General features: G+C 44.3%; 4 protein-coding genes across 4 annotated transcripts in view; 2 read left to right on the top strand and 2 right to left on the bottom strand.

Annotated features, from left to right (window-relative positions):
- The first annotated feature begins 6,758 nt into the window (after nucleotides 1-6,758).
- On the top strand, nucleotides 6,759-11,774 carry LOC306751712 (cystatin-S). The gene is made up of 5 exons (XM_079235332.1): nucleotides 6,759-6,858; nucleotides 7,070-7,204; nucleotides 10,853-11,004; nucleotides 11,090-11,191; nucleotides 11,447-11,774. The coding sequence occupies exons 2-5, from the start codon at nucleotides 7,117-7,119 to the stop codon at nucleotides 11,540-11,542; spliced, it is 438 nt and encodes a 145-aa protein (XP_079091458.1). The 5' UTR covers nucleotides 6,759-6,858; nucleotides 7,070-7,116; the 3' UTR covers nucleotides 11,543-11,774.
- A 4,878-nt stretch (nucleotides 11,775-16,652) lies between these two features.
- rassf6 (Ras association domain family member 6) lies at nucleotides 16,653-24,781 on the bottom strand. Its single transcript, XM_079235649.1, has 11 exons — nucleotides 24,681-24,781; nucleotides 22,094-22,161; nucleotides 20,937-21,015; nucleotides 20,553-20,713; nucleotides 20,233-20,327; nucleotides 19,652-19,851; nucleotides 19,361-19,462; nucleotides 18,651-18,702; nucleotides 18,432-18,550; nucleotides 17,379-17,476; nucleotides 16,653-17,046 (listed from the first exon to the last, which is right to left on the bottom strand). The coding sequence occupies exons 2-11, from the start codon at nucleotides 22,150-22,152 to the stop codon at nucleotides 16,971-16,973; spliced, it is 1,041 nt and encodes a 346-aa protein (XP_079091775.1). The 5' UTR covers nucleotides 22,153-22,161; nucleotides 24,681-24,781; the 3' UTR covers nucleotides 16,653-16,970.
- Nucleotides 24,782-28,470: 3,689 nt separating this feature from the next.
- musk (muscle, skeletal, receptor tyrosine kinase) lies at nucleotides 28,471-56,458 on the top strand (the record flags this gene model as incomplete). The annotated part of the gene is made up of 17 exons (XM_079234890.1): nucleotides 28,471-28,540; nucleotides 33,055-33,181; nucleotides 33,608-33,759; nucleotides 33,877-34,004; nucleotides 34,199-34,340; nucleotides 34,450-34,574; nucleotides 38,794-38,953; nucleotides 39,448-39,454; nucleotides 41,240-41,503; nucleotides 41,593-41,786; nucleotides 42,375-42,398; nucleotides 42,485-42,573; nucleotides 48,595-48,769; nucleotides 48,988-49,174; nucleotides 49,260-49,451; nucleotides 51,326-51,474; nucleotides 54,545-56,458. The coding sequence occupies 17 exons, from the start codon at nucleotides 28,471-28,473 to the stop codon at nucleotides 55,243-55,245; spliced, it is 2,886 nt and encodes a 961-aa protein (XP_079091016.1). The 3' UTR covers nucleotides 55,246-56,458.
- Nucleotides 56,459-64,915: 8,457 nt separating this feature from the next.
- lpar1 (lysophosphatidic acid receptor 1) overlaps nucleotides 64,916-72,089 on the bottom strand; it is a gene marked incomplete at both ends in the record, with an annotated part of 11,933 nt that continues 4,759 nt past the window's right edge. The window contains one exon of the mRNA XM_079235387.1: nucleotides 64,916-65,241. Within this exon, the coding sequence (XP_079091513.1) occupies nucleotides 64,916-65,241 (326 nt within the window). The remainder of the gene's footprint in view (nucleotides 65,242-72,089) is intronic.

Here is a 72,089-nt window from a genome sequence, read left to right on the forward strand (position 1 = left end):
GAGCGGAAGAGCCGATCTTCTGCTGCGCAGGTTTTTAAAGCGAGCCGTAGAGGTTGAAGGCAGGAAGTGTCACCCTGGCTCCGGGCCACCCAGTCTGCGACGAGAAATCCGTGAAAACAGCAAACACTGTTTGCGATTGACAAGAGATACCGCATGGGAGCGGCCAGGCGTCCGGCTCCACAGAGCACACAGTGACGAAACAACAATCAGCGCTCTCCTCTGCTTGGACTCTTCGCCGAGTCCAATTAGCTGAATTGTATTTTTAAACAAAGAAATGAACAGTGATGGAGAAAACCCTGGGACACCCGGGCCTGAAGCAACTCTGTGTCCGTTGTACTGTAACGAGGGAGTGCGGGAGGAGCATTGGTTTCAATTGGTGAACGGAAAGCTAGCGAAACACAGTCGGCGAGTGTGAACTTTTACCCGCCATCTCTCCAGCAACCAACAGCGACCAGCCGACAAACAGTAGTTTAGATTAGTCAAAATTGGTCAATCCAGTCGCTTGTGATCGAGCCGATCCCAGTCAAACAGCCAAATGTGACAGGGACAACGCTACGAAAGACAACCGAAAGAATGCAACAAAACTGTGACCATCCGACCACTGATTGACTCAACACCCTGAGCAAAGTCTGAGCTCAACACACCGGACTAAAACCCTTCATGAATCCAGAAACTCCATTTAAAGCAGCAAGGAGTGAGACTCCACTGTCACTAACGGCTTGAAAAAATACTTTTTTTTTTTATCTGGGACGCAGGACTAATTCTGCAGTGAACACAGTTAAAAAAGATAAAGATGGGAGCTAAAATCATAGAGATCACAGTGTGAAAAGTGAACCATCGACTGCAATCGAGACAGGAGACAATGAAATTAAGGAACGAGAATCACTATGACATAACCTTAGACTCGCTAGAAATGCATAAAACCAGATCAGGACCAGGGTCCAATCAGTTGTTGGACCCTGGTCCGAACAGGCCAATGCTCCGCTGCGATTGGCCAGGCAGCGTTCCAGGGATGGGTCAATTCCCTGACAAAAATATTTTGAAGTATTTGGTGAAAGTATAAATAAGAAAAGAAAAAAATACATGTATTACTTTGACACCTTTTTTGTGATACTTACAACAGTCACACACACGCTACAGGACAAACAATCGTAGCTTGCCTTTCATTCATAATTACACTCATACATCACAAATCCTCTGACTCATATTTAATGTGTCATTTTCTATCAAGTCAAAAAAACAAAAAAACAAAACAACCACAAACCAAAATGATGACTCAAAACGGAAAAAAACAAGTTTCAACGCATTGGATGAGCGAGGATCTCCTTTCTGTGCTCTGCAGCACCACAGACCGGCCCGGTCGTGACAAACGCGAGAGCTTACATGCACACGGCGTGCAATGTAACGCTTACATGCACACGGCGTGCAATGTAACGCTTACATGCACACGGCGTGCAATGTAACGCTTACATGCACACGGCGTGCAATGTAACGCGGGCGATGCAGTGTAAGGCGGGCACACGTCCCACGTTCGGCAAAATCGGCACTTGACCTTTACGTTTTCCTGTTGCTTCGAGGGCGGTGTCCTCCTTTCGTCACGTGAACTGTGACCCGCATTCACTTCACATTGTTTGGAGCAACACGCTGGGTTATTTCTGGGGGAACGGAGCTCGCAGCCTCGTCTCCTCCACTGCCACCTACCTTCCCTCTCCTACTCCCGAGACAACCCCCGCCCTCCCTCTTCCCCCAAGGCTTTGTCTTTCTGCTCAGTCTGTTTGCATTCCTGTTGAGCTCTATTTAAAAGGCTCGATCACTCCACCGGCTGCAGGAATGCACATCTGCAGCGAGTACCCCCGTCCCGCTGTCTCCGTCCCGCTCAAGCTGTCTGTCTGAGTTTGTGTACAGTATTTGTTTCTGACCCCGGACGCGAAGCATCAACCTTTGCCCCCTCCAGAACTATTTTGTGTTAGTGAATATACAAAAAGGAAAGAGCCGGGTGATGCAGAAAGTGGTTTATCACATCAACAAGTGCCTTCGGGTGACTCACAACGTCAATGCGTTTCATCTGCACACTGCCAAGGCGTCCCCTGTGTGCTTGGAGTCTGAGCGCCAGAAGCAAAACAAGGCAATGCATCATCAGCAGGGCTTTGGGTGTGCTGGTCTTACGTTCTCTACAGCAAGACACATGTGGTGTGTGTGTGTGTGTGTGTGTGTGTGTGTGTGTGTGTGTGTGTGTGTGTGTGCACGTGAACATACAGCTCACAGAACCACACTTAAGCCAAAGAGAAGGTTTTTTGTTATTCATTCAAATTATATCACTATAATAATACGTTGTATTGCCACAAAAAAAATACTATCATACTCTGGTTGTTTGCTGCTGCTGTCTTCCTACAACTTCCACACACAAGTTATTTGAAAACCCCAAATCAATTAAAACAAATTTTAAAAAAGTACACAGGCCAGTTCATCTCTGTTGAATTTCCATTATAGGATAATAATTTATAAAAAAAAAAATAATAATAGTGACATAATTTTTTGTGACATTGTGGTAGGCATAATTTTGAAGCATATAAATAATAAAACATGTACATAACAAGTGCTCAGGGTGCCCCACAAGCTAAAAGGGGACCAACATGCAAGCTAGCAGCATGACACATCCCCACTGTGAACAACATTGGAGTAGACTTGTCCCGGGGAGAGAGGCGGATAAACTTTTCGCTCCCGCTCCCCGGCACGCGCAGCCTACGAGCCGCTAATTCCCTCCCCTCCCAGGTAGAAACAACCAAACCTACCTTGGAAAATGTCCCCAAGTCAAACAGGCATTATTATTATGTTGTCGCCTTCCATAGTTGGTACTTTCCGTCGAGTTGTTCTTCTGCTCCCCAGGACGGACTAGCGGGGCACGAGAGCAACGAAGTCGGACAAGGAGGAGGAGGAGGGGAGGAGGAGGCCAGACAGAGTGGGCCGCCGCCTGGTTGGAGGAGCCGGCTGTCAATCACCCAGTTTCGTGGGCGGGTCCTGAACTGTTTGGGGATTATGGTGAGGCTGAGCTATCAGCACTGATCCCAGATCTGAGGGCAAAGGAATGTGGCATGGAAAGAACCAGATACGGGTCTCCTGCAGGATTATGATGGTTTATATTTGCATCACTTTTCATTGGAATGTTGTAGCAAAAATGTTGTACTTTAAACAAAAGATAATATTATTGAATGTAGTTTTAGTTCATCGGGATGTGAATGTACGAAACAAGAAAACTGGGGGTTTACCTAGAAGTGCCAGCGGTTTATATTGGCCTTCTTGATAATAATAACAGGCTTTTCCAGGTTACCGGGCTGAACTGTGCCACCTACGTCATGAGACCCTTATTTATTTATTCGTTCATTTATTTATTTACTGATTATGTAACCTGTTATGTGGTGAGCACACACAACAACACATTAAATCCATTAATGGTTCCAGTGGCCTTTTGCTTTAGCGGGACGTAAAGTGGATGACAGTGACATCTCATTATCCAAAGCGGTGACCCCCCTTGTGAATGCAAATGGAGGTCTGTAAAAAAATAAACCCACATCTGTCAGTGTAACCCAGTCTTACGCACATCACAGCCTCACAGCCTCGCACACAACCGACACTGAGGAGGTTAGGCTTCGTAAAGGTCAAATGTGCCAGGGGTGTGACAATTTGAAAAAGGTGGCCCGTTGGCATCCGGCCCACCCGCCGAAAACAACACCAACATCAATTATTCCGTTGTAAGTATAGTGTGTGTGTGTGTGTGTGTGTGTGGGGTAAGGGGGATTTCCAATCCGAGTAAATCCAGACACCCACCTACTGACCCTGATCTGTCATCCGCGGCTTGAAAGAGTTACATTGCGTCTCATTAGGGAGCAGCGATCAGCCACCAGGCCTGGAGGAGGAGTTTCTGTCCTCCTGCCTTCTGCAACTATTTCTCATAGAATAGTAATTAAAATATTTTGCAAGTTTTGTTATTCATTCAAATTATATCACTATAATACGCCGGCTTGTTGGACGGCAGCTTGTTGGACGGCAGCTTGTTGGACGGAGGCTTGTTGGACGGCGGCTTGTTGGACGGAGGCTTGTTGGACGGTGGCTTGTTGGACGGCGGCTTGTTGGACGGTGGCTTGTTGGACGGAGGCTTGTTGGACGGCGGCTTGTTGGACGGAGGCTTGTTGGACGGAGGCTTGTTGGACGGCGGCTTGTTGTCCGACTACGTGGTTCTTTGTCTTGTTGTCTGCCTATATCCTGACCATCTGCCTCACTGCCAATGTCAGTCTGACCCCCCACTGTTTGACCCCCCCGCCTGTCTTTATCTCTGCTTCCTCTGTGAGAGCTGTCAGTTTTTTTCTTCTATCCCTGTCATTTAGCTATCTCTGTTTATGCAGCTTTTACTTACACTTGCACTTGTCTGCCACCAAATCCTGAACTGACTAGTTTGCATAGTGGCCCTATGGACACAGTGACCATTGAGGAGAATGAACTTGTACGTGTGACCACTTGTACAGGACATTCTTTTTCGGTCGGGGTCAAACGATTGCTCATAGTATTCATGCTCCTCTGTGATCAAACGCAACTCTCTGGGCTCTCGTAGCAGGAGGAGGCCCCACCTGTTGCGTTGTGACGCGGCGCTGCTCCCCCCTGCTGGGCGGTCTGACGCATCACACGCAGGAGGCCAAACCGTGGAAAACGCACCAGGTCAGTACTGATAGAGTGATGTTGGGTTTTCCGTCTTCATCTATTTGAAATGGATGAAAGCGGGTTAACGAGCCGGTCCTGGAATCTCTTTTATTACCCAGTCAGTGTTTCATAAAAATCTGTTGATAGGTCTGGATCCTGCCAACCAGCAGACAAACACAGAATGATTCATGCTGCTAACAATGGTCACATTCAAGACTCGAAAACCGAGAGCTGAGAGAGTGGAAAGTTTCATGAAATGAAATGAAAAACTACTGTGGCTTTTATATATAAAAGTGGGTAATGAGTGCTTCCACCTCATTTAGCCCATACAACATCACAGTGTTTGATGCATAAGGTTGTTGGTATGAATGCATTATTGTGCTGCTTATTTATTATTTGTCACATGACTCTAAAACGCAGGTTTTCCTTTACTCAACTCTGCAGGTCAACAGAGTATTTTAGCCTCTTTTAGCTCATTTTCTTGGTCTGGTTCAGTCTTGCCGCTCTCATCAAGGCTCAAAGGGACCAAATGCACACGGCCTGACCCGCACAAAACCAGTGACAGATGAAGCTGGTGGAAGAAGTGGATCATCAAAGCAAAGACCTGATATATTGCTGCCTATTTATTACATATGTTTGGTCTTTTTTAATCAATAGTGACAGAAGAGAGTTGACGGGTCACTATAGGAGAGAGGCAACTCTGGCATACAGTTTTCTCAGTGGTTGGTGCAGACCAAACCAGAGTTGAAACACATCTTCAAATGAACCCTTGTGTTGCTCTGTTTCTGCTGGATGCGTAAATAGGCAGCTTAAGAACTTCATGAGAAAATAATAGAATATTGCGTTCAGTTTGTCAGTTTTCTGTGGAGATCTTCTGCCCTCGGGTGGCCCAAACAATACAGAGTATATTATATATTATTATGTGTCCCTTTCTATACACAGACATACAATCAGAATACACTTTAATTTAATTGTTTTTCATAGCTGTTTTACCGTGTTTTGGCCATTGCCATCTTGGTTTTTGAAAGTCGCAATCTTTTTTTTTTTAAAGGGTGGAGCTTAGTACAGCCAAACGCTAAAAAAGACATCTTCAGGGACGGACCAAAATGGTTAAAACTTCCATGAACTGGAAACACACTGTGAAAGGGATAAAGTTCTAATACAAAAACTCAGACAACCCCCCACCCCGGACACCTGCCAATCACAGGGTATAAAGCAACCCCTGCTTTATGGTCTGTTTTACTCTAAATGGACCATCATTTACTAAATGAACATCATGCTGTATTGAAGAAGACTTGAAACTAGAGATTGAGACATAAACTCATGTTTACAATGTTTACTGAGGGAATAAATCAAGAGAGAAGTAGAGTCATGTTCTTATAGACTTCTATACAATCTGACTTATTTTGCCAGCCAGAGGAGTCGCCCCTGATGGCCATTAGAAAAAATGCAGGTTGAAAAATAAAAAGTCCTTCCATCAGTCAGCCACATCTGAGCACAACACAGCTCATTAATTCCATTCTCGCTGACACTCGTGCATTTATTCACCGCTGTCAGAATAGCTTAAACCCTTTATCACATGATAACAAGCGTACTGGTCCCCTGTGTTGGTGCACTTTAGAAATAACGCGTCTCTGCTGTGAGGCGCGCTGCAGTTTGCCCAGTGACTCACCGCCAGTTTGAGTCAGATCTCCCACAGAAGTGCCTCGTGCATACAGGCTCACATTCACACATAGACACACCGCGCTGGCAGGCCACAGACCCACATAACACACACACACACGTGAATGCAAACACACAAAGAGCACAGAGACACACACACAATGGCACACGTCTGATACCCAACCCCACTTAGTCACACACACACACACACACACACACACACATACACACACACACACACACACACACACACACACACACACACACACACACACACACACCAAAGCCGCTGATGGTTGTTAAATCCCTGCATGACGTCATTGCCAGGCAGCAGGGGGCGTGGCCTACATGGGTTTGTTAACATGCCAGAGCTTAAATGCTGAACAGCCTCTGCCATTCCCTGACGACACCCTCCCCTCTTTCTCTCTCCCTCACTGGCATTACTTCTCTCAGTCTGGCTCAGTCGCTACAGCAAGTCCTGTTTTCTCTTTAAATATCAGAAAGGTAAATAGTTGTAGCCTTTTTCATATTTGTCATTTTTTGCACTTTCTTGCTCTAGTGTTTTCTTTTTATCAATAACCATCTTCAACGTCAGCTTCTTTTTTTGTTGTTGCCCTGCTTTCTCTGTGGACGTCTGCGAGTTGACTTGGCAAGTTGTTCTGCTCATCTGACGCCTTGTTTTCTTTTGTTTTTTTTGTGGGGATCCGTTCTTCAGTCCTCCCCCTGTGAAGATTCCAGTTTGGTGGTGGTCCATACGTGAAGATGGCGCTCCCGTTGGCAGTGGTGATATGTCTGTCAGCCATCCAGCTGTGTTTGGGAGATCAGCCCGTGGAGGAAGTCTTACCAACAAGTACGTACTGATATGGATAAGAAGGGGGAGTAAGGGGAGAAAGAATAATATGAGAAAGAGAATAAAGCTTGATTTCACTTTCAGAAAGTGGTACCAACATTGATACACAAGCCTTTGCATGAAATAACAGACTCAAGGCAACTTTCATTTTCTGAAAAAAATGTGATGAGTAAGAGGTTAGGTATATTTAAAGCTCCACTGTAACTACTTATACTTTCCTGATGGCAGTGCCTTGCTTTTTTCTCTATATTTATACCTCTATTATTGTGATTTAGACACACATTGGTGACCTTAATTAATTAATGTTAAGATGTCAATCACCCACGGAGATGAAAATGCTTGGAAAAAGAAAACGTTGAAACTTTTCTTTGTTGTGCTTAATTAATTAATTATTATTGTTGTGGGGACAGTTTTAAAAATAAAACAAATTAATGAATTTAAAATATCTTGTCGCCTGAATTTTGCAAAAAGTAAATATAACCAAGAGTCAATGAGGTTCTTTACAGTTCGAGAAGAGTGAATAATAACACTGCAACCAAAAACAACGTTGTACTCTGTGCACACAGTTGAATAGAGTGGCAGGATAGTGTATATGCAAGTCCTGACCAGCAATGTTGAAACCAGTCAAACAAAACATTTGTACACTCTGTTTATTTGACTTTGTCCGTTTGACATTTCTAATACAAACCTTCAAATAAAAGAAATAATTTAACTCTTATATGGGATAATTGCCTCGGCTATTAAAGGCGTCAAGAACGGCAATAAAGCGATTCAGCCGTTAATAATTTCCAACAATTCAAAAGAAAATTGCACAATGTGTACCTGCGCGACACAAAACACAGTAACGTGTGCGCTCATGGACTCGGCCTGTAAACAACGACTCCACTGCTGTGTGGTTGGGTACAGTGAGTCAGAGAGGCCTGGCTGAGGCAGCAGTCAGAGAAAGTCATCGTTGGTCAGATGATATTTAACTTGGCAGAATGGAGTTTGGTTTGGGAGTGTAGTGAATAATAATCCATCAGGGCCACTCAGTACCAATTCACCAGATATGTTCAGCATCAGCGCATGGCTTCTGTTCCTGAAATGTTTCTCACTGAGCAGAGAGACAGTCTGGTTGGCTCAGATTTGTACTTATACTTATACCGATATTGTGATGCTCATCAGGATAAAACATGAACTATTTTGTATTATTATTTACACATCTATATCTATTATGATTATGTACAGCAGACTCCACAATGTTGATGACAAAATAGACTGCAAGGCATAATTAACTAGTGTGCTTGAAAGGGTGGGGCTGCAACTGGCAGCAGGAACAGGAATGCCATCATAACATGATGGCACACGTTATCCGTGTGCTCACAGTGGAGATGCTCACATGTTTACATTCAGCAGGTATAATATTCATCACGTACCCATCTTAGTTTAGCATGTTAGCAGTTAACCTTTGCTAATCAGCACCAAATTACATTGAACTAGATCAAAAATGGCAGAATCACTCAAATTTGAACAATTCGACCTGAGGCTGACATGAATATCGGTACCAAACGTAATGGCTATCTATACAATAGTTGTTGAGAAATTTACAAACCACAAAGACAGCTTCCTGGTTGGGCCAGAGCAAATATCAGGGGACCACCAAAGTTGGATACACTGTCTGTGAAACATTATGTCTCTAAAACATATTGGCCAACCCATCTATTATTGTAGAATGAGACATTTCACTTTGAACCTGCCTTTGGTGGGAAAATCAGACCCAAAGTTACAAAATTCTATGGGATTTCGTCCAAATGTTGTCACGATATTTCATAAAAAAACTGAAATGTCAGCCTCATGGAGGAAGAGTCAATGAATCAGTGAAGTCAACGGATTCATCCTCTGCAGAACATCAATATGTGTGCCAAATTTAATGCCGATCCATCCGATAGCTGTTGAGATATTTCAGTCTGGATTAAAGTGGTGGATCGACATTGTCAGCGCTATAGAACTACACTGCTATTGGTGCGGCTAACTACTGTGTACAACAAAAACCAAACCATCATCATTTTGATTGCGTGGGCCACCCAAGGTACAGAAGCTGTAACTAGTAAATCTAAATTCCCCTTCTCTTTCCTCCAGAAAACCTGCTTTATATTCTTGGCCTGATGATTAAGACTTGGTTTGGCAGAGTAGTGTGAACGGTTTGGCAGTGTTCTAGTAAAATTGGCTGAATCCAGCGTTGAGTTGTCTTAACGTTTCCAAGCCCTTGACTGATGTTCTGGACTGAAACGGCTACATTTTCAGGATGAAGGATCAAAAAACCCCAAAGGGACCACACAGAAAAATAACACTGACTGATTGTGCCAGAGTGCATTTGTATGGGTGGGCATTTTCTTTCCCTTATGTGTCAAAACTCTGACACACAAGGGACCACTCTAGTGTCAGTTTTGGACTTGTCACTGACAGCTTGTCATGCAGCTTACATGCATAGCATCTCTTCAAACTCCCGTCTTCACAGGAAGTGAAACACCTTCTTAGTTTACCATGCTCACAGTTCGGTTTAGGAAAAGATCATGCTAGATGTTAACTTGACTAGCGACTCACCTGACTACCAAGTGACTAGTGACCCAGTGACTAGTGACCCAGTGTCTACCGAGTGACTAGCGACTCACGTGACCACCGAGTGACTAGTGACCCAGTGACTAAAGAGTGACTAGTGACCCAGTCCCCACCGAGTGACTAGCAACTCACATGAGTACCGAGTGACTAGTGACTAAAGAGTGACTAGTGACCCGGTGACTACCGAGTGACTAGCGACTCACGTGACTACCAAGTGACCCAGTGACTACAGAGTGACTAGCAACTCACGTGAGTACCGAGTAACTAGTAGTGACCCAGTGACTAAAGAGTGACTAGTGACCAAGTCCCCACCAAGTGACTAGTGACCCAGTAACTACCAAGTGACTAGTGACCCAGTGACTACCAAGTGATTAGTGACCCAGTGACTACCAAGTGATTAGTAACCCAGTGACTACAGAGTGACTAGCAACTCACGCGAGTACCGAGTGACTAGTAGTGACCCAGTGACTAGTGACCCAGTTCCCACCAAGTGAGTAGTGACCCAGTGACTAGTGACCCAGTCCCCACCAAGTGAGTAGTGACCCAGTGACTAGTGACCAAGTGACTACCAAGTGACTAGCAACTTACGTGACTACCAAGTGACTAGCAACTCACATGTCTACCGAATGACTAGCGACTGATGTGACTGACATGACAAAATAAGGCAACAAATACTTGGTTTTAGACACAAAAAGCGGTCACCTAGGTAAAAGTCCTGTGTTTGTTGGACCTATCCACATTCACTCCCACCATCCAGATATGGACTTTCTCACGCTTTACACTATCTCAGTTGCCATGATTGTCTAATAATAATGTACATTTAGATTGGAAACCCTGGTATGTTGCATACAGACACTAAAGGGTTCCTCCGTGCGTTGGTATCAGACGCTAAGGGGCACTGACCGAGTGCATTTCAGTGCATTGTGATATGCCACTCTAGTAGTCTATTATATTACCAAGAACATAGCAGTCCCTTGATTAGTTGTCCCATCAATAGCCATGCAATTGTGTGAAATTTACCTTGTGTGTCTGTGTTGAATTTCTTCATAGAAAAAGTGCCTCTCCTGGGCGGCTGGTTTGAAAAGAGTGTAGAGTCAGCTGAGGTTCTGGAGGCGACTCAATATGCTGTGAATATGCACAACACTCACTCCAAGAGCAAGAAGCTGTTCAAGCTTGTCTCCATCACCGCTGCTGAGGCACAGGTTCGATGACACAAAGCAAGTTGCGGGCAACACACCATGTCACTGCCATCTAATGGTTGTGCTCCCTGTCCACTCATCTTGTTAGGTCACCAACAAGATCAACTTTAAAATTGATGCAGTCCTGGGAAAAACCAAGTGTCTGAAGCGTGAAAACCATGACCTGAACAGCTGCAGTCCTGATAAAAAGGTGCATTTTGTTTCATGTGTGCGATTGTATGTGTTCACAAAGTTCCGTGCAACTCAGCAATGATTATTTTTTACACATTTTTAAAGATTAAGTGACGGTGACTGTACTCGTTGCACTTAACAGTTACATTCATGCTGTTCTGTCTGGTATTATTTCCAAATACGAAGACAGATTATTACATAATGTCTTTTACAGTCAGGTTTTGGAGAGTTCCCAATTCCTATGTGACGGTTATTGTTGTTTCCCTCTCTGCAGCATCTGAAGTGCCATTTCGAGGTGACGTTCAACCCCCGCAACAACAAACACGAGCTCCAGTCAGCCAAGTGCAGGAAAATTGTGGATAAGGTTTAACTTTTGAAACAACTTCCCTTTTTTGTAGTTTGGCTCCATCACTTTGACTACCTTATTGCATTTTGATATATTGCTGATGGCCTGATATTTTTTGCGGCTGACTTTCAGTGCTGTATGTGTGCTTTTGGCTACATGGACAACTTGACAACTTGATAACCATGACAGGCGGTCTTAATAAAATAAGTTCTGAAAAGAACTGACTTTTTCACCATGATGGGGAGATTCTTTGTGTATTGCGGCTTGATATGTACTTTCTTGTTTTGTATACTGTCAAAGAAAACACTTGATATGATATAAAATGATTACTTGCCTGTGGGATTAAAACAATCAATCATGATTGGTGTTGTGGGCAAGAGGTAAAGAACATGTTAATTTCGAAATTTGATTTATTTAATTCCTGAGATTTTTACATACATGAATGAATAATATGATCACACACACATTATCGCTCGCTCATTACGTTTTGTAGATAGCTTGCTTGTGGAAGCAGCAGTTTTCATTTTCTTTCAAATATCTGAACAAAATGATAAGATATCAGTCATAAACAAAGAACACAGCCTACATTCATCAAAGCATATAATAATATAATTCCCATAATTCAATCTTTTAATTATTTTACAGTGATTCAAAAGTCACAATAAAAAAAAACCCATTACATATCTGTTCGTACTGTCACGAGAGGCAAAGACTCAGGCGGAGAGGAAACAGACAGGAGGCCAGGTGGGAGGAAAAATCTAAAACTACTTTACTTACTCAAAGTTACAAAACAAAGGGAACAGACTGGTATGGGAAACAAACACTAGAAAACTACAGCTACAGCTACAGCTCAAATGTGAAGTACATACATGGGAGACAAAGAAGACAATCCTGCCACTGACAAGGGGAAGACAGGTAACGGGGCACAGGTGAAATAATAAGGGCGGGGCTTTACAATCACACAGAGGAAAGGCATGCTTAAATATGTGTCGTGCCAAAAATAAATAAAAAAGGCTTCTTTTTTCAATGCCAACTAATGAACATTTTACAGTAAATGTGCTGTATTTTCGCTTCACATCTTGGTGCTAATATGTCAAATAACACGGGTTAAAACAATTTTGCAGGATACTGACGAATAAAATAGACTAAACAAAATATCTTTAACAATAGTACTATTAATGACGTAAAGAGATGTTTACCTTCCGTGTCATGGTTGTTGATGGTTGTTGATTGAGAAAGGAAATCCAGTAACACCGACGATTTATCAAGAACAACTTACAATACAATGAAGTTGTATAGTACACATTAAACATTATCAGGAATGTGTGTCAGTGTCATGATGTAACTCATTTAATCTAATTGGTTAATCAATACCAGTGCTCCCTGTTTGAGCAGTATTGGTCTCACCTCCCAGGTTGATCCTGACATACTGGTCCTGTCGCTTCTTGTGAAAAGTGTCCATAGTGTTCTGAATTGAGGCTCTTTTACATTGTAATGTGTGATGGAAAATGGGCATGAATCTTAAATAGAATTTGCATTGATTGTATTTGTAATGAATGATTTCCTAAGATTTCCTATGGTCACGAACTCTCGTGACCGAAAGAACGAGGAGGTCTCGGATACAAGCGGCCGAAATGAGCTTCCTCCGTAGGGTGGCCGGGCTCGGCCTTAGCGATAGGTTAAGGAGGCTTAGAGCCTTAGAGATAGGGTATGGAGCCTTATAGATAGGTTAAGGAGGTTTAGAGCCTTAGAGATAGGGTAAGGAGCCTTAGAGCCTTAGAGATAGGGTAAGGAGCCTTAGAGCCTTAGAGATAGGGTATGGAGCCTTATAGATAGGTTAAGGAGGTTTAGAGCCTTAGAGATAGGTTAAGGAGCCTTAGCGATAGGTTAAGAAGGCTTAGAGCCTTAGAGATAGGGTAAGGAGCCTTAGAGCCTTAGAGATAGGGTAGGAGCCTTAGAGATAGGTTAAGGAGTCTTAGAGATAGGGTAAGGAGCTCGGACATCAGAAGGGAGCTCGGTGTTGAGCCACTGATCCTTCGTGTCGAAAGGAGTCAGCTGAGGTGGTTCGGGCATCTAGTCAGGATGCCTCCTGGACGCCTCCCATTTGAGGTTTTCCAGGCACGTCTAACTGGTAGGAGACCCCGGGGAAGACCCAGGACACGCTGGAGGGATTATATCTCCCGGCTGGCCTTGGAACGCCTCGGGATCCCCCAGAATGAGCTGGAAAGTGTTGCGGGTGAGAGAGAAGCCTGGGTCGGTCTGCTGGGCCTGCTGCCACCGCGACCCGACCCCGGATAAGCGGCTGATAATGGATGGATGGATTTCTTAAGCCCTTTACAGAAGTAATCACTTAAGCTGTGTGGCACTTAAACAAGTCCATTGGAGGATTTTTGCCATTTTCAGTATGCTGCTCCAGCATTTCATGGCATTCCTAATATTTGAAAGAGCGCCACAGTGAACAGATGCAAACATTCACGTATGCTGATTGACACGAACAGAAACATGATGATTAAATCAAGCGTACCTTTATTTGCCTCGATAATTCTTGAGGTTATGTCTAAAAGCTAAGGCCCTTGGTCTTCACACCTAAAACCAGAAGATTCCGTTTCCAGACATGAAGACCAGTTGTGCAATAAAATGCGTGAAAGACCTGTGGTAAGAAAACATACATTATCTTCCTCACTTGGTTGCACATGCAGAGGCAAAGCAGTAAAAAAAATTAATTTTGACTTTCATACATTTATTTAAAGCCCTGTCGTGTGTGTGTGTTTTGTTGAGCTTTACATTCCCTAATTTGCTGTTTTATGTCACCTTGGTTTTTAGAGCCCAATATCACAACTCTTGTGTAATGTGCTTATCATTTGGTTTGTTTGCCAATGTCTTGCATCTTTTTCCTATTGTTAAGTGTTTTATTGGAGAAAGCACAAAAAACACCCTGCAATAAGCAGCTTTTTAGGAGATGTTGCATTGTAAATCCCTGGTATTTGGCATATGAAGCCATAAATGGCCATTTAGTATTTCCTCTTAAAATAGGTGAGAACGAGTTGAGGTCATTGTTTTTATTGAGCTCACGACTCTGGAAGCTTGGACCCATCTGCAACTCGTCAAGATTCAAGTCTAATATGTACAGAAAGATGATGCATTTCTTTGTGAATTGTTTTGAGCTGAAAGGCCCATCAGCTGGGGGAGGGGCAGAGAAAAGACTCAGGATCGTCTTCCTCACGTCGGAGATCGCTCAGATGGAGAAGCCTAACTACAAGGGTCTTGCGGTCTTGCTTTTTAAACAGCAAAGGGGGCCCATACGTTAACTCCTTAACAAACATTTTAATGAGAGGTTGAGCTACAACGGGAAACTCCCTGAACTGTTTCAGGTGGCAGCCAGACGAGTCTTTGCAGGCGTAAGATACAAAAATCCATACATGAAATAAAAAAGAACTCATGAGGCATTAGATCTACAGGAACAATACACTTTTCTTTGCTGAAGGAGGACCCTGCTAAAGAATCTCCAACAAGTCATTTATCTGACGTGTTGACACAGTGACAAACGACCTTATCTGTCCACTGTGGACACACAAAGCCACGTTTAAACACTATAAGCGCGAGTTGGAAATGCTCTTCAGATGACCTGTAATAATTAAGTCCCACTCGGCCAGAGCAGGTGACTTTTCATATAGTTCGTCAAAGCCCTGTTGGCAAAGAGAAATGTAATGCTGTTATCTGGTGTTTCAGTTTAAGTGAAAATGAATGGACCAGCATCGAGACAAGCTGTCTTTTGAGACGGGGCTCACCCAACCAACATCTGTGGATCTCCTCCACAGCAACCACACGGTAGAGCCCTGCCACACGCTCTCCATTTCTCAAAGGGGGCTGGCAATGGTTTAGAAAGTCTTCGCCACTAAAAAGCCAAGGCGCCACCGCTCACTCTACCAAACCATTATTTAACTATTAGAATGACATGTGTTTTCCACTAACACGTGGAAAACACATGTCATTCTAATAGTTAAACTGCTTACAAGCAGTTTTCTGTTTCACACACACGCAGACGCACACACACACACGCACACACACTTGTATGGCTGCTCCATTTGGTCAAATGGAAATAGTCTAAATGTCATGAGTTTCCTCCAACACTCGGCACTGATGCATTTGGTGTCTATTTGGTATCCACGTTTGGCTGCAGAGTGAGTGATGGGATCTCTGGCCTCTCAGTGAGGCTGGAATAGTTTGGACTTAATGGGTAACTCAAGGACAAACCAGATAGGCTAAAATGAGCTTGGCGTGTTGGCCTTCGTCATCCTGGTTTACGGACGTCGCCATCTTGCTTTTTCTTTTACCAATTAAGCACAATCAAACGCTGAGTATGACATTTTTTGGTGACCAAAACTGTTTCATGGGCTGAAAACACACTGTGAAAGGGTTAAAGTTCTAAGACGAATACAACGCCGTGGTAGCGACCTGCACTATACTCGGTGAACATCATGCTGTATTGAAGAAGACTTGAAACTAGAGATTGAGACATAAACTCATGTTTACAATGTTTACTGAGGGAATAAATCAAGAGAAGTAGATTCATAGACTTTCATAGACTTCTATACAATCTGACTTCTTTTTGCAACCAGATGAGTCGCTCCCTAAAGTTAAAGGCACTTCGGCATAAACTTCACTCTTTAGAAATGGAGGTTGCCACCTGGGAGCCAGTAAGCAGGTGGGAATGGAAAGTTGTGAAGACACTGGGACAGCTGGTGGACAGAGAGGGGGCGGCGGATTTGAAGTGAGAAAAATCGTCCGAGGCCGGAGGGAGGGACCTCAAAATCATGTACATCTCCAAGGATTGCAGTATTGGTCTTTGATTCCATAATTCAACTTTATATTCAAAATTGAAGTAAAACATTTGAAATATTTATTTCATTACCTTTCTATTTATGTTGGTGCAAAAGGGAAACTAATTCCAAGTCTTGGCACCACATAAACTTAAAGAAATGAGTACACATGTTGACAATCTTTATTTAAAACTGTGTAAATCAATATATATATTTGTGTATGTCTATATAGATTCATTTTCTGATTATAACTAACTTCTGAAATATCCATACACTTAAGACAGAAAGCAGAACACATAAGAGGTCATGCTGGTCCCACAACTTGTATTTATTAACACACAACACTGATTTACAGTTATTTACAACAGCATCTTACATGACAATATTGTACTTTTTTTTACAGATAAAACAAAGAAATGTAGGGGAAAAAAAGAAATCACATGATGAATAAAAATGACATAAGTGACCCAGTTTGTAAGACTTGAAACAGAGCCATGTATACTGTCAGTATGTCAGGTATAGGTGCGGTAACACCGCAATCGTTTGTGTTTCACACCCAAACATCTTCCAGCTTGTTCCTGAAGTGAAAGGCATTGGATGCAGTCAGAGAATCGTTGGAGCTGTGATGAATGTCAGACACTGGTCTCAATGTGAGGGGACATCTTACAGGTCAGCATGTGGGATAGGAGTGTATGCTGCTGGCGGTACCTGACACACACACACACACACACACACACAAAACATACATGTATACAAACACCATGAGCAAGCTGCAAATCAATAAAAGATAGTTTTCTGTAAAATAATGGCGCCATCGCCTGCTATAGAAGTGCTACTACAAGGATGTTGTCTTCAAACGCTTTCAGATGAATATGCAGTCTATGCACATGTATGACATGCAAAAGGGGGTTGTGTAGTGAAGTGAGTGGCTGGTTGTTGCTCAAGTATAAAGATGTTGTTGTTTCATGCTGTGAGTTTGATGACTTCACTAGTGTCATCAATTAAGGCAGGAGTTGAGTTCATACGGGTTTTATACTGACTTGCTCAAGACTCTCTGGATCACTCGGTTCTCCTCCTCGCGCAGTTTCAGAAGAACCTGTTCCAGGATGGGAAGCTCCAAGTTCAGATACTGGGCAACCTGAGAGGAGAGGAGAGGAGAGGAGAGGAGAGGAGAGGAGAGGAGGAGAGGAGAGGAGGAGAGCAACAGAATAAAGGTAATTGTATCTGTAAAGTTGTCTGTATTCATTTTCTTGGCAAGCTGCACACAGACTAAATTAGAAATATTAAAAAATAATAATTTCAAGCCAGAGGGATGTCTGTATTTTATTATTGAAAAATATAAGCTCGCTCTACGGACGCTTTGTTTGACACCGGCGCACAAGCCGGCCTTTGGCGTAAAACCATCCGCGTCATTATTAGACGACGCTCAGAGAGTGGGATGACATAGTGTGGGAGAAAGACAAAACACACACAGGAAGGAAGGGAGGAGGAGACAAATAAATACAGGCGTGACGTTTGAGATCCGTGTTCGTGTCCCAAAACTGTTGATGAGTTGTTAAGAAGTTACGTATGTTCAGTACTCGTTGTTTATTTTAAATTGCGGAATCTTCTGTTTTATTGTTAATCTTCATCTTTCACGTTCCTTGTTCCTGACGCCAGCAAAAGCACTGTTGCTTATAACTGTTACTACTGTAAGTGGATTTACACAGCAGCTTTAATACTTTCAATGACTCTAAACAGTTGCTAAATACTAAACCCAAGATATCATTTATTTTCCTCTGACACTCTTAAAGATGTGTTAACATCACTTGAGTCACTTCAGTAAAAACAGGCCTTTTATTTTTAATGACTCTCTGCCGAGAAGAACATGTATGAGTCTCTTCAAAAGCGTCTATTCATGCCAACACACTTCTGCGGGGAGTGACACCAACTCCCACTAGACAACATGTTTTTTTTATCGTGACACTCGTATGAAGCTGCACTGGAATACTTGTCTTAGTTCATATTTCTTTCCCCGCAGTGGGTTTCGATATGCTCTAATGGTTTTGGTCTGGCCTCTACGTACGTCAGCCCCTCGGTGCTCGGACACTCACGTCGATGCTGACTTCCTCTTCGTCCATGTCGATCAGAAAGATCTTCATGATGTCGTCGGAGGGCCCCTGAAGTATGCGCTCCCACAGGGGCTGGTCTCTGTCGCTGAGCTTCCTCCTTTCTGGGCGACACACGGACACGCAGCATCAGCAATGGGGATCGCTGTCCGAGAACAGTGTTCCATTCACCGCGTAAAAATTATTTAAACAAAGAAGCCGTACCTCCGCTCTGGTGAACACAGTACAGACCGAACTCCTGGGGATCGTTCTCTATCTGTAGGACGAAAAGGAAAGACACGTATTTAACGTATTTAACTGTCGTAAATCCCTGTTCTGTTTGAAAAATACATTGTAATATTATGTTATTTGTATCTAATGGATCACATTAATTCACTACCTACATTTCTGGGTTTGTTTTGACGATTTATATAATAATATAATAACATGTGTATGCCTCTGAGCTGGCGGATGCCTGGAGAAAAATGTCTTGAAATTTGGCACGAGCGTCCGGTTTGACTCCGGTTTGATTAAATTTTTGAGGTCACAGTTCAAGGTCACTGTGACCTCACGTCCGTCCCGTTCTTGTGAATGCGATGTCTCAGGAGCGCCTTGAGAGGAATTCTTCAAATTTGGCACAAACGTCCAGTTGGTCTCAAGGATGAACTGAATAGAACTTACTTGGAGGTCAAAGGTCAAGGTCACTGTGACCTGTGATTTAAACTACAACATGGCAATGGTTCTAGTTTGTCTTGACAAGATCCACTCATCAATATCAAACCAACAAGGTTCAAGTATACTAATGAGAGAGTCCATTTGGGTCAGTTCAAACTAGATATAAAGTAATGCACTGCTTCATTCATACTTTTGCTCAAAATGAACAACTGCAGATATGTACTTCACATGCAGTTTGAAGAGTGTGCACAAACGCTCACCTTGAACTTTTTGAGCAGCTGTTCGATGACCTGGTTTGTGGTCATCCTGCTGGAGATGCGGACTTTAGTTGGAGTGTCGAAGGACGGAGTGAAGATCGACGTCTGCGGGAGACAACGGGAAAAAGTGAGCTCCAGCGCCCGAGCAACAACACAAGAATAAGCTAGCTAGCTAGCTAGCGCAGCGGGTCCCTCCGTTTACTGAAGGTCCGCCCTAGCGCCGCAAAGAGACTTTGCTATTTTATTTATGTATTTATTTAACGTTCACTTCAATGGTATTCCAAAGAAACCTACCTTATAGTTATAGAAGTGTCCATTGATGGAAAAGCGATGTTGTCTTTCCTTCTCTCGCTGCGCGGCCGACTTCCCCCTCCCCCGCCTCCTCTTGACCAATGAGGCGTCACTCATGCAGCGAAACAGGTTGGACTCCGCCTCCAGCTCGGAGTTCTTCTTCCTCGCAGGGCGCAGCGTCGTCGACTCGTAAACAGGCTTGCCTTTTGGAGCGCAAATGTCTCATATTCAACATTTGTTGTAAATACAAAAATATATAATCATAAAACTCTAACTTTACGTCCATTGAAGAATCTTTTTTTTTAAGTAGTTGTGGAATACATTTATTTAATAACTTCAGTCACTGGTAACTTTGCAGATTCAGATTATTAATACAAAAGATACAATCAACTCATAAAGTATGATACATTATTACGGATTACAGGAAAGTTACCAGTAAAATCAAGCCCAAATTTGAACGCAGGACCCGTGTGTTGTTGTTGCTACTAGAGTAAAAGAACGGAGTAATGCTTTCACCGCTGCTCCTTTGAGATAACATTGTTGAGAATTGCATTGTGGGATGTGGGAGGACAAATAAAAGCCACCTGGTAACGATTTGGTGACGACTGTGTCCTGCGGCGTCTCAGCCATCTCGTCGATCTGGTGAAGGTCGTTGTATTCCCCCCACCGTGACATGCCTCTGCAGAGACACACAGAGAGGGACTTGTTGGCAAAATATGACCTTGTCATGTAGAGACGGCTGAAAAGCAAAACCTGCTCTCTTTTAAAACTCAATAAACCACCGCTCCTACTCAGCGTGGAACATTGAGGCCCATTATATTTGCGTCCTACGTAGATGACAGTAACGTCACATTGAGAATGACGGGCATTTCTCTTTTGGCTCATGCCAATGATCCAATGATACCTCTTGTCCCCGATGGGGCTGACTGGACTGATGGGTGCCGGTGAGGCCGGGGGGGCGAAGGGGAGCGCCTGTCTGTCGTCCTGTATCCTCAGCCTGATGGGTCTGCGCACGCCCCAGGAGATGTTCAGGAAGCCCTCCACCACCACCTCTCCATCGCCACCCTGTTACAGAGACAGACACCTGCATGGCGTGTAGTTACAGTCATACATTGAATCAACACACATTTTAAAAAGAAAGCTATGTAATCGCTAATAAATCAAGAGAAATAAGATGCGTGTCGACTTTCTCTCGTGGTCGACCTCCATGGTTTAAAAAAAACAAAAGGAAATGTGAATTCTGTGCCACAGCAACAGATAATGTCTGAGACATAGTTATATAACACACCTGAGAGTAACTGAGGTGCAGTTGAGTGTGGTCCTTCAGGAAGCAGTTGTAGGTGTTCAGCAGGGAGAGGAACTCTGCTCTGAAAGGAACGCAACGCACAGAAACATAAATAACACTGACATCCACTGTACACAGAGGTGATACATTTCATAGTTTAAATACACACTGTTTAACGTGTACTAGATCATCACTGTCAAATCTAAACGTGACCACGCTGTGTACTGTCACATCCACCGACCTCTGCACCATTGCAATGTGGTCTTACTATTGTGTGTATATATATATATATATATATATATATTACACATTGTAAGTTCATTACACGCATAAGAGGCTTGACTTGACTTACTAGATACATATATACTTACATATATGTATACTTGGATATATATATATATATATTTTGTATTGCCTCAAGCCTCTTATGGTTGTAATGAATGTTCTATCATTTCATGCATACCTATCTAAAAAACCCACTCCATATCTAGTAAATATCAGTATTTTGCTAAGCAAAATGGATATAGACTGACACCAATCAGAGTAATATGGGAACTCTTGCTAATATTTATCGGCATATAATAATAATGACAATGTATTTTTTCATACAACCGTATAATAGCACTGCTCTGCAACGCATGGCAGCTTGTGATCTATTGTGACTTAACACGTCACCTCTAGCCGCTCAAACACCACATGAAGGCCCAAGTCCAGCCTCACGTGTTACTGCGTGTGTGTTTGTGTGTTGTGTGTTTGTGTGTTGTGTGTGTGCAGCAGAAGTGCGACTTGAGTTCTGAACTCCCAAGTCCCAACTCTGCTCAGTAGTCAAATGTTTTTAGCAGTCAAATGTCTGTGTATGTGCACTGAGAGCAACAAGAACACACAGAACTATATCCCTTGTGTGTGTGTGTGTGTGTGTGTGTGTGTGTGTGTGTATGTGTATATGTGTGTATGTACACATCCATGTACAATAAAGAGGATTCTAAGTCTGACTAATCACCGCCATGACACGTCACAGAGCAGCAACTACGAGAGTGCCGTTTTTGTACATTCATTTTTCTTTTTTTTCTACATGTAACATGTACTTACATATAGAACTATATTTTTCCAGACATATAACATATATGTACATACAGCAAAACTCAAACAACGCCTCCCACCTGGTCAGTGTCCTCCCGTCCCCTGCCTGGACCACTGGGAGAAGAGCTGCTCCGTTCATCTCTGGTCACTGCAGAGAGGGGGAAGTGTAAGTCTGGAGCTCGGGGCAGGAGGCGAACACGAGAGGCGGCCCACTTGTTGCCCGGTGCTTCCACCTGACACATGACATCGGGGGCGAGGAGTCGCACTCAGGAATTTAAACAATATAATAAGAGTCTTACCTCTCTCATGACAAATCAGAGCTCGCTTCTTAGTTCTGCTTCTTTGTCCCCGTCTTTCTTCTCTCTGGGCTTTAAATATCTATTTCCTCTCTCTCTCTCTCTCGCTCTTTCTCTCTCTCTCTCTGAAGTTTCTGTGTTATATTTACCCCTCTCTCTCTCTCTTTCTCTCTCTCTCTCGCTTCAATCTTTCACTTTCTTTTTTTTCTCCTTTCTTTCTTTGTGTGCTGTCTCCAAGAGATTTAATAACAGTACTCCACCCAGTAACCAGCGATGACAACGTGGAGCCAACCATTTGTGTATTCTCCGGGCCTGTGAGCAGTGATTTCTTTTTTTTGTGGAAGCATCCACGTGGCGTCTGTGTTTTTTTTTTTTTTGCAAACCTCTCCTCTGTTTCTCGTTCTTCTGAATTACTGTGAAAAGCAGTCTGTCCTATCTGTCCCTTTCTTTGACTCTCTCTCTCTCTCTCTCTCTCTCTCTCTCTCTCTGTGTCTCGGCCTGTTCGCTGTTAGAAGAAATATCTCAGGTATTCAGCAGTTGTCATACCAGCAGCCCCGCCCCCGCCCCCGTTCATTCTGACAGACAGCTCACTCTTGTGCAGACGAACACTTTTACATCAGCGAATGAAGAAAAAAAAAGCCCCGCGCACAAACTTCACATGCAATTTCCATCAAATGTAAGAAAGATCTAAAAATAATAGGAACGTACTCTTTGCACATTTAAAAACAACATGTGCCCATGGTATCACATGTGATGTTACACATGCTGTATGTAAGTTATCACGTGTGAAATGTATATGATGTCTGGTGTGTTTTACATTGGCTTCATAATTCACAACTGCTTTTATTCTAATTGATAATAAGTGAGAAAACCTTAATTCTAACATGAATGCATTACAGTAGAAACAATACATTAGATGTTAACAGTGATGTACAAATAAAAACTGTCAATATTATATCAAATACAAAAGTGCATGCAAGAAAAAGACAAAATAAGCTATACTTTAGCAAAAAATAAATAAATGGAGAGGGGTGTTAAGTGTGTGAGATTGACGCTAGACCCCCAAATGAATACGTTATATGTTAATAGAACACCTGTCAATATTATATCAAATACATAAGTGGATACAAGAAAAAGGACAAAATAAGCCCAAAAAAAGGAGACTCTCCAAATGTGTCCAAGGGCATAAAGTGCTTTGCTCCTTTTCTTTCTTAAATCTGCTTTGCAACAACGGGAATGTTTTGATAGTCTGTTCATCTGCCTTCATGTTCTCCGTATGGGAACAGGTGGGGCGGGACCACAGACCTCATCACTTGCTGGGTTGTGTGCAGTGACTCACAGGTGCACGTCTGCGTCTGAACAGACAGACAAAGGGCCGCTGGAGAACACAGTGTGATGCACGTGCACAAACAAAACGTCTTAAAGTTTCTTTTCCGTTGCAGAATGAGAAAAGTTGTTTTGTTTTTGTTACAAGGCCTTGAAATGTTGTAAGAACTTCACCGTGTGTCTTTCGAGCCTCAACACGCAGGTTTTTAACCATGCCGCCGCCTGGAGCAAACACATCCAGAGTTTTGCAAATCGCATGCATGTCAAAAGGAAAAGCCAACAATGGAGGAGAGCCACTGATGAGTGGTCGATGCTGCAAAGTCAACAATCTGTGAGGAGTTCATGAATCACAGTGAGATGAGAGGACTGCTGCTGCTGCCGGAAGAACGAAGCCTGGAAACCGAAGGAGCTCACAAAACAAGACTATCAGGGATTTTGTATTTTCTTGTAAAACCGTATGCCGGCGGGATAAAAGCCAAGGTACACCATGATGACACACTCAGTTACTCCCTATATTGACTTCCTGTATGCTCCCCCCTCGTCTCGGCCTCTCCTTCTGCTCTCCTTCCTCCCTCTGTACCGTATTCTAGTTTCTCTTTCTCACTGCACAGTTTTGACCTAAAATCATCCCGTTGAAACTCGGCCCCTCTCTTGGTTTCCGTGTTCCCTTTACTTTGAGACACACGATTAATTTTTAGGAAACACATCAGTGTTTTTACCAAATTAAAGCACAGCAGATCGATCAACTGAGGTTCAATACTTTATCAGAATTATGAAAAAGTTATTATTGAAAATCATCAACAGTTTTGGTCCTAACTTTTGAGTTATATAATTTATTATCCTGGCATTGATGCTCGTCTCTGACGGTTAAAGAAGCGTAAGCTGTTTGCACACAATATGGCAATCAACAATAAACCAGCGGTGCGTTCAGGTAAGTTCTGTATAAATGATTGTCGTTCTGAGCTAGAAGTAGCACCGTTTGGTTCCCATACTTTAACAATCTGAAGCATGAAATACAAATGATGGAACGTGCATTCGCTCCTACCTGGCCTGGTCTTTCAATCGCCAAACAAATGAGGCTGGTTCACTCCATGTTTCAGGTGTGTGTGTGTAGGTGTGTGTGGGTGTGTGTTCATGGGTCCAGAGTACAGCGCATGTGGTAGGTGAGCTTGTGTAGCACACTGCAGCAGCTGGTTAATTATTGCAGGACACGTTGAGACAGTGCTGAGAGGGAGGGGCTGACTGACACCAGATATGACTTGCCTGCTTTGACTGTGTGTGTGTGTGTGTGTGTGTGTGTGTGTGTGAGTGAGAGAGAGAGAGAGAGAGAGAGAGAGAGCTACCCTGCTCTTCATCAAATCTGAATCACAATCAGCTCTATTTGCTTAGCGCACACACACACACACACACACACACACACACACACACACACACACACACACACACAGGAGATTTGACTCCAGTTTTAAGGCACTCTCAACACTGGAGTGTTTGTTCCAGTAAGAACCCTTTTCTTCCAGAGAACCATTTTTGGAAGAAATAATTCTTTAAGGATTGTCTCAAGCATGGGTGTCAAAAGGGAACTTCCACTATCCATCCCGCACATCCCCCAAAACTGTGATTGTGAACCAACTTTGGGTTGCACTGCACCACATAATCCCCAGCCTTAGGGTTCTAGATGAAACCCTTGCAAAACAAAAGAGTTCTTAGTAGAACCCCCTACATGACGTCTATACATGAAACCCATAGAATACGAAAGGGTAGAACCCCTTGGCTGGATTCTTGTCAGCAACCTCAGAGGGTGGAAAAGGCTCTGGATAGAACCACCGGAGAGGGTTCTGGGTAGAAAAGATACACCTTGGCAGGGCATAGGGGGCACAGGGTTCTGGTTATAACCCTTTATGTGGAGTTCTAGGTGGAACCCTCTGAAAAGGTAGAAGCACCATAAAGCCCCCTAAATGGTTCTAGTTAGCACTTTTATGTCTAAGAGTGTAATGTGAGAACATTTTCCAATGACCCCCAAGGAACTATTTGTAAGCAGCAGCAGCAGCAGTGACATGACTGATTCATAACAGATTATCAAAGCTAACCTTGGTGGGATTTATGGACACAGCATGTTTGACATAGACATGCACTTTTTAATGACACAACACAATAGAATACTTTATAGCAAATGAATTTTCAGACCCCTTGGCAGAGTGAGACAGACCCAACTTTGAGAAGCACTCAAAGTACAGTACATGCATGCATGCCAATATAGAGTAAATACAGCAAGCGGGATTTATAGATCGATGAAGTTCCCAAAGCCGATTGGGCAGGAACTATTTGCAATTTTGTGTATGCATGTGTGTCAGGTCACTCAGGAAATCTGAGATGACGACAGTAGGAACAATGGTAATATGAAACCTAGACCTCTATAAAACATAGACCTCAGTTATCAAACATTTGCTTATTAAAGATGGCTTTCTGAAACTGGGAGAGCGCCAGTAGCTGCATTCCAGAGTAGAGAGCATGCAACTGGTCCTATAGGATGACAGCTACATTCTCCACAACCACTGCTGGCATGAAGCACCACAGGGACCAGTGCTCGGCCCTTTACTATTCTCCTTCTGCCACCTTGAGATCAACTATTTATAAAGCATATCATGTTTATGCAGATCTCTCTAAGATCTACTGTGATTCACGTAACATCATGCCACTGAGCAAACTACCGGTCTCCGTCTCACGGAAGATTACAAACTGGTTATCTCAGAACTTCTTCGGGTTCAAATAAAATAAATCAGAAGTCATCATCAGAAGTTCAGACTCTTTTAAATGCGTCTCACTCAGGGACCTGGTCTTAAAAGTCATCGTAAAATGTTGGTGTCATGTCCATTTCTGCTTTAATAACCCCTTATGAGCCGCAGCCTGTGATCCTCTGGCAGGTCTCTATTTATAAGTAGAGGTTAAAAACCAGAGGAGGCGGGGCCTCATGGCCACTTGACTCTGACAGAGGAAGATCAGCCAACTCTTTATCTTCACTTGCCCCTAAAAAAACTATTTTAAGAATGCATTTTTCTTAAACGGTTTGATCCTACATCATGGTTCCAGGCAGATCCACCCTGAAGCAGCAGCTTTGAAAGATATAAAAAACACATAGTCCTGCTGTTATTAAGAATACCAGAGTAAAAAACTAAATGAGACTTTTATGTGACCATGCCCAAGAGTTCACGCAGCTGTTTAGTTCAACTGTTAACGAGACAAACCGCATATCTCAGTGCTCCTTAAGTAAACAACAGACAGGATGAGTGGATGCATGCAATGCTGGAGCTTTTTTATTTATTTATTGTAGCTGTAAGCTCAGGAGATTCAGGATTTCACTGTTCAGTGTCTCAAATGGAAGAAGAAAAAAACTCAGTTTACTGTTTGGATTCTAATTCAGGAACAGTTTGTTTCTGTGTCAGCAGAGGGAGTCAGAGCATCAAGTGTACCAGAGTCACACCGCTGAGTCAGTGGTCAGGGCAAAGTAGGAGTTTACCATATACCCTGGAGGACAGCACCACCTAGTGGAGAGCAGCATTATCAACAATGGAGCTGCTGACATGCTGCAGCTGGTCTGCTTTATGTGGAAGCATGCGTGTGTGTGTGCGTGTGTGTGTTGTTGTATCCAATGCATGAAGACGGCTGGAGGTGATTATCAAATACATGATAGGGATTAAGAGGAAGGGGCAAATAAAAAACGAACATGGGGCAAGAAACAAAATCCTCCCTCTTTGTCATGTGACATGACAATGATTCTTTCTTTCTTTCTTTCTTATCCCTTAAACAACAATGCGTAACCCGGCCTGCTCTAGGAGTACAATAGTCGACTCCATCCAAAGCAGCACAGACGAGGAGCAAATGAACTGAAATGCCATTCCTTTCCTAAAATAAAACAGGACATACAGGCTGGCTGGCAACAGGTGGACACAAAAGCTGCCTCCTGGGTTCTCTCTGTGTGTGTGTGTGTGTGTGTCTGTCTCTTGTTTGTGTGTGTGTTGTGTGTGTGTGTGTGTGTGTGTGTGTGTGTGTAACATGTAACAGTGAATACATGTTCAGTAGCGAGTTGGACTAGGCCTAGGATGTTCTTTTCACAAATGATTAGTGTTGTTTATCTAATACAAGTGTTGCATATCTATATTAAATTGAATATTAGGGACAGAAGAAGATACAGACATACTGTATGTGTACAGTATCCTGCTGACACTTTGTAAAAAAAAAATTGTAATGTTAAAACTTGTTGTATGTGGCAACCTCCCCTTTGGGTCCTGTACAGGGAAAAGACTGTAGCAACTTGGACTATAGAGTTTGAATAATAAAAAGAAGAATTGAAAAGTGGATTACTATTATTATTATTACAGTGATGTTATCTATTTCTGTGTTTTTAGTTTTTTTTACCTTCACTGACACAAACGTGACTCGTCTTGACCAACATGCCACTAAGAGCGGGACCTTGAACGCAGCACGCTGGATAAACACTGTTGTTGTCGATATACTGTGGGCGAGGATATAGAGCACCGGAGTCCTGAGGGCTTTGAGCAAAGCTACCCAACCTGAGTGACTGTGCATGAGGACAGCCAGCAGCTGCCACTGTCCATCACTCACACACACACACACACACACACACACACACACACACTGAGCGGGTCCTCGGTGAGCACAGAGCTCATGGCTGTCCCCTCTGAGACGCACGCAGTAAGGAACACAACAAGTGACCCGACAAGAAGCGTCTCCTTTACCCGCCATGGGGGTCTGAGCCGCTTCCCTCCCGCTCGTCCCGCGCTGGCTGCCCGCTAAAGGGTCTCTCTGGAGCCGGGATGAGGGTCGTGGAGACCGGTGCAGTCTTTCTCCTGGCTGTGGTCGCCTCGGTTCACGGGATGCAGGGAGGTGAGTGAGGGTTTCCATTCGCTCTCAAGGGTGTCTTCTTCGGCAGAAGTTGTCATTTTGTATGGCTGTGCCCTCTCTTTGATCCACCGAGGCGGATGTATACATAATGACCATCTCACAAAGGAAAGAAAAAACATGTGGACACGTCTTAAGGCTACAATGGACGTGGACACGGTATCCTAGAGATCATTCTGGCCCCTTTAGTTCAACTTCTGTCAAGACTTTTTAATTTGTTTCTCAAGAGGATCGACGCACATACTGAGATCACCTGTTCCCTCACCACATCCTGCTCGCAGGGAAAAGGGAGAAGGTGTTTATAGTCCCACACCGCGTAAATGTGACTAAACCTAGATCCTGCCGACACAACTCTGAGCGGGCCGATGCAAATGTGTTCAGGAACCGATTCACCTCCGCCTGCACCGCAATGCATGCGGGGCAAAGATAATCAGAACCAGCTGGGCGCCAGACATACAAACTGTACTTTCGTAACAGAACTCGGAGGCTTTTATAAACTCCAGTACTGGCTCTCATCTATTTTTGCCATCTGAAAGTAAAACAGCTCCAGACATTATTAAACAAATAATAAAATGGACATCTCATGGGCCGCTTAAATTGAGCAGTGGTCCCCGGGTCACCACCAGAATGCTGGCGCAGCTTTGCGGAAACATGCGCCGGCTCGCATGTTTCGTATGTCGAGTTCATGCTGCAGATTATTGGCCTCGGAGAAAAACAGGTGGTTTAGAAGCTGCCACATTGCGGGCCAGAGGGGCAGATATCAGCCGGGTTGGGTTGCCATGCATGGGCCGGGCCTTTTGGCAGGCGACGCCGTGCTTCAGTGGCTGGAAGGCCCTTATCGTGTTGGTCCATGTCCGCCTGCAGCATCCCGTCGGCTATAAATTGTGCAAAAGGAATGAGAAAAAGAAAATAATTTCTCGGCCACCAAAAATACTCTACTTCTGAAGTTTTCCAAATCAAAAAACCATTAAATATATAACTTTCAAACCTTAAAAAACTAAGTAATCTTACAAAAAAGGTCTATTAAAGTGCTGCTGGTAATACATGCAGGTCAGGATGTGTTAATTAGTCCCGAGTTGTTCGATACTGTATCCATCTTTTCCCAGAGCACTTTCCCAGAGCACAAGCAAATGAGGAACTATTTCTTTAAACGCACACGTTTTTAAAGATTTATTCGACAAAAAATCAACAAAAAATAAAAGAGAACAATGTTTATTCAAGTTGAATGGCTTGATTGAGCACAGTTTTACAAGGTGCAAATGCATATTCAGCAACAAGTGCTGTAAAGCTGCATTCTTATTGCTGTTATTGCTGTTATTGCTGTTATTGCTGCCTCCTGGCTGTGGTGTTGGGGCGTGGGTCAGTTGTGCGAAGCTGAGACTGATGACACAAAAGGATTGCTGGCTTTCATTAGCTCTGTTCTATTTCAATGAAAAATGCGCTGGAGCAAACAAACACAATGTGATGTTGATCACTAGTTTCGATGTGTCCTCGAGCAGAACAACATCTGTCTCGTAGGCCACCTCAACGAGACAGCTTAAAAAAAAAGAAGAAAATCTGTTAAATGAACTGGTGACATGCACACAGGCCACACATTTTGACGTCTTTTCCACAGAAGGCTTTCCGTCAGGGAAGATGTAAAGTACTGAAGTAAGACCACTTCTGGTGTGTGTGAGCCGAAAACCACTACAAACAAGAAGATGAGACCCCTGCAGACATCTGACGTTGCCACAAGAACAATACTATTTGTCTGTTTGTGTCTTGTTTTAACCGCAACGACAGAATCAAGGAAAAGAAACATGTGTCTGGTCTGCGTGATAGAATCTGGGGTGGAGACGTTGTTTGCGATTTGATTAAAGTATGGAAAAAACCTAGAGGATAAACTGCGAATCAAAGCAAACACCAAGGGATGTTACAAGTTACAGGCCTCTGTTCCGGGAAAGAAAAAGGGTCGACAGGGAGCTAATGAATACAGGAGGAAATGAAACGCAGAAGAAGATGCAATTAATTAAAGGTTGAGGGAGAAAGATTTCTTCAGTGGCCATTGCAGAGAGAGCCACCAACAATGGAAACATGAATGTTGTAAAAGACATTTGCAGAAGAAAAGTTGACAGAGCGATTAGATAAGTATAGAAAATTATAGCTCAGACAAAATTGCTTGTTGGCGATAATATCTGAGGGATTTTACATTCATTTTAGGACCTACACCTACATGAAAATGGCAATGTACAAAATACAATTGTGTTACATTTTTATGTTCCATGATGGACACACACAAACCGTGAACATACAGGAAAGGGAGTGATAATGAGGGGCACTTGGATCAAGGAGGCTTTCAGAATCCGTACAGTAAAGGCCGGATGTGAGCACTGTGTACCAGCACTGTATCACTTCTGGTGTCCAAACAGCATTTCATAACAAGAAACTCTCCCAAGGTCGTATCCGGTGAGGCTCTCGCTTGCTCTAAATAATGTGTGTCATGTGGCTAAACATGGGCCGCAGCGAAAACCTTCGCCCTTCACATAATGGTGCAACGCACAGCTGAGTATTTGGTCATAAACCAACAAATCGCATAGATGAATGTTCTGAAAGGTTGATGCCGCTGGATAAAATGTCGCTAAAATTCACCCTGGGGGGAAAGGGGGGGGGGGGGGGGGGGCGCATACATGAAAAGAGACTTAAAGGCACAGTGTGCAGGATTTGGTGTCATTTAGCACTGTGTTTGCAGATCGCAGGCATGATGAAGTGCCTTAAAGTTTGTATTCTCTCCACTGGCCATCAGGGGGCGACTCCTTCGCTTGCAAAAAGAAGTCAGATTGTATAGAAGTCTATGAGAAAATTACTCTACTTCTCTCTTGATTTATTCCCTCAGTAAACATTGTAAACATGAGTTTATGTCTCAATCTCTAGTTTAAGTCTTCTTCAACACAGCATGACAACACAACACAACATTTAGTAAAAATAAAATAGACCATCAAAAAAATAAGCTTTAGGGCGAGGCTACTGTGATTGACAGGTCGCTTCCACTACCAGAGCCGTACCCGGCATCTCTCCACTCCAAATATGGTAACTTGCATTCCTCGGTAGCAAAAACAACAACCTTGCGACGGCCGTAATCCAAGATGGCGATGCCGGAATTGCCAGACTCGAGGCTTCATAACGGCAGTCACCAAACCAATGGGTGACTTCATGATGACCTCGTCCATTTCTTATATACAGTCTATGCATCTAGCATAAAACGCTACAGCCACTGTTTAGTTTGTCCTTTCTGGGCTGCTGTAGAAAGGGAGACCCGCTCCCAATGGAGATAGGAAAGACGATTCAGGTGATTAAACATTAATGAAAACATAATTATGATCATCATATTCCACGTCTGCTAATAGATGCACACTGGTCCTTTTAATAAAGCAGGCGCAATTGAGATATTTCCCCTTACTTTAACCTGGGCCAAAATGGCAGTCCAGTGATTTAAAACCCAGGGCTTCAGTATGATTTACAGTAGCTCTCTTCCTGTCACATGTTCATGAGCCAAACAGCAGCCGTGACCCGAGGTTGGGGGTGTGGATGTGGGCTGGCGTTTCCGGCTCTGTTATTGCAAAATTGTTGTTTCATAAGAGACAAAAACACACACATAATGTCCCTTAAACCCAAATCCATTCCTTTATTCTCCTCTCTTTATCTTCTCCATTCCCTTTCTCCTCCTCTGATCTAACCTCGCTCCTGTTTTCTATTCTCCCTCTTCCTCTCCTCAGTTCACACACAGTTCAAGGCGAGCCTGATGTCTCTGATCTGAATCCTAAACAGTTGCCGCCTCGCCCCCATGTGCTTCCACTATCTCCCTCCATCCATTTCCCCTTTGAACATGTCTTTTCTTTGCTTTTACTCCCCCTCTCATCTTCTCCTCCTCAACATGTTCACCCAGAGTAACTAATCCCTTTCTAATTCCTTCCCTTTTTACTCTTCTCTCAATTGTCTGAAAATCATCCATCTTCTCCCGTTTTCCTTCAACTCTCTTTTGGAGGAATTAATATCGATTGCATCTGTACCATGGACCAGAACAGGTGTTTCTATTGGCTTGTATACTGAGTGTATACACACACAACTGGTCATTTACCCGCTCTCCTTTGAACAAAGACCATCTGTGGAAACGCGGTAGCGGAGAGCAGAGTGTGCACCGGGCTCGGAGTCGATCCTTGGACCTTGAATCGTGCGTCCAAAAGCTGTAACAAACCCATGACCTGGTCCCGTCAGTCGTAGCCGGACGCCGAGTGACGGAGACAGATGACTCCAACTAGAACAGGGAATGCTAAGAATGTCAAATAGTTGAGTTAAAAATATGCAGCTGTGTTTCAGCTCCGGCACATTCAGCTAAATGCGATGGCCGTGTAATACAGTGGACAGGAAATCAAAACATTCCACTGTCGAATCCCCTTTTCCAAATACTGTATCGGGTTTTGTAACAAAAGTCGTTGTGTTTTCTTCTCATGTTTCCCACGCAGCGCCTCGCATCATCACCTTATTGGAGACGTTGGATGTGCTGCTGGATCACAACGCCACCTTCATCTGTGAGGTGGAGTCCCGCCCCCGCGCCGACATCAGCTGGACCAAGAACAACCACCTCATCACGTGAGTTTGACCTTCTACTACGGCTTTCAGCTGGTCTAATCTCGCAGGTCTACCACGCTAATGGCAACAAATGCCAAATGGTAATCTGGGAAAATGCTTTGTGTTTATTCTGGCTTTATTCTGGCTTTCTCATGTCAACATTGTTGGCAAACTCTGGCAAAGAAATGATAAAATATCTGGAACACGAGGAGCTAATTGCAAGGCTAACATACTCCATAAGATTTACGATGCTCATATTTGTGCAGGTATTTGCAGAAGTATATCGTCTAAATAATGGCACTGCAAATATTGGTCGTAACACACGTCACTGATTGTTCGGTGTCAGGTTCATATTCGGCGTTTGATGAACAAACATATTTCTATAGCCCATGCAGACAATTTAAAAGTATGATAAAAGTCCATTGGTCTCTCTCTTTGTCCCACCAGGTACTATGACCCCCGGTACATTACCAGGGAGCAGGGACAGATGCTCAGCATCCCTCACGTGAGAGAGACGGACAATGGAGAGTACTGCTGCCTCGCCACTAACGGCATCGGAGCGGCAGCCAAGAGCTGCGGGGCTCTGCAGCTCAAGATGAGTATGTCTGCTGGCTTCCAGCCGGAGTTCACGATCCAGGTTTCCTGACATGGATCTAAAGATTCTAAACAACTGGTATCTTGTCCATCTTGTCTGGTCCGTCCCCTTTTCACGGCAGAGCCACAGATCAAACGCCATCCTACCGACCTGACCCTTCTGATAGAATCCAAAGCAGTGCTGCCCTGCGTTACCCTCGGCAACCCCAAACCAGATGTCACCTGGCTCAAAGATGACGAGCTCATCAAGGTGCGCAACGGGATGTTTTCACAGCCCCACGAGACGCTCCATTGAGCTATGTGGTGCCGGTGTTTGCTGTTTAGCAAGCATAACCCTAACCCACCTCTTCATATTTGGGCTTTGTTCCATAGAATCAGCCACAAACAATGGTATAAAATGTATCTTTAAAACAAAGTAACTAAAATGTGTCTCCTCTCTGCCAGATCACTGACCGTGTTACTATTCTTGACTACGGGGCCTTGAAGATCCACCACATTCAGAAGGAGGATGCAGGACAGTACCGCTGTGTGGCCAGGAATAGCTTCGGGCTGGCCTTCTCAAAGCCGGTCACCATAGAGGTCCAGGGTATGTATTTGAACGCTGGTTCACTTTCTGTTCTCGGGAACAGTGTGTACTTTTAAAAAAAGAAAAGAAAAGTGGAATATAATTGATTTGTTGCAATACGTGTGTTCAGCTCCAGCACGAATCCTGCGGGTTCCCAAGGAGAAGCGGGTAGCGTACGGCAGCCAGGTGTCCCTGGAGTGCAACGCCACGGGGAATCCCATCCCCACCATCACCTGGCTGGAAAACGGGAACACGGTGAGTGTCCGGGTTCCGTGTGCGTTTTGTTGAAAGCAAGCGTTTGGTGGGTTTGACCAATAATCTGAGTGGGCCTTTAACTCGTCTAATACACAAAGAAACCCCACGCATTACATCTCTCCACTGAATCCAATTAAAAACATTATTTATGTCCTCCCATCAATGTCTCGCTCACAAAATGCTTGTGATCTCCCCGTTGTCTGCGGACGAACTTTGTCTCAGATGTCAGCCCACACAGCCGGCATCGGAGGAACGTCATCGCGCGGCTCGACATTGTGACACATTGTCAGCCGCAGAGCCTCGCGTAACGGGAAAACGCCCGCGGTGACGGAGCGGACGGTCAGGAGCGCCGACACGCACGAAGATACGCGCGTTGAGTTTTTATTCGTGAAATCTCCCTGGAAACCGTTGCACGGATCTGAAAAAGTCGACACAGTAGCTTTGTCCATTTTTGTCAAATTAGCAGCGAACAGCTGCCTGAAGCCGGCTGGCAAATCCAGACAGACACCAGCAGACTAAAGACTTGCTGTATGAACACAGGGACTAATTTGGGAAATCCATTACTTGTCTTCTGCCGGTCCTCCAGTGGATCTCTCTATATGGTCTATTTCAGGGGGGTCCTTGCACTTCACGTTCAAGGACTATGGTGTCCATGAGGACTGCCTCGAGTTCCGCATTTTGGCCTTCGTAGTCTTGTTTTTTTCCCCGTCATCATCTCGTTTTTGTTGTTTTTTTGCAACCAGACGTGACACAAGAGGGTGGAGCTAAGTCCAACGGAACGCTGAAAAAGGTGAAATCTCCCATTTTAACTGCAAACACACACAGTGAAAGGGTTAAAGCTCTAAGAAGAAAAACACACAAACAACTCCCGAACCGGAAAACGGTGTGGTAGCGACCTGTCAATCACAAGATAGCCCCGCCCCAAAGCGTACCCTGCTTCATGGTCTATTTGGGGTGGGGGGGGTGCGCAGCTACAGAAGCGACACGTGGTCTAAACTAACATGACGGTCTTCTCTTCTGGAGACTCCCGGGTACTGTACGCCCTCCAGGACAATGGTGTCGGTATCAATATGTCCATGTGGCTATACAGATAAAACTATTGAGATCATAAACACAGAAGCACATTACTTTATAATAACCGGCTCATGTGAGCACTGATCCACACGGACATACTGTACTCGCTGTTTCTCGCCGTCTCCCTGGATGCCTGTCTCTCTCTCTGTTTCTCTCTCCATCTCCCTCATTCACACACTCAAAGATTTAGCCGCGGGATCAGCGAGATAAGCGGCGGAGGAATTCTTATTAGGGCCGCAGAGGATTGAAGAGATTCCCTTCCATTTAGCCAGAGATGCACAGCGTCATCGGCTTTGATCGGGGTCGCCTTTTTTCTCAAGGTCTGAAGGCGGTGACTGCTTTGTATCAACCGCTGACTGTGCCAGACCCCCCATGTAAGGTGGTCTCACTGGGATGCACAGCGGGTACAGAGGGCACAGTGTGTGCTGGGGTCCCACAAAGTAAGATAACTGTAGGAGATTTTTTTTTTAAAAGGAGACCTGCTGAGGAATGTTCTGAATAAGCAACAAGTCTGAAACCCTTTTGAGACCCAGCGTGCTATTTGTTGTGATCCGTGTTAAATCTAATAATCGAGTGACTTTGTTCTAACATGCGAGTCATTGCGATGGTTTGGTTTTAATCCCCCCCACACCCGGTTGCAGTTCCAACCACATGCAATGCCTTTTGGGGGACGCAAGGAGAAGACATTAATCATGACCCATGCCGAGTGCAAACATTATGTAACTCAAGTGAAACGCCAGGAGAGCGAGTTCTCCACTTCCTGTTAGAGAGAAAAGTTAATGTGCCAGACCAAGAGAGAAAATGAGCCAACATCTCAGTCAATAGTGTCTTTTCACATCTCATCCACAGTATTGAAATCGACAGCATATAAGTACGTTTTGTGGCTATTTTGTTACTGTGGTGTCATTGTTTTTTAGTTAAACACACAACAAGCTGTATTCCTTAAAAGCTTATTTTCTGGCCCTTCTGTTGACGCTGCTGTTAGCTGTCTGGGTTTCTTTCTTGGGAGCCAGCAAACGGGTCCAAAGCGTGTCCGCTCTCCCTGGGACGGTTGGGGAAAGTGTACTGTCAAATGTTCCAACGTTCCAACAAGACAGAGGCTTTTCCTAATTGAGTCGGAGGCACTGTGAAGTGGCTGAGGGAATCTTTACTCCGGTGGAAGCCAGTCAGAAACTATTTATAATATGGGCCTTAAAAAAACCTGATAAATTATTGGCAGAGACCTGTTTCTGTTCAGGGAGCGAATTATGTTACTTGGTGTCGATACAAACAGAATGAGACAAAGTCACTGTGGAACTCGAGTTCCACATTTTGACAAGTATAACCGAAGACATTTTTTAGGCGACCAAAAAGGTTACAACAAACTTCCATTTCAACTGAAAACACACAGAGTGAAAAGGGTTTAGGTTGTTAGACGAAAACACAGACGACACCCAGACCGGACGACGGCGCAGTAGCGACCTGTCAATCACAAGGTAGTCCCGCCCTAAAGCTTTATGGTCGATTTGACTCTAGATGGACCATAATTTACTAAATGAACATCATGCTGTATTGAAGAAGATAAGATAAGATAATCCTTTATTAGTCCCGCAGTGGGGAAATTAAAAATCAAGTAACATAAATAAACAGTAATAGAAAACAATAAAAACAGTAAAGAGGAATATTAAATATACAGACTGAATAAAAAAAGTATATAAAAGTACTTAAACGTATTGCACGTGTTGGATATTGCACCAGGTGAATGGATAAAGTGTTCAATGTGTTCAAAGTGTTCGTGGTCTACTGAGAGCTCAGCGTGTTGTGAAGAAGACTTGAAACGAGAGATTGAGATACTGATCGAAAAGTAAAAAAAAAAAAAATTTTATATTAAAATTACATATTGTACCACCTTAAGAATAACTGGCTTGTTTTAGTTTTTTCAACCAGACAGCAGACATGCATCATGCGTGCCAATGCGGGCAGACACACACTCCATAATGTCTGGGTATTTAATGGTCCTGGGTGCTAGCTACAATGTGATTACAGGCCCATTATGCTTGTAAATAATATATGTGTGTGTGTGTGTGTGTGCTGATTTAAAATGAGTGTGTGAGCTGCTTTTCTGGCAGCTTGTTCAGGTCATTAATTTTTGCGAGGCTCGATCGAGCTCTTCCCAAAAACAGGCGGGTGTCAGACACAAATTCAAATATAGATATGTCGCACTTCAGCACCCATCCATACACACACACACACACACACACACACACACACACACACACACACACACACACACACACACACACACACACACACACACACACTCCCATATATCATTTAAATATATGTGAGAGTTGTGTGTCAATACAGAAACTAAAAACAACAAAGGCATTTCCTCTGGTTCCATCCGCCCAGTGTGAATACCAGGGAATTTTTAAATTGGTAATCGACCACAAGCGGTTATATTAATGCCAGACACATAACTCCTTGTATGCGCTTCATTTTATCAACTCAACGCCCATGAGAATGTAACACAATCAGTGCATGATCACTTTGCACGTTATTTATCGTTCATGATTTCATGACGGACGTTTCAGAGGACAGATTTGTCCTATTCTCATAAACTGTTCACAACTTCATTTTTGCATTACCGCCCTCGTCTGGTGAAGAGTGGGACTACACGGACGGACCGTATTTAAAAAATCTTTAAATAATGAACCTACTTTACAACTGCAAGTTACTTAAATGACAGCAATGTTATTCTCGGACGAAATATTTTATTTTTTACATGTGATACAACGTTATAGCAACATCTAACACACAGCATACTTTGCAGTAAAGATTGGTTTTGCTCTCAGCTTGCATGTAGCTCACCGAAGTAAAAACGCAGGTTTTGTCCGTGGACCTGGTCACGGTGAGTCTTCCTCAGGCTGAGAGGAAGAGGACGATGCTGTCGCTGCCTGAGGGCACTGAGCAATATGAATATAGTGGAATTTACAAGCAAGCTACTGCAAAATATGTTAAACTACTAGTTGAAGGCCATGCAGGTCACTCCTCCACAAAGCTCCGTGTGAAGGCAATATATCCATGGTGTACATTTTGAAGTGTAATTTAAACTGTCTGCTGTCATTCATCTAATTTACTATTTCTTTATGGTTTTATTTCCCAGATTTCGGGTGCGTCCGTGGACGAGACTTTGACGGGCGAGGTGATCCTGTCCGTTCTCAAAGTGGCGGTGAACAAGCCGGCCCTGTACACGTGTCTGGCCTCCAACAGACACAGCGCCGGAGCCAACACCGTCAAGGCCACGGCCAGAGTCACCGTCGCAGGTCGGGACCCGCTTTTAGTTTTCCTCCATTTCAACGCCGTTTAAAAAACCTATAGTGGAACAAGCAGCAGCTTCTTACATCTGTGTGTGTGTGTGTGTGTGTGTGTTGGTGGGTTGTTGCTGCTTTGTCTTAAGTTATGTTAGCTGCCATAGTGTTTTGTGTGGCTTCAGCTGTTGTTCCCCCACCACCACCATTTGGTACTTACTTCAGCCACACTCACCAACACAACCACATGACCACAGTCACCTAAACACACACACACACACACACACACACACACACACACACACACACACACACACCTTCCTCCCCGACCACACACACTGTCTGGACGTCCCTCACAGCTAAGCGATGAGCGGGTGAGAGAAGCACAATGACGGGTTTTCTCCTCCTGCCGAGGTTGATTTTTGTCTTTTTTCCTCCTCTCTTCTTCCCTCTCCTCCTGCTCGCGTTTCTTCAACCGGCCTTTTCTGGATATTGCCACTTCCCCATAGAGTGGAGGTAAGCAAAATGGTCCTACTGTCTATAGACTATATTTCCCTTTTGTGCATGATGACGTGTAGTAGATTTGGGGATTAGATATGGTCAACATGGCAATCTATTTTTCACGAGTTTCTAAAAACATTTTTGAATCGTCAAAACGGCACAACAGCACTTTGCCTTTTTCCTGCCTTCTAACCGGGCACCGCAGCCGCCTGTGTTTGAAGAAGTGCTGCGCTGGCTTCAGGGCCTCATGAAGACAATCTGCATTTTAGCTGCAACGCTCAGCAGGAGCCGGTCTGTCAGTCACCCATACGGCGTGAGCTGAATTTAAACTTTGCTGAACCACACCAGAAACCACATCTGGACTATGTGTGTGTGAGAGAGAGAGAGAGAGAGAGAGGGAGAGAGAGAGATGTTGACCTCGGGATGCCTGATTTTCTGAGGTAAGAATGGAAAAAGTCAGCTTAAAGTTCCCCCGACATCTGGAGTTTGTGAACGGCTGGAGCGAAGGCTGTCAGGCAGCAGGGAGGTCGAGGATGTTTGCTGGGAGACAGAGAGACACGTGGATCGTGTTCATTTTGGAGGACGAACAGACACAAGAGCTGGTCAGGCCGACAGCGTGGATAGACGGGTAGAGAGAGACGGAGAGACAGACAGGCACGTCTATGTATGGCTGATCTTCAAGAGGCAGACAGACAGGAAGTCCATGGGAGTCTTCTACAAGCCTTTTCTGTGAGCAACTGGATGATTTTAACGAAAGTTTGTCAGATGTAGACCGCTTTCCACAACTATTTAATGATACAAATATTGTTATAATATCTTCATTCATTTTGTGCACAAACAGAAAAAATATTTGAAATAAGCAGTTTGAGTTTGTTCTATAAATCCAATTTGCGCTCCCTTGACCCCATAACACAATTTCCACACCTTACGGACAGTTTTCCCATCCATCACTACTGACCCCCACCCCCTCACACCCACCACACCATCTCACCAAGAGAGAGTAAGAGAGAAAGCAAATATATACACATAAACACATGGACATAAAATTCAATCATTTTAATCAATGTCCGGATATGAAATGAATACACTCATTCATAAATCAATGAAGAAAAACACACGCCTCCTCACAAGTTCACTACCTGTCAGCCAACACAGGAAAAGACTGATTGCTCTGAGGACCCTAAGCCCCGCCCCCCCTGTTTCTCACTGTTTTTCTTTCTTTCTTGTAAAATACACATCCACAGAGATCAGGAATGGGTGCAGGCAACATTATGACAGATGTTAACTCCTGTAAGTGTCCTTTGCACTCACTTCTCTATTTTCAGTAGCGTAGCAACATGCCTTGAAAACTCCAGCGAAACTCTTTGTAACCCCCCAAAATAAGAACTAATTTAATAACCGGTCGAGATAATAATGCTGTTCACCATTCCTATTTGCTTTTTTTCTGAGATTTTATTATTATTATTTCATCCAGATGTCGTTTAGATATACTGCTCATGCACGTACAAATTAGCGTGCGACCCGTCCGGGGTGGACTCATGGCTCAGCCATTGTTATCAGGGCTCCTGTCTACTGCAAGGGATGCTGGGGGTTTAGATGATGGATGGACGAACTCATCTCCCTCCTAGAATGACCGTCATGCCTGCTTATCCTCCAAGTTAATATCTGAAAATAAGTGTCATAAACAGACAATATTATAATGACATAATGCTACAGCAATTCATCTTCAAACACCTGTCAGTACATATTTAAGCCGATTCTCCACGAGACGAGTATTACACCAATGTCCTCTCCCCTCAGACTCTACAAGGGCGTCACCGGCTACTGCAGCGCGTATCGCGGCGACGTGTGCCGCGGCGTCCTGCGGGACGACCTGCTGGTGTTCTTCAACTCCTCGGTCCCGGACCCCGAGGACATGCAGGAGTACCTGGTCCAGAGCTGGTGGACGGAGCTGGAGGGCCTCAGCGCCGTGTGCAGCCCCGCGGCGCACTCGCTGCTCTGCCACTCCTCCTTCCCCGACTGCAACCCGTCAGGGTTGGGCCCGGCGCCCAAACCCGTCTGCAGGTAGCACGAGCGTCTCTGTGTCTTTTATGCATGAAGGTGAGGTTACATGAGGTTGCTGAGGGAATCTTCCTCTTCTTTTTACCAAACAGAGAACACTGCCTGGCCGTGAAGGAGCTGTACTGCCACAAGGAGTGGTTGGTGCTCGAGGGCAGCAGCTCGGTCCAGCCCGGATACCTCGGCTCGGTCCCCGGGGCCCACGGCCCCAGCTCACTGCTGCCCAACTGTCAGGCCCTGCCGAGTCTCCGCGTAGACCCTGACGCTTGCACACATGTCCCTTTTGTCGGTAAGACTGGCCTTACTGAGGCTGCTTTGTGTGGTTGCTTTTCCAAAAGAAGAAGAAGAAGAAGCACATAATCCAGAATGTGAAGAATTTCCTGGATATTTTAATGAATTTGCTCGAAGCTGCTAAGAATGTGTTGATTGGGTTCCACAGAAACAGCTTGAGCGCAGCAATCTTGCATGAGAGCTGAAAAAATAAAAGGAGCCAGAAGTCAAAGAAAAGTTTGCCGGCTGCAGTTACTTTTGGCTAAATTACAGCCCGGCCTGCTCGGCTACGGGCCGCTGATACTGATGAGGTCATTAAAAAGGTCCGGCTCTGCTGAGCCAAAGCACACAGCTACAGGCGCGTGTGTGTGTGTGTGTGTGTGTGTGTGTGTGTGTGTGTGTGTGTGTGTGTGTGTGTGTGTGCGGTGAACGCTTTAAGGCCGAGGCGTAGCCGCGTGTATGTTTGCTCTGTAATATAATCGCAGCTGCACTGAACTGACCCTCCGTGATGCACCGATTCTTTTTTCAGATTGCTTGACAGCTGTGCTTCCTTTTTCTAAATGAATTTTCTTTCCTTTATCTGCTCTTTTCTTTTTTTGCCTTTCAGACATCAAGAAAGATCAAATCACGAGTAAGTTGAGAAGCGTTTTAAAATGGAACACAAACGTCAATCACATTCATCCGCTCATTAACCGCTGTCTGTTTTGGTCTCGACAGCGACGTGTTTCAGTGACCGGGGACATTTCTACCAAGGCAGCGCCAATGTGACCAGGTCCGGGGTGCCCTGTCAGTCATGGAGCCAACAGGTATGTGTGTGTGTGACAAACCTTAATATGACTAAAACAGGCTGTGCAGACACAAAAAACACCACATGTAGATAGAAGTTGGGAGTCTTGATATTCACGCAGTTCTCATCCGGCATTTGTAGCTATACAAAAAATAAAGAGCGGTGATTCATAGACATCCCACGAAAATGACTCTACTTCTTGATGTATTCCATCAGTAAACATTGTAAACATGAGTTTATGTCTCAATCTCTAGTTTCAAGTCTTCTTCAATACGGAATGATGTTCATTTAGTACATTATGGTCCATTTAGAGTCAAATAGACCGTAAAGCAGGGTATGCTTTAGGGCGGGGCTTACTGTGATTGACAGGTCGATGCCGCTATCAGAGCCGTACACAGAGTTTCGACGTCACTCCTCTGAAATGCAAATATGGTCACGCCCACTTCTTACATCCAGTCTATGGTAGTTCACGTAATCATGAATGAGGAAGCAGCGTAAAGACCTCAAAACCTGAGGGGAAGGACGATGGTTGTGTCCGACAAACGGGGATCCTTCAGCCGGGCCGACCGCTGTTCGATCCCCGCGTGAAACCAGAAGGCTCTGTTGATTTATTTGTCACGTAACTTGCGTACTTCAGTAAGGGCACATCCGGAGTTATCTGAACCAAAACGGTGATCTTTTCCTCAACGTAACTAAGTTGTTTCCTGTGAAGATGGACCTTTTATTTTGGAAAATAATCTCTGCATGTAACAAGCGGAAAGATTTTGTATGACTTTTCGTAAGATACGTTGCAATAATAAGAGTATTATCTGCTTTTGGAAATGTCCTCCCGGCCCATGGTCGCGTGTTTAAAACCATGACTTCACGGTGACTTTACAATCACAGAATAAAGATGGAGGATGTGGGGAACCGTTGAGCAGAGTTCATCACAGTCGTAGCCACGGACAGCGTCGCTAAAAGACTCATGTGTTTATACAACCCCAGAGTCAAGACTCTACACTCAGTGTAATATTCTGTGTGTGGATGCTCAGTTTTAAATCAAACATTCCTGATCTCTAACCAGTAACAGAAAAGAACACAACACACACACACACACACACACACACACATGCTCACAGAAACACACACACACTCCCTGTGGCCCAAAAGCCTCTTTATGTTTTTATGGCTTTGCTCTGTGAGAGAGTCTGTGAGGGTGAGCTGTTACTACTCTCCTGTGCAGTGTGTGTGTGTGTGTGTGTGTGTATGTGTGTGTGTGCCAGGTCAGCAGAGAGAGGGGAGGGGCTCCTCATGTCACATCCTGCCTCTGGAAGCAATTAGCTTTCACACGCATATGCTGCACAGTGCTCCATCTCTAACACACACACGCACTCTCTCTAACATGTTACACTGGCTCACACACACACACACACTCACACACTCTCTCTCTAACATATTACGCTGACACACACACCCTTTTTTTCTTCTCTACACACAATTTGGGCTTTCACTTCCTCCTTGATTTAAAATGAGTCAGCTTGGAGCACTCCATTGAGCTACCATTAGCTGAATTTGTGGTTGAGTTACAGCTGACAACATTTGTGAGTGGCAGATGTCAATTCAGTGGACAAAAAGCACGGTAGCACCCTGTCTGACAATCGAGGACACATTCCATTATCCAAACCGCTTGTCCTATTTCGGGGGGCTGGAGCCGGTCCCAGCTGACATTGGGCGAAGGCAGGGTTCTCCTGGACAGGTGTCAGTCTGCCACAGGGCGCATATAGAGACAGACAACCATTCACCCTCACGGGCAATTTAGAGTCTCCAGTTAACCTGAGCTGCATGTCTTTGGACAGTGGGAGAAAGCAAAGGGAACCCACACTGCCACGGGGAGAAGGTGCAAACTCCACACAGAAGGACCGCTTGGGATTGGGGATTGCAGCCAATCGAGGACCCATTATTGCAAAAAATGACCACGAATTTGGAGTAGTAAATGTCCCAGCGTTTGTTGTTGTGAACGACACGTACCTGCAGAGTGAGAGCAGAAAGCCTGATGAGCATCGCGCCGGTAACGAAGTGCAGCGTGTTTCTGTCAATTAGAGCTAATGGGACGTCTTCACCACCGGCTCACCCAGCGGGTGCAGGACCTCCAGGGATGCTTCCCCCGGGGGCCTTTGTTGTGGTTTTTAATTACAATGCACCACATTGAAAATGTCAGACACATTAACTACATTTCATGTGACGTTTTCAACGTATGAAAACGGAAGAAAAACTCATTCCTGTACAGAAATCCCTGGACAGGTTTTGGCTGCTTGTGGAGGATGGGTGTGTATTGTCGTTCAATGTATTGTGCATTTCCAACATCACGTGTGATTTGGCTCCTTCATCCCTGGTACACATGAAACACACAGCATGCAACATATAATATAATATATTCTGTGTACATATTTCCATGTAATATTGGGGCTCGGGATGCCAAAGAAAGTCACTTGAAGTCAGGATTGAACTTTTGTTGAGAGGATGACGTCAGGTCGTCAGGACATTTGTAACATGTGGTGCTTCCAGGAACAGACTGGTATTCTGGGATGTGACACGCTGGCCACACATACATTAAAAGGTTGACTGTGAAGCATAATGGTTTGATGATCGTGCTTAAGTTCCTGGCCAGCCTTTCATTTTGCTGTTGTAAGTGTGATGACAGCATGATTGGGATAATGTCTGGCGGAACAATTCTCCCACAGGGACACTGGAAGCTGATTGCACCAAAAAGGCAGATGTGTGTGAACCTATGATGTTTGGAAATGTACACAGAAACTGAAATGAATTACACCGACTTAAAACTTTGATTTAAAAAATTCTCTTTCTCTTCCATTAATCATCTCTGATCTCTGATCTTTGACGGTTGAAGCTATTGTGTAGCTTTCTCCGGCCTACCCGGTCCATCAAAGGAAGAGCCAGCTGTTCCTAATACGAATGCACAGTCAGTGTCGGTTTTCCTTCTAAACGCTAGATCATTCAGCGGTGGCTCGGTCCAAAGTCATCATTTACCTTCTACGCATCACAGAGCAGATGTTTTTAAGCAAATATCTTTTACCGTGGAAATACAATATTCTTCACATATGGGAGGAAAAGAAAGGAGTCAAACACTCGTATGTTCCAGAGGTCACGTGTTGCCCTCCGTAGTAAAATCACATTTATGGTCTGCACATACTCAACATGTGGATGCTGTGGTGTGTACGGCCTGAGTAGTGTCCTATTTTGTGCTGAGTCATGGAGAAACACTGCAGCAAAGCTTTGAGTCACTATGAGGGTGGAATTCATCACAACACAATGACAGCATACATACAGTACAAGGTCATTTTTCTTTTCATCATTTTTCTACAAGCACATTAATTATGTTGTCTTTTTTATTTCATTTTATTAGATAATTATTTGTTATTTGATACTATTTTATGACAATAGCTCTGTTTGAGTTATATGGGCCTTTAGTGTTTTAAAGCCAGGTTTGGTAATCCTGAGAGACTAGCATGAGTAATCTAGATTTTTTTTAAATGATCCAACAGAAAAACCCAGCCCAACTTTTTTGCAATAAAAGTAGCCGCTCTAGCTCCAGAAGTCTAAATCTAGCGAGGAAGTCTGCAACACTGAGCCCGTCCCTTGAGGCCTCCCTCCAAAGCCACAAGCCCAACATTAATATTATGTAAACAACAGAAAAGGATATTGCTAATGCTCACAGCTGTTAAAATAGCAGCTTGTGGAAAAGGTGACATGCAATGATTGCACAGGTAGAGTACACGCAGGTAGGCAGGCAGGTAGCCTTTCATTCCGGCCAAATGAAATGATCGGACAGGCTTATTACAGGACGATGTTTGTTTCTGTCAGAGCGATTCAAGACGATTCCCAACCATTGCTTTAAATGAGATCGTTCTCACCAGAAAAACAAAATAATTGTGTATTTATTTATTCATTTGGTTCTCCCAAAAAGCAAAAGCTCAAGTAGCGTGACATTGCTAAAAGGCCACGAAACCTCTTCTGCTAGAAGGTTGGTGGAGGATTTGACACTGAAGGCTGCTGAACGATCCCATCTCATACAAACAGTTGATGTTGGTTTCTTCTCACCATGTCCACAGTTCTTCCTTGACATAAACAAACAGTTGTTTGGGAGCATTGATGAACGATGTTTTCTTGCCAGCTGGTGTGCCAGATTAGGTAATGCTCACACAGTAGGGATTGTTGTGGATGCCAATGACAAATGAGCTAACTTGTCATCTGAACTTGTTGTTTTCAACATTCCTTAACATCCAGTTTAATCTATACATTCTGCAACAGCAGCACTTGTAAAAACCAGCCGCTTCAGCTCATAACTTCATATCTCTTGGGATAGGTCGGACCATTGCTCTTTTGATGACTAAGACTCATGACACATGAAGAAACCAGATGTTCAGTATTTGAGTTGGCACTCTAAGGTTGCAGAATCAACCATGCAACCCCTAATGTCTCTCACTTGACATGTTACACTCTCTGCAGTTATTAAACTAGAACTTTACTGTAGATCCTAAACAGGGCCTTGAAAAAATGTAATTCATGATTTAAAAGACTTAACTGAACCCTTATAGGTTCTAACTCAGGCCAGCTTCGCCCTCTGCAGGACTCGATGGTAATACTGTCCTTAAATTATAAGGACACACAAAATTGTCCACTGCATGAGCGTAGCCGAACAATCAGGTCGTCCCTTCTGGAACACGTGCAAACCCCCAGTGTATTAAAATCAAATGTTTCCAATTTGAATAGAGAGGACACTGAGACCTGGATCACTATGTCAGAACACGGATGTATGACCCTGTAGCAGGCAGTTGGCAACCTACGGCGGGGTGCGATGATGACGACGTTGGCCGTCATGCAAGTGCCACAATTCTCGGCAGCTGCCCATCTGGTGGTGCCGCACATGCAACGCCTGCAAAGATGGTTTGCCAGCCTCCGCTTGGACGCCAAGAAGAATAAACTGCAAGTGGATACCGTTTCCCCCTGGGCAGAAAACGATCTACACTTCCGGAGGTCCCCACAACACCTGTTGAAGGGAATGACACTGGAACGAGTGACATGAGACGTCACAGTGGTCACAGATGCATTGCTGACGGGGAGCGGCTGGAGGTATGTGGCCTCCGTAGGACCTCGGTTTGCGCGGTGGACTGTTACCAAACAAGATTTTCGATCCAGTGCGGGAAAATGAACATGGATGGTGGCCAACTGACGCAACTCCCACTTTCCAACATGGTTTCCCCCTGGCGCAGGAAGAGGATTCACCCCTGGGAGTGGATGCATTTGCACATGTGCCATGGCCAAGAAACCTGCTCTACAGGCCCTCTCCTGTTGCAGTTAGCAAGGCGGGAGCACTTGTTTGTCATTCTAGTAGCTCCAGGTTGGCGCTGTGGTATGCAGAAACGACTCAGGCCCAGACCTTGTGAAGGCAAATTTGTATTTCTGGGCTATACAAAATAAACTGAATTGAATTGAATCGGCCATCCCCCAGTTGTTGGTGGCTCTGCCTCAGGAGATAGTTGTAAAAGGTGTGTTGCCAGCTAGGGACAAGCTGAGTAGGGCTGGACTCTGTGATGACCATAGCAGGGCCACCCTCAGATCAAATCCCTCTTTTGTTCCCAGAAATATCAGGAGTTCCACATTGACGGTTCTACAACTGTATGTTTTTAGTCTTTAACCCAAGGTAAGAGACAGGAAGGCAAGATCATAGCTCATTTGCCTATAGCTTATGCGTTGGCATGTTATGTTGAAAGCACTGCCCCCATCAGACACACTGAACAGCTGTTTGTGTGCTTCGGGTGCTTGCTGGAACAACACAGGACTGTTGAAAAGAGTGGGGTGTGTGTCGGTTACATTACACCTGTAATCTTCTTCCATCTGATCTCATCTGAAAGGACATGAATGGCTCCTTGTTCCCTTTATAGCTTTATTGCTCAATACTGCATATCGCTGACATCTTTGTGGGGAAGAGGTCAACAGAGCTCTTCTGCTCGTTGATTTCCTCCACTCTACCATTCTGTAGGTTCCCCACCAGCACCGCCTGTCTGTCGACGTGATTCCAGAGCTGAAGAACTCAGACAACTACTGTAGGAACCCAGGGGGAATCAGCGACAAGCCCTGGTGTTACACCTTAAACCCCAACATCCGCTGGGAGTACTGCGCTGTGCCCCAGTGCGGGGAGACCAGCATAGCACCAGGTACTTTTGCTGTCCTCTGTTCTGTTCCAATACTTGGATTCCTCCTCAGAAAGCTTACCCATCAAAGAGAATGTATAGATTATATTTCACCAGTTAGCAGCTAACATGCAACTGTAGATTAGCTCACCAGACCACCAACCAATGAGTACAATCAAAACAAGGTTTCAAAAGCACATTCACAGCCTGCTACCTTGATTGTAACGTTTTTGTTTTTTTAGTGATGAAGCCAGAGTTGCCAGGCCCTCGTCAGACCACCCGTCTGCCTCCCATAGCCACAGCCTCGTCTCCGGCTTACTCCATGTCCGTCATCGTCATCATCCTGACTGCGTTCGCAGCTGCAGTCTTCCTCATCATCTGCATCCTCGCCTGCCACAGACGGAAGAAGCAGTGGAGAAACCGGAAGAGGTGAGAAAAAGACGAGATGTGCGGCTCTTTATTTATCCGTGTGTCCACCCTTTCTACCCCTCTAACTCCCTCTTTCCCTCCGCAGAGCAATGGAGACCCCAACGCTGACCGCTCTTCCATCGGAGCTCCTGCTGGATCGACTCCACCCCAACCCCATGTACCAGCGGGTTCCCCTGCTGCTGAACTCCAAGCTGCTGGCCCTCGAGTATCCCCGGAATAATATCCAGTATGTTAGGGATATTGGAGAAGGAGCCTTTGGACGGGTTTTCCAAGCAAGGTGAGAAGGGGAGGAAAGAGGAAGTAGATGCACACAACAGCTTTATCTATCCAATTGGGCAATAGGAGTGAAGAAGGAATGGAGTTAGAAATTGATGGACAGAGAGAGAGAGAGAGATGCTGAAGAGCATTCCACCTAAAATGAGAGCGGGATATTTTACATTTCTTAGACAAGTATTTAACATTGCCGTGTCATCATCATAATCACCTTAGGTGCTAACGGGAATGAGGGTATTACTCAGGCAGAGAAGGAGAACAGGAGTTGGAGAGAGAGAGAGAGGGGGAGAGTGTGGTTTAACAAGGCCATTGGTCATCCTGAGAGCTGCTGCGTCATTCACAAACTCACAAGGGAAGCTGCTACAGGCGTCACTTTCACTCCACACCGAGGTTGTTCACAGCAAGACACGAATGTCTCAAACTGATCCCTATGATCCGACCAAATCCCAGACCTGAGTCATACAGTAGTTGCAATTTTCTAAAATGTCATAAATCCATTAGGCTTGCGGTTGAACTGTTTTTCATGCATTCTTCTACAAATGCGCAGCAACATAAGCTGAACACAGAACACTTAGGTTTAGGTTTAGGAAAATATCGTTGTTTGGGTCAAATTAAGTATGTTTGTCAAGTAAAATAAGTATGGAGGTTAAGTAAAAAAGTGACTTGGATTCATGCACGACACAAACTGCGGTCTCCTGGGTGAAAGTTCTCCGTGAACCATCCATCCACCACAGCTTTGTCTCTTTCTCTCCTACGTCACCTTTACACATAGCTCTGCTATGTGTAAAGGTGACGTAGGACGTGGGTTGTATACGAATTACAGTGCAATACCTTTACATATGGGGTTAGCGTTCTACCTTTTCTCTTTTCCAAGGCATTCGCAGTTATGCACTTTGTTGTTCACATGAAAAGTATCATAAATAGTTGTGCAAGAATGAAAATACTGGGGATTGTAATTGTTAAAGCTCCATGTTGAATGGAGATTATGATATTCTGTCTGTGATGTTGCATAATATCGATCGGTGGACAGCGGTAGTTCAGTTAGCACAGTAGTTGCTTTTGTACAGTAGCGCCTGCATGTAGCCATGCAGATCTGTGGGACGTCCTTCAGGCTCGCTGGTAATCTCTTAATGAAAACTGGAATGGTGCAGTATATAGACACCACTGAGAACTTAATACACACATATTTGGATAACTATAAACGTGAGGGCATTGGTGCAATGTATTCACTCCTGAACAGCTGTGACTTAACTTTTTACAGCTAGATGCCAAACATTAACCTACAAATCTAATTTAGCATCAATTCTAAAACTTCTTAAGTATTGGCCCTTTAACACCTCCGAGGAAGGAAATGAGGGCCGACCAAAATGTTTTCACATTTTAGCTCAAATGTGTCTTTATATAGACAAACACACTTATACCTGCATGCATGACCAGAAATGTGCAACGAATGTGCAGATAGAGACTATATGCTGTGTGACCATACACTCAAATGTACAGAAAAACGATCATATAAACACACAGGCCGCATATGTTCATGCATACAGGAACACACACACACACACACATGGGTAAATATCTTCCCAGACAGATGGGCTTCGATCTGTAGTTTCCCAATTTATGTGTGATAGTGACTGAGTGTTTCCATGTGTGTGTGTGTGTGTGTGTGTGTGTGTAGAAGTAACTGACATTTACAATGCACTGCTCTCATACGGCTGCAGACTTAAAAGACACATTGCTTACAGAAATCTGGTGAAGGCATTTGTAACCAAATCAACCACACTAGAATTCTGCACTCGCATGCAGACGGCTGCTGAAGAAGACATCTCTTGCTCGCAAACAGTTCCAATCAATACGTCATCTTGTATTCTTTTCCAGAGCACCGGGCCTGCTGACGACGGAGTCTTTCACGATGGTGGCTGTGAAGATGCTGAAGGAGGAAGCCTCAGCTGACATGCAGAACGACTTCCAGCGGGAGGCCGCGCTGATGGCTCAGTTTGACCACCCCAACATCGTGCGACTCCTAGGTTGGTGTGTGTGTGTGTGTGTGTACTGCATGTTTGTGTGCGTGGGAGTCCAACACCAGAAAGAGAAAGAGGCTGCACTCACAGCTGGATTTCCCATCGTAGAATTGCTGGTTTGCCCGTGAGATATAGGGAAAGTGCAAAAACAGATGCGGAAACACAGAAAGAGGCGGTGGGAAATGATGAGCCTGATGCACCTTAAATCAGCCACAAACACAGCAACGGAGCTGGTTTATCACAAACGTAATGAGAGTTATTTAGTTTGTGAGCAAAAACACCTTAGCTTTGTTGAGAAGAAGCCATCTAGTTTTGTTTTTTTGTCCGTTGCCGTTTGGGCATTTTGCATTCAGAAATGACACAAGAGGGTGGAGCTGAGTACCACCGACCGATGACTTTTTAGGCAACAAAAAAGACAAAAACACGGACACGGATTATGTCAATCACAAGGGAGGATACCCTCTATTTGTTTATTGTTTATTTGTTTATTAACTGGTTCCCCGTTAGTTAACGCCTTGGCAGCCGCTAATCTTCCTCCGCTAGCGTATGTCGATGTCCTTGAGCAAGACACTTAACCCTAAATGTCTCCCGTAGCTGCGCCTACGGTGTATGAATGGTTGATTATCTGATGTGGCACCTTGCATGGTAGCTCCTCTCATGAATGGGTGAATGATGTCATGTAGTGTTACGCGCTTTGAGTGGTTGGAAGACTAGAAAAGCGCTGTACAGGTCCAAAGTAAGTAATATACTCTCAATACTATCATCATTTGACTCTAGATGGAGCATCATTTACTAAATGAACATCACGCTGTATTGAAGAAGACTTGAAACTAGAGATTGAGACATAAACTCATGTTTACAATGTTTACTGAGGGAATAAATCAAGAGAGAAGTCATTTTCTCATATACTTCTATGCCCTCACATCTATTTCACTGCAGTGCTTTAATACAGATAGGACTGTTTGCCAGTAATCAAGTGCTGCCTGACCACCGATGTGCATTTGTTGGCCTGAGTGGAACAAAGGTTCTCTGTTTATTTCCACTAATGAAGTCCGTATCTCATCCAATACGAACCGCTCGCATCCAGGTAACCCGCCCCCTGCCCCCTGGAGACATTTAGAGACGTAACGTACTCCTCTTGGCACCGTCAGTGAGTAAACAGGGCCGGTGGCCAATGAGAGAAGTTTGTTTACTTTGGTCCATTTTACGGCTCCTGAGGTCGTGAAATACTTGTTCAAGTCAACACTAAAGGCAACAAAAGAAACCAGGATTGTATCAAACGACAGCATGATGCCTTTTCTGTTTCCGAGTGACATTTCATTTGGGACGACGCATCCGGAAAGTGACACAGCTGACATGAAACCAGAGTTGATCCAATTATTTAGTTAACCTCTGATTAGCCCCATGAACTAATAATACGCTGCAAAATGCTGTGTAAAAATACATATAGGCATCGTGCACAACATGCATGTGTCCGAGTTAGAGGCGCCGCGTGTCATCATTGTGTCGCATGTCGCTCTGTGTGTGTTCTGTATATTTAGCGGTGGAGGGAAACATGTTGAGCATGCAGCTACTGACCTGCAGCTGCTGCTGTTGAACGACAGTCTTGTTTGTGGACACACACACACACACACACACACACACAGCCCCCCCAACTGACCCACTCTGTGACCCGCGGGACATGAACTCACTGAGCATGAGCTCCTCTCGCTAAAGCTTCCATGTGAGCGCATTGTTGCTGCAGACTTGGACATAGCAGGACAAAGAACACTTCCAAATACCAAGTATGTGTGTGCTGATGCTTGTTTGACCTCTACAGGACCTCTATATGACCTCTACAGAACTACAAATATAGTATATATAGTATTCCACAGCGCCTGAACGAAATCCTATTCTGCATCAATATGCATATTCATACATGTTGATGCTTCCACAAAAAGTTGCATGTTTTTAACAGCTGCACGATTTCATTTCTGCATCATTTTATACGTCTTTCCAAAACTTTTGCCTGACATATTTAATACTTTTGTGTAACTTTTGCTTTGCCCTGTGTGGGTTTGAACCAAAGTGTGAGAGGCTTTGAGATGACTGTGCTACTGAGCTTTCAAATTCATGTTCCAAACTGAAACAGAAGTCCCGTCAAGTGCACTAAATCTGTGTTATGATTGTGGCCAAAACGACTCATTTCAAGGCTCCCACCACATAAAGTGCAATAATCACGAGCTGCGTCGGAAAGAACACAGACGGGATCTGCGAGGCCTCAAACTAAAAAATTGGCCACGGAAACAGAAAACGAAACTGCAGCCTGGCTCAAGAGGGCTATTTCTTTCCTTTGATGGCAATGATTCGTTATAAGAGTTCATAAAGCCTTGAACATCTGAAGGCAGTGCCGTGAATGCCGAGTCACCACGAATGGCACATGTGCCTGCAGGGCTGCCGGGGCTCTGCACAGTCTGGAGTGGTGCAAAAAAAAGAGAGCATTTACAGGAATGCATGAATAAACAAGCAGACTAAACAACCCTCTGCCAAAGAGGCAAAGCAAATACGTAGTAAAGAACACATTGGGTGAGTGTAACCCTCTGCCCATGCTAGAATATCCTCCAATGTGCTTCCACCACCATCACTGTCCTTCAGGTCAATGTAAACACACCTGGAGGATCTGTCACTTCAAGTCATAGTCCTGGCTACGGGAAGTTCATATTTAATACTTTGAGATGAATTCGCTCATTTATCCACCGAGGAACGAGGCATCAAAACACTTTCTCTCCCACATCAGGAACGCAAACAAGTCCGGTTGTGGATACAGAAACCTAAAATGAAGTTCTTCGTGTCTGAAACCATATGTGAGATTCACAAGAAGAGCAGTTACAATCCCCACAAGGCTAATTTAGAAGACAGTGTGTTTACATGAGGCCTACTAATGTGGCCTCGATGCAGCCGTCTGTGTTTATGTCTCGGCGGGATATTTATTTACCTTTTTACAGTAAATGAAGTCATTGTGTGTCACTGTAGAAGGTGAAAAGAAACACGCACTTGAGATGGTGAGAGTAAAATCTGTCTGCTTTCCCTCCCCCAGGCGTGTGCGCGGTGGGGAAGCCCATGTGCCTGATGTTCGAGTACATGGCCCACGGCGACCTCAACGAGTTCCTGCGTCGCCGATCGCCGTCCCAGTCGGTGCGCACGCTCAGCCGCGCCAGCCTCTCCGGCCGCAGCTTCTCCTCCGAGCTGGAGGCGGGGCTTCTGACCTGCACCGAGCAGCTGTCCATCTCCCAGCAGATCGCGGCGGGGATGGCCTACCTGTCGGAGCGCAAGTTCGTGCACCGCGACCTCGCCACCCGCAACTGCCTGGTCGGGGAGGAGATGGTGGTGAAGATCGCCGACTTCGGCCTCTCCAGGAACATCTACTCGGCCGATTACTACAAGGCCAACGAGAACGACGCCATCCCCATCCGCTGGATGCCCCCGGAGTCCATCTTCTACAACCGCTACACCACCGAGTCGGACGTGTGGGCCTACGGCGTGGTGCTGTGGGAGATCTTCTCCAACGGGATGCAGCCGTACTACGGCATGGGTCACGAGGAGGTCATTTACTACGTGAGGGACGGTCACATCCTCGCCTGCCCCGAGAACTGTCCTCTGGAGCTGTACAACATGATGAGGCTTTGCTGGAGCTCACACTCACCCGACAGGCCCAGCTTCTGCAGCTTACACAGGATACTGGAGCGGATGCATCAAAGCACGCTGAGCGTCGGCGCTGAGGCCGAGGCGGACTGCTAGCCGGGGGGAAATCAATGGTTGTCCATTAGCTTGTGAAGAGATCTGGTGTCTGGAAGCACATTTTAAATGAACACTGGGACTTGAGCACGAGCGCTCTTCCAATTCCCATCTAGCAAAAGTCATTTGAGTCGTTTATCTCTGCCCAGCTTTTTCTTTACCCAAACTGGCACCTTTATCAAATGTGTTTGCATCATAAAGACCTCTCATATCTGAGGCATTTGCATATTAGCTTCTTTTCTTCAATTCAGCATACTTTTTTTTGGAAGGAATAATCATTTACTCCTGAGCATACCAGCACATACCCAGTAACCATGCAAGTATACACGTAACCATTTCAGATACAAATGCACTCCAACGTCACCCTTCGTCACGCATGTAGAATCGTTTTCTTCGTCTTCATCATTTTGAGCCGTTAAGCTGTTACAAATGTTCTGACTACCAGACATTGGGGTCTGAAGGAGAATGGGACGTGGCCGTTAAAACACATTTGTTGTTATTGTCGCTTCTAGCAAATTTCCAAAGTGGCACACAATCACTTTAAACTATTGCTGTTGATTATTTTTTATAGACGCTATTCCATTTTTGGGGCATTACTTGTTTTCTTTTTTCATGTTGTCGATCTTTGTCTTTTCTTTTTTCTTTTTTTGTGTGTGTGTGTGTGTGCGCTAATTTTACTTTACTTGACATAGCGAGTACATTACAGGAGGAAAAATAAAAAGGTTCATGAATTATTTCCTCCAACCAGCGTCATCATCGCCCATAAGTCTCTCACAGAAGACACACACACATTTTGCCTAATTATAGTTTGGCAGAAACTCATTGACTAATTCCTTCCTGTGCATTAAAATAGACCCTTTTTATTCGAGGGAAGAATGAGCCAAATGTCCTCGGTATTAAAAAAAAATGAAAGAGTAAATCTTGAATTAGCTCCTGCAGAGACAGACGTTCTCTCCTCTGGATCAAAACTTTGCTCATAACGGTGTTGAATCCAATCAGATTCACATTATTACACAATTTCAGTATTACGAACATCTCTTGTGTCTTCTCTGTTTATAATGTTTATCTTGTCAACCGGTAAAATGCCTTTCAGATGAATGACATGTTTTATTTCACTGTGGTGTGATGTTACTTTCTTTTTGTGTGTGTGTTACTTTACATAACTATCCAGGTTTGTTTGGTATGACGTTTCTTTTTATTGCTTGCAAATAAACATAATAACCACACACATTGGCATTTGAGTTTGAGTAAAACACCAGATGGCTTTTTTAAATGTTCCATAGAAAACGCTTCCTGCATCCCCAGCGTGCTCACAGTGGACGTGTTTGAATCATCTCACCAGATCCAGAACCCCTCCGTGAACATTCGGTAGATGGTGTGACCCACATTGGCCCCAGTGCTGCTTGACATGGTGGAAATCGTTTGAGATGTCTTGATTTCTCCAAAAGGCTGGCCGTCGCTGCCCTCGTCGTGCAGACACCAGTCCTCTCACGCTCAGCTCAAGCGATTCGCAGCGCCTCATTGAAAATAAACGGGAGTAGCTGCGTGGCAAGTGTGCGGAACAGCAGTAAAAAAGAAGAAGACATACCCACAGCAAATGGTACGTGCCCTGAATCCTCCTCAGAGTTATTTGAAGGCCAACGATTTAACAAACAGTGGGACTGAGGCGTGAAAGGAGACGGACCCGAGGAGTCGCTGCAGATAATGGAGAACTGACATTGATTGATTTCAAAATAGAAATTCATGACTAGCACAAGTGAAAAGACACAGATGTATTTTTCTCTGACCCTCAACTTGCCTCTGCTTCCAAATCCTCTTTCCTTCTGTTTATTTAACCATGAGCCTCCCCTGACAGATGGCCCATAACAGCCCCCTCCCACACACACACACACATAAAGTAAGCACTTTGCCATGTGTAGGCTGCAGTGTTTCTACTCACCACAAGAGGGATCATAGGGGTGAGTTTTAAACGGAGGACGGCGTCCACAACGTAAACTGTTTAAAGTAGGCAGCATGGAGATGGCCATCACTCTTCTCCTCCATCTAAACTACGGAGCAGGCCGTCTCACTCCCACTTCCGCCCTCTCCTCGCTTTCCTCCTCCTACTGATTTCTCTGTCTGCACCCTATTCCTTCCTTCCTTCACTCCTTCTTCTTCGTCTCTTCTTACTTTTCCTTGCCGTCTTCATCTGCGTTATCTCTTTATTTACCAGATGCACGTTGGTTTTATCTCAGTAATCGCTGAATCAAACTCAGAGGTAATCTAAAGCCAAGTATCACGAGGGCCACGATATGACTCATGCAGCTCGTGTCACATCCGAGGATCAGAGGAAGCAGACAGGAGGTCAGGTGGAAGGCAAAATCAAAAAGGCACTTTACTGGACAAAGTACAGTAAACGTACAAGTAAAAACAAAGATAAAGACTGGTGCGGGAAAGAAACACGAGAAAACTACAGCTCGAAGGCAACGTACAGACATGGGCAGTGGCGGGCCGCGCGTTTTCGACTTAGGCCTTCAGTGAGTGCCGTATAGTCCACATCACGGGCGGACTGGGGGAAAAAAGCATCCCGGGAGTTACTGTCACAGACCGACCCACTCAATACACAACGCGTTCATACAGTCCACCATGTGTGGACAGCAGACGCCCACTCCGCCACACGGCACCACCACGAGCATGGAGGGAGGTCACGCGGGGCGCGTGGACCGACCCACGAAGCTTCAACCACCAGCGGACTCCCCCCCGCCGAGCAACGCACAATTACGCAGCGCTTCGAGGTTGGAGGCGTCTCTACACATGAAAACACATGAAGCTCTAGCGTAAGTTCAGACTGGAGAATCACCGTCAGAAGACTCGTAGCACCCAGCTGAGCGGTCCCGCCTCTCAAGCATAAAAGCGTCAGTAAGTAACGGGGCCCTAGCTTACTCGCGCTCAGAGCGCGAGTAAGCTAGGGCCCCGTCGCAACTGCCTGCTACGCCACTGCTTGTGCTACCGTCATGGCTCATTTCCCCCTCTCTCCACATCGTCCTCCTCTTCCCCCCTCTGTTTCCCTTTCCTTATCTGTGGCTGCAGTCAGTTCCTTCTCCTCCCCGTCGCCTCTGAGAGCTTTTAGCCAAAATTGTTTCGTCGAATAGCTGCGGACGCCGGGAAGGAACGCTCCTTCACCGCGGGTGAGCCCGGTTCCCCTCCTGCACAGGACAGGTTTATCTGAACGGACTCACTAGCCTCCGCATCAACTTGCAGAGGGACCCCGAGATTCATACTTCCATTCAAAAAAACACACACACACGGCTTCCTGTTTTGACACGATACTCCCTTCTGGTTCTGTACATGTTTGCAGCGAAGAAATTTGATCAGGCTTCAGAGGAAGGTCGGCTGCCTGTCGTGTGTTGAAGTCTTCCTAATGGTTCAACGCAGTTCCTGGATGTTCTGGCTCGTCTTCTAACGTCTCGTTGACTTTTCCAACGCTCCGGAGATCATTCGGTCCATTGGAATCATTGACCTTATCACGCGCAGTCAGGGCACGCATTTGTCTGGCACCAAACCACGCCGGGAACCGCGGAAAGTGTCTGTATTGACGATGTGACATCCCGACCCCTCACTCAGCGACGGCGCACGGGAACTTCCCGTGTGGCCCTCGGCGGCTCCGATTGGCCCGTTAGGCGGAGCAACAGGAAGCGGGGAGACATATATCAGTCAGCTGGAGGCTAGCGTTCCGAAGCTGTGGAACAATAAACACACACACACACACACACACACACACACACACACACACACACACACAGAACATTCTTCCCTATCAAAACATTTTGCTGCTGTCACTGGGACTGCTGCTTAATTCATGTCACACATAACATCAGCGGCCCTGGACGCTCTGAAGAGTCGCGTTGAACAAACACACACACACACACACACACACACACACACACACACGCGCACACAGTCCACATCCAACAGTTCACTTTGCAAATGTCCAGTTTTCAGAATTCGTCCGTTTTGTTTTGTTTTGCTTCTTCTTCGTAATTTTCTTTTTCTTTTCTGCGGTCGAAAGGTTGTAGAAGCGTCATCATGCCTGTGGTATTTTTGGTCATTCATCTTCATGACATGAAGATAGAATGAATGAACCCTAACCCTCAACTCACGAGATTTTATGAATTCAACTTTTTCCTCAAAGGCCTGTGAGACTTTTTATTTTAGTTTTCTAAACTTCTTTTTGTGTGCGTTTGTTCGTCATCTTCTCTACATTTTCCTCTTGTTTGCGTCTTGCCAATAAAAGCATTTTGAATCACATTTGACTTGCTTGAAAGACGCTTCATGAAGAAAACTTGATTGATTGACTGCTTGATATAAACATGTGAGCGGGAGAAAGATGTTTCCATAAGGTAGTAATGGTAAAAACAACATTAGCTTTATGGCTGGTCCAGCCTCCACCAGACTTGGTTGCCAGTCAACAAGAAGAAGGAAAAGGATGCAGTCCTCACATGAAACCCAGTGGAGCTCGCCAAGATTTCACTTTAGAGTCAACAAACAAACACGGACAGAAACGGAACCGAAACCCTCCAGGGGTGAGGGTGGTCGTCCCCGGTCCGTCACGGGTTCAACAAAAAGAGATGCGCTCCTCGACAAATAAACAGACGACAAACCAGACAAAATAGGTTTTAGAGGAAGTTCATGAGCACACAAACGGCTGTACAACCTCCTACAATATATTAAAGTAATAATCATTTTTTATTTATTTTTTAAATATCCATTTGGGGGCAGCGGGACAAGTTGTAAACATACCACTGACTGATAAGTTGGCACGGCGAACAGTTGCCTTTATTGACACATTCTGCAGACATGGAGCAACGTTGATATTCACTTGAAGTTGAATGTCTCATATTTATTGTGCTTTTAGCTCTTGCCTTCATCGAAACAGTAAAGCTTTTTGTATTGATGCATTCTTTATGTAAATATTTACACCAGTGCAGCTTTAAACTGTTTGTGCTCGAGTTAGAAAATCTGTTTTTAGTTTCCCACATGATCATAACTGCCCCCATCATTTTCCCTCCATGGTAACCCAAGCCCTCATTTACCTTTCAAAAACTGGGTATCGGGGTATCAGGCGGTTTCAGGCGAACCACGCGGACCTCTGCTCCCGGTCAGGGAGTCTAAAACGTGTGAACGGCCTCGAGGTCGCCGGATTATTGGGTCTAGCCCAAAAGAAGCTGCGTGCCGTGAAGCGTACGTTATCGGTCTGTCCTGTCTGTGACCCCGCGTGTTCCCCACGTTTACGGACCTTTTCAGATGTGATAGAAACAAAAACACAGCTGGATATCAGAGAGTAGCAACAGGGGCAAGGCTGAACGTGTGAGATGATAGCACGACCTTTACAAAACATTGCAATAGCGTCAGTGACATTAGCGAGGCTTTGTCGTAGGAATTTTTGAAATGCTTATTCCAGAAAAGCCTTGGAAAATAAAAAATAAAATAAAAAGCAACACAATAATTCAGACTTTTCTCATGTTTTTATTGTTGCTGGGATATCAACACTATGACTCTGGGTGGACATTCATTGATATTGGCCCGTACAGTATATATCGTATGGAAATCACATTTACGTTCCACAAACTACTGGTACACGGTTTGTGGCTTGGCAACAAAAAAACATTTGAAAGCAAATGTTTCACTTTGGAAGAACTTTTCAGACAGTTAGGAAGATCTTGCCGTTTGCTCCTGATAACGCACATATCATCATTTCTATGAATACACTTTGGGTATTAACAGTTTTTGGTATGGAAATGACAACATTTATTGAGTGCAACACAATGAAGGCAGAAGTAGTCAGGATACGCTGGCAGGGATGTGCTGATCTGGGGAGCTAGTGTGATGGAACTGTTTTTCAGGAAAGCTGGGAAAGGGACTGTGTCCTCCCCGACGTGTGGACTCACATAGACAACAATGGGAGAACGTGTTCTGCCATTGTTGTCTATGTGAGTCCACACGAAAGAACGACGCTAAACGGAAAAGAAAAACAAAGTATAATTGGATTGCTTTTCATTTTCAATCAGTGTCTTTTTCTTTTATCTAATCACACTAAAAAAAAACATTCTGTATTCATGAGCTTGTACTCTGAGGCTGTGAAAATTAAAGTCAAGACCGTGCATCAAACTTTCTGTCAAAGTAACACTGACTTTGTTGAACTTTAAGGCAATTGTAAAAGGATGTTTTTCAGCAACACACACAATTAAAGAGTAAGTTAAAACCACTGGGAGATCTTGATTGGTTCAACTGCCCACCAACTGCAGTGATGTACCAGCGCACTCCAGGTCGCCGTGACATCACTGATGGGTGTGGCTACGGTGCAACAAGGCACACTTTAAACCAGAGAGGGCGATAAAACACGGCTTCTCCGACCGGTTTTAAGTTACACTTTCAGGAGGAACACTGGAAGGCACTGCAAGCATAGACATCTAGTTCTGAATCACAAACAAGTTAATAACCGTAATAGTCTACAGGAAATGCATGAATTGGGCTCACAACACAAAAGAGCTTATGTCATAACAACCATAAACAAAATCCTACAGTACGTTTGGACAGATTATAAACACGTAAATTTACAAACACAAAAACACTTTCCCTTTGGTGATTAACTTTGAATAATATATTTTATATACATACATACTGTACACATATACTTACAACGGTGTACAAAAGAAGGACACACTGGTAAACAGAGGCGTACGAAGACAGAGCGTTTAGTTGGTTTGCTATATAACCTGAAGAGTTACTTCGTTAGAAACATGGTGGCAGTGAATGTCAAATATGGAGGTTTGAAATGAAGAGGTTTGGTCGTGTGAGGCCTGTTGGGAAGTTAACAGAAGGAAAGGATGATAAGCTCAAAGGGAAAACTAAAGGAATTAAGTTGAATTGATTGTTGAGTTGTAAAGGCACAACTTGTAGATTAAAAGGCCGTGAAGCAGCGACAAATAGAATCATAATTCTGGATAAGTTACCTCATAAACATTTTGACCAACTCTGACAGGCACAAACAAACCAGCTGACTTCATTTCAGCGCTGCAGCTTAAATCCCTGACAAACATCTTGCTTCCTGGAAAACATCTGTGCTTTTGGCGGCGATTCTCCCTTTTCTGTTCACTTGTTTGGAGCTTTGTCTATGTATTTTGGCCAAAATGTGTTTTGATTCGAGTCTCGACAAAAAACAAAACAAAGACGTTCAGCTGGCGATTTCTAACAACATGCGTCATCGCATCACCAGACTGACTGACTTCAGTTGAGTCTCACATTAATAGCAGACAGTGGAAGAAATGAGATCTCATCATTCATCAAGATTATTATCTGAAGAGTCAGCGTCCCTTTAGAAAGAATGAGACTCACCAAAATGCGTGTGGTGTGGTAAAAACAATGTCTATAAATGATCAGAACCCCACATTATGCTTGTCACACATGAGACAAGTTCTGTAATATGTGCCACCTTACGGTTACAGCGTCTATCGTTTGGAGGATCTACAGTATTCGATCTGAATTGTTTCTCGCTCTAGATTTTGTGCGTTCATGTTTTCGCGCCGGTCGCCAAATTTCCCCTACGCGCTTGACAAGGGGGAGAAGTTTCAGTCCGTTACAGTCGACCACCTCGCCACCAGGCGGCGCCAAATCCTACACTCTGCACCTTTAATTCACTGGGAAGCTTTAAAACACACGCCGTGTCCGTCTGTTCAAGACGCCATGAGGAGGGACGGCGAGGAGGCAGAGATGCAGAATTGTTGGGGGATTATTTGTATCTGCAGAATTTGCAAATAAGGACTGGTTCACAAAAAAAAACATTATCATAACTCCAACCATCATATAGTGACATAAACTAAACGTCATATATTATTTTGGATGGAAATCTGTATTACTTCATATCACCAATAACACTGTTGCAGCTAAAAGAAATAAAATGTGTACATGACATTCAGTTCCTGGTTAACAGGAACGATATTTACATACTTTCCTTTGAGTGTTTTTAGAGCCGGGTACTGTGGTAATGTAGGAGACAACCTTTCACACAAGAAAATGTGAAAATGGTAATTGTATTGAATACTGCAATAAAAAAAATGCACATCGGAGTTTTGGGATTTTCAGCTAATATGTTTAGCTGATATTTTCAGTTAAGCTGAAATGGTGCTCATGTGCTACATTTAGTAGGCGGGTCCAAAGGGTTTTTCTTCAAATTATGGAGAGAAATATTGGAACACAACGGAGAGATTGACCACTGACCAGTTGCAAACTGGATTTTCAGACGCAATTGGGCGGTCAGTCCGTGGGTCAGTCGACCTCTTTGGTCCAGACTGAAATATAACTTCATATATATATATATATATATATATATATATATATATATATATATATATATATATATATATATATATATATATATATGAACTGTCAGATGGACTACTGTGACATTTGAGTTTGTCAAGAACTAATGCATGCAGGCACCAATGTTATCTTCACGTCCGTGCTGTAAAACAGACGTTAGGGCCCATCTTGTCACCTCTCACAATCAGTAAACATTAAATTGTACTTTCAAATTCACATTGAATTGTCCTCTCACATAATCTTTTCAGCTTCGCGGAGACGCTTCGTAAAAACCACGAGAGGCAGACAGCTCAGCTTCATGTCATGACCCGAAGTCTGCTAACATTCGGCAGAGATGACCATTGGCGTGTCTCCGCATAACACCGTGGCACAGAGCCTGTTCTAAAACCGCAAACATCCTCCCGTTTTTGGTGAGATCCCTGGAACAACTTGTCTCTAATTCCTTAGAGGGAACAAACAACAGATCCTGGACGCCTCATGTATTTAAGTTGGAGGAAGAAACTGGATTCTCTAAAGCCTTATCAGTGGGAGAAGAGGGTCAGTGGAATAATGAGTTTAGGTCGCAAGGTCACTCATGCTGCGGAAATGAATAACGGCTCTGGTTACTTAATTAATCCATAATGGTGAATTCTGGTAGGTTGCTAAACATGTCAAACATGTCAGTATTGATATATTCATTTATCGTATGAGCTTCAGCAGGATGTACCATCAATGTTTCACTTTGACGCCTGCATTTTGGAAAAGTTAAAACCTGTGGAAATGGATCCAAATGCTATAAAGAAAAGAAAATCTGCCTCTGGCTATCTTTTTGATATTTATCTGATAACATAAAGCAAAAAGCAAGAATAATGTTCGAAAAGAGTCCTCCAACGGATGTGGAGTGATGTGTGATGCTGTCTGAGTGCAACGGGTCTGTATCATGCAACGAGATCTTTCTTAAGAATGGGCACCGAGGGGAAGAAAACTGAAATTACAGGACACAAAGTTAGAGAACACTGGAGTACTGGCATTACCTTCACTTCACAGATTACTTTTAAATAGTTCATGTCCGCATTGTCCATGACAACACATGTACAACAATTAGTAAACAACTAAACAGAAAGACTAACAGCCTATCAGAGTCCTCGAAGTCGCCATCCTCTTCTTCGCTGCGATCTCATCCTGCTCGTCATCGACTCCTCTTCATTCTCCGAGTTCTCACCTTGCTGTCTTTAGTTCGTATCATGTTCGCCTTCGCTCAGTCAGTATCTCCAACACAGATTAACCTCCTTCAAGCAGCTGGTTTAATCCCCCGCCATCTCCAGCCCTTCCTTTTTTATACCACCGAGTGTTCGTTGTTGTGGTGGTGGTGCTGGTGGTGCGCGGCGCCGCTCAGCACCGTGTGGTTGACGGACGACGCCGACCGGTCGGACCCCTCGGCCACCGCCCCGTTGACGTTCTCCTGCCGCTGGCAGCACAGGATCTGCCTGAAGGTGGCGCTCATCTCCTTGTCGCGGTAGGAGTAGATGATGGGGTTCATGGCCGAGTTGAACTCGGCGAGGAGCAGGAAGAACTTCTCATAGGTGAGGACGTTGCAGCTGGAGCAGAAGACGTCGAGGAGGAGGATGACCAGGCCGGGGGTCCAGCAGACGATGAACGCACCTGAAGACACAAAGCAGAGGGGCCGGATTGGAATTGGTGCTGAGGAAAACATATATAAAAGACAGCTCAGTTCTGAAGGTTGGTCTTAAACCCATTAGGGGGGTCTGGTTGTATAGATGTCTATGAGAAAATGACTCTACTTCCCTCTTGATTTATTCCCTCAGTAAACATTGTAAACATGAGTTTATGTCTCAATCTCTAGTTTTAAGTCTTCTTCAATACAGCGTGATGTTCATTTAGTAAACGATGGTCCATTTAGAGTCAAATAGACCGTAAAGCAGGGGATGCTTTAGGGCGGGGCTACAAGGTGATTGACAGGTCCCTTCCACTGCGTTGTTGTCCAGTCTGGGAGTTGCCCTTGTTTTTGTCTGACAACTTTAACCCTTTCACGTTGTATTTTCAGTACATGAAGATTAATTGGAACCTTTTTGGTCGCCTATAAGTGTCTCATTCAGAGGTCGGTCGTGCTTCGCTCCGTTCTCCAATGTATTTGTGGTTGCAAATAAACAAGATGGCAACGGACAAAAAGCAAAAATCCAAGATGGCCAAAATGCCAAATTTGAGGCTTCAAAACACCAGTCCACAAACCAATGGGACTACGCCGACTTCTTAGTTACGTCTATGTGGGAGACAATAAGTTATTCCCATTCTCGTTGTTGACATTGTTACGGACGTGGTTTGACTGGAGAAAAAGTCTATGTTGTACAATTTTCACCAAATTGCCATGCAATGTATTAGTAGTGAGGCTTTTTCTGGGCCCACAGTTCCATCCAGTTACAAAATTAGTATAAAAAGTAGCATAAAAACACAGATTTGGGCCCACAGCATTTGTTGGCTTTGTTTTGCTCATGAGTCACTGTTACTAATGAGTGATCAAGCACATGTTCTTCACTAATTCCTGGTTTCCTGACTTTTCATGGGCCTGACGAAACACTTTGGCTGAAGTTGCAGCTAATGCCACAAAAATGTGATGTATTTTCAGGGTTTAGACATTGCGGTAAGTCGTTGATTTCCTGGAACCTTGAATTTGAATGACTTTAAATGTTAATCATGCATTTGAACAGTGACGACTCACTGGGTCTTAAACTCGAGGACTGATGACGTGATCAAACCGGCATGTCTTTACAGTTTCACCTTGACATTTATACCGTGTCACGTTGCACTGGGAGGCCTCCCACAACCTCCACCTTACACATATCATGTGAATATGTCTTCCTGGGTTTGACCCAGGCACACATCTCCTTGTCTTTCCTCTCCTTCTACTGAACCATGAAAAAAGTAAAGAAGCAGAAGATTTTGGCGCTTAAGATGTACCGTCCAACACAACAACTGATGGGATCTATACATTCACAGTATCACAGCTGAAGCCACTCTTAAGCTATTGTTGATGTTTTTGGTCTTTATTGAAACAAAGGGGAAAACACACTCTACAACCACATATCCATCATCACTTAAGAACCGCACCATCAGTCTAGAAAAGAAAAATGTCACTTTACAACCACATCTAAAACTTTTTGAGTACAAAGTACTTTTATTGTACAGTGTTTTCAATTACTTTGTTATTGCGGCTGCATTTGGTTTCCGGTGATAGCACTTAAAGGCTTATTTCTAAGTAATAAATATAGACAAATGCATAGTGATATTAAATACATATCATCATTCCATTACCTTTAATTGTTTTTGATAGAAGATACACTCGTAAACAACTGGAAAACGTTTGATGGGAAAGTGGGAAATATGCCATTGATTCAACATGCTAGCACTAAAGAAATGTGAAAGCTAAATGCTTCTGGAGAAGTTGTGTAAGTGGAATAGTTATATATTATTGATCATCTGATGGGAGGGGGAGAAAACTTTTATCATTTAACTATTTTCCACAAATAATTTCCATTATTTGACTTGGCCAAGCTTTCAAAATAAAAGCCCAGATGTCATAGATGTAAATAGGCTTATTGTCAGTGCCTTCCATAACACACCATATCACTATTTTCGGATCTGGTTCTGAAAAGCATGTAATGGTTTAAGTTAGGTAACATTAGGAAACTAAAACGTCAGGTTCATAGTAAAAGGCGCAATATTTGTGCTATTTGCCACAACTATAGGGCCACTGCAGGACATTACACTCTTGAGGCAGTAAAGCAAACGTTCTCAATGAGAAAAAGGGCGAGCAGAGACCGGGGGAGACGATATTGACAGGCAGGCCTGTTATCTGTTAGGGTTTTGTAGGCGGCAGCTGCAGAAGGCTTGACCTCACTTCTCAGCTATGCAGGCAGACTCTCCAGAGTTTGATACATTTCTCAAACGGTTCGGCAGAGAAACTGTCTGAGCTCGTTGTGTGGAAGCGAAACATCTTTCTCTGAACGGGATTCAGCACAGAAAAAAAAGAAAAACACAAAACTTCAAGAAAAAAAATGCTTCTGACAAGCATTATGATTGTTTCTTATTAGACCATGTTTCCTGCTTTTAGCATCCCCGTCTCATTTTGATTTAGTGCCGATGGAAACACATGAAACCGACCTTAACCGCAACCCATATTCTTGTCCGAGTGCGGCAAAAAAACATTGTGAAATAATTCCTTGAGTTTCAAATAACCTGCTGCTTCTTTAACACGAGCTGTTCTGTTTTGAATGGAGAGCAACACATGTATATTTACAGGATGTTTCTTCTGACTTTTACCCCCGAGAGTGAGAAAGAAAACAGTCTTTGTGTGAAGCTGTGACCGGAGAGGTTTCACTCTCCAATCCTTTCATTTCCTCTCTGGATCAGGGGTTTGCGGTCGCTCCATTGCAAAACACTGCCCTCTTTACTTATGCCCAAACAAAAAAACGTGCACGGTTTACCACATTGGGCAGGCTTAGCCCAGAGGGGTAGTTTTTGTTCACGGTAGGAACAAACAGATAGTTTGGCCCGAGTGAATCGGTTTGCCCTGTCAGGACTTGAAAATGCCACATGGAGGGAAACGAGACGAGAGGAATGGAAAGTCAGTGGAGGAGAGTAAATAAACACGGCTGGAAAATCTGGAAACGTATGGAAACTACTTTGACACTGTCCAAGTCCTGATAGAGCTGCAAAGGAGTGTGGTCATAGCAAGAGTGTCCTATATTTGGCCTATAAATTTTGAAAGATGAATCCAGCTTGATCACACATTGGATGTTATGTGGCCGATTGCTTATCATTAGCATAGGTAACGCCCCTTAACACCAAATAAGGGCAGTCCTTGTGCCGTGTGTAAATACTTGAATTGGACCAAATTGTCACCAAAAAAAAGCCTGAGAAGAAGAACTTCAGCAGTTGCTTTATGGTCAAATAAACTTAAGCGGAGTAAACATTAGATCTTTGTGGAGCGGTAAAGAAAAAAATCTAAAAGCATCAAAGAGTTGTTTTATAAACATTTTAATTTTATATTTCCTTGTGTTGGACAGTCTTTACTTAAGAGCAGAGCGAAAATGCGAAAACATTGGGGAATCCCAAAAAATAATGTCTGCTAAGAAAATAAGAACAAAAATAAGGGGAGGCGTATAAAATGTATGAAAAAAACATAGGGCCAATCACATTACTATATGACATGTTGTCCTAATTTCCTAATTTTGACAAAACTTTGACTTGGTTTCTCCTTTCTCTCTTTTAGTTTTTTTCTTTCTTTCCCTGGCGGAAATGGGCTTCCATCAGAGAGAGAACAGAGGGCTGTGGGAAAAAAAATAAGGAAATAATGGAGACCAGACAACGGCAATGAACTCCACACTCCCACAAACACACACACACACACACGCACACACACACATGCAAAAGTGCGGGAAGAAGAGGATAAACACTCATGTGTGGAGACACATACGCAGATGCTAACGCTCACTTACATAACTACACATGGCTCCAAGACAAATGGAGGAGCACTCAGCACTTGGACGGTGATGAGAAAGCACTCAGTGGCTGTAAGGCTAAACCAATTACGAAGGTTTCTCTCCTTTGTCTGAGCAATGATATTGGTCTTTCTTTGTCCCTGCACTCCACATTAGGAGATGCAGATCTCCTCCTCATCTGACTTGGTGTTCGTTAGGGGAGGCTTGGCTCTAATGGCCGACCGTGTCGAGTTTCCCGCGGGGAGAAATTCATCATTAGGAGGTTCATGACGTTGTTCACCAGTGTCGCTGTCTGCGGCAGCTTGTTGTGCCGTTCAGTCACATGCAATGCGCTGCAGAATCCCATAAACGCAGAGTTAAATGGCTTAAAGGATCACGCTGGTACTTATGCCTGTTGAGAGGTAATGAACATTATGTCATCCAGCTTTGTCAACGTTACACTGAGGGGCGGTTTCCACAGAACACACTGTCGACAGCTGACATGCAATGTTTTGCTTTTTTAATGACCACAGTTGTTCCCTTAACTTAACCAAGTGTTTACTCTCATGGTCAAGTAGTCCTATCTAAACCTTAAACCACAATGTTTCTCTAACTTCAACAAAGTAGTCATTTTCTTCTGAAACCTCCTCCAATCGTAGCTTGCTAACTTTGACCGTTTAAAAGAGGCGTACGTCGTAGGTGCTAGTCATGCTAGTCATGCTAGTCGTGCTAGTCATGCTAGTCGTGCTAGTTGTTTTGTCAGAAACAGAGCAGTCTTCTTCCTCTACGACGAGAAAAACAGGTTGCGTACGTTGCGTAGTTGTGTCTTTTAGCGCCGGGAACTAGCTAATGGCAGTCATAGTTTTTTAAATGGAACGGATTAGGGAGAAACAAAAACATGACGCTTCATCGCACTGCTGGAGCACCGGAAAAAAAGTTGAGACCAGCTCAACTCTGATTTGTAGCACGCCACGCCCTAGTGCGATGACGTCATTAGCTTCCATTGGAAATGACTACTGGAGTGAACACAGCATTCACGAACATTTCAGAATATCGAGAGAAAGTTAGTATTGCACAACCTTGCGGCCTTTAACGGTCTCACGCCTCTGATGCAGCTTCACATTCTGCTACCTGGGATCCTCATGCCTTCTTACCGCAGCATTCCTCACACGCCTTCACGTCGGCTTAAGTTTCCACGAATGTTCAATTCTCTCAGGCCTTTAAATATAATAAACATCCAATATTGAATCACTGCTCTCATTCTCCTGTGTGTCTCACCGCCTTTCTTCGCCCATCCCTCTATCATATTTCCCCACCCGACCATCGTCTGCGTCCGCTGAAATGAGACGGAAGCCATTATTCTGAAATGGCCCTGTTGCTTCCCGTTTGTCCGCGAAGGGATTTCATTTTTCCTCTCCTCTTTCCCACATCAACAACTTCCAAACACACACAGACACACACACACACACACACACTGGAGATTAGATAGATGTTCCCATTCAGCAGCTGAGTGTTTACAATTATTGATAAAGAGGCTCGTGGTGGACACTTGAGATGGAGTCTGGTGATGGTGATCGTCACGGTGATCTAATGGGTCGAGTAGCGCGCTTTCCTCTGGAAGTACAGGGATGTCTTTGAAACGGCAATAATGAAGGTTTTTTTCTGCTCGGCTGTCACAGCGGGCTGGGGGATATCTGCAGAGTTGTTGGTCAGCAGCGGTGACTCACTCATCTCCACCTAACTTCTCCCTTTTCTTCTCAAACTGTTTGGGAATGAATAAAAGAAAAAGAAGACAAATGTCGGCAGTAAAAAGGAAACACCCTGGGACTGTTCTGTAATGGTTTAGATCAAATCCAGATTGTTTGCCACAGCCACCAAGTTATGAGTCCAATTCTATACCTTTACTACTTTTAAAATGATAGCAGTCCAGTGTTATGACCGTTTTAGCGGTTTAGAATACACTAGAGATCTTTCAGTTGTTAATTGCAGGCCTACCAATCCAGTCAGTGTGCGGCGGGCGTTTGAGGACAATTTCGATGTTCGAGCGCAGCTTGCCAGAAAGGAACAACTGGCTCGGCGGGAACAGGATCCATGCGGACAGGCGCTGGCGTCGGGAGCGACTAGAAAAGCTTGCATTCTTGCGTTAAGCGCTCCACACAAACACAGAAAACACAAGACATTGCAGAGAGAAGGAAACGTTTGTGTGTGTGTGTGTCAATTTTGAAATCCCCCCCGTACGCTTCTATAACATTGATTGGTTCTACATTGTGGGTTTCAGTCAGCGATGCGGCATCTGTGTGCATGTGTCGGGACGCTGGTATGTCTTGGCGCTCCGCACTGTCTGAGGATCCGGGCGCGTCCAGCACCGATGGGCTTTGACATAATCGAATCATTCACAGACGACCCCGGCATGAGGCAGCACCTGACGCACAGGGAACAAGGGTCAAGCTGGATTTGACAAGGCAGTCGACTCATCGATGAGTGATGGAGAGAACCTCTGTCGGTGTCATTCAAACATCCAGCAAGACTGTCTGTGCCCAGATCAGTATCATTTGACTAGATTGGGTTAATGTTTGAATTAAAGGCACAGTACATTTGCATTAAAAAGCTGATATCTGACGATCATATATCTACGGTGTGATCGTAGCTGTATGCTGTGGTGTTTTCTTGGAAGTTTAAAGATAATTCAGATGATGATGTGATCACGTAAAACATTCTGTTTGGATATTCTGAAATAAGCGTTATTCTGAGTGGAGCGTTTTCCGATTAAAACGTGGGGTATGCCGATATTATTCAGGTTTTTGGAATATTCTTTGGACAGTGCATGCGCCGCGTTGGGAATATGCATCTCTATGGGTTTTTACTGCAGTTTACGACACACGGCCTCCTGTTTAAACTACCAACAGTTTGCAGGGATGCATGCCCACAATAAAAGCCCACATCTCTGGTCGGACATGCATACATACTTATTTGGAATAATGTGAAATCATTGGCGGAAATGTGCATTGTGTT

Source organism: Taurulus bubalis (genome assembly GCF_910589615.1).
Source record: "Taurulus bubalis genome assembly, chromosome: 19".
Taxonomy (NCBI): domain Eukaryota; kingdom Metazoa; phylum Chordata; class Actinopteri; order Perciformes; family Cottidae; genus Taurulus; species Taurulus bubalis.

What these genes read in the sequence shown, in the direction of transcription:
- rassf6 (XM_079235649.1), bottom strand. Translation starts at nt 22,152, where the DNA reads ATGAACGGAGCAGCTCTTCTCCCAGTGGTCCAGGCAGGGGACGGGAGG. An exon ending in CTGTGTTCACCAGAGCGGAG is followed by an intron (nt 18,551 to 18,650) that starts GTACGGCTTCTT and finishes TGTGTCGCCCAG; the next exon opens with AAAGGAGGAAGCTCAGCGAC. An exon ending in ATCCAGAGAGTCTTGAGCAA is followed by an intron (nt 17,047 to 17,378) that starts GTCAGTATAAAA and finishes TGTGTGTGTCAG; the next exon opens with GTACCGCCAGCAGCATACAC.
- LOC306751712 (XM_079235332.1), top strand. Translation starts at nt 7,117, where the DNA reads ATGGCGCTCCCGTTGGCAGTGGTGATATGTCTGTCAGCCATCCAGCTG. An exon ending in GGAGGAAGTCTTACCAACAA is followed by an intron (nt 7,205 to 10,852) that starts GTACGTACTGAT and finishes ATTTCTTCATAG; the next exon opens with AAAAAGTGCCTCTCCTGGGC. An exon ending in TCACCGCTGCTGAGGCACAG is followed by an intron (nt 11,005 to 11,089) that starts GTTCGATGACAC and finishes TCATCTTGTTAG; the next exon opens with GTCACCAACAAGATCAACTT.